A 66,155-nucleotide genomic window follows, 5' to 3' on the forward strand; every position below is an offset into this window, starting at 1 on the left:
CCCATCCTACCCCTTGCCCACTGTGGGGTGACCCCCACCACCCTTCAGCCCCCCTGTCTGCAGTGGGGTGATTCCCCCCCCCCCTCAGTCCCCCGTCTGCAGTGGGGTGATCCTCCCCTCCTCAGCCCCCTGCCCACAGCCCCTCCCATCCCTTCCCCACAGTGACCTTCCCCCATCCCATCCCCTGCCCGCAGTGGGGTGATCCCCCCCATCCCATCCCCTGCCTGCAGTGGGGTGAGCCCCCCCCCAGTCCCCTGTCTGCAGTGGGGTGATCCTCCCCTCCTCAGCCCCCTGCCCACAGCCCCTCCCATCCCTTCCCCACAGTGACCTTCCCCCATCCCATCCCCTGCCCGCAGTGGGGTGATCCCCCCCATCCCATCCCCTGCCTGCAGTGGGGTGAGCCCCCCCCCTCCAGCCCCCGGCCTGCAGTGGGGTGACCCCCCCCCCCCTCAGCTCCCCCCTGCCCACAGTGGGGTGATCCCCCCATCCCATCCCCTGCCTGCAGTGGGGTGACCCCCTCCCCCCCCCCCCCATCTCAGTCCCCTGCCCACAGTGGGGTGATTCCCGCCCCCCATCTCAGCCCCCCCCGCCTGCAGTGGGGTGACCCCCCCCATCCCATCCCCTGCCCGCAGTGGGGTGATTCCTGCCCCCCATCCCATCCCCTGCCCACAGTGGGGTGATTCCCTCCCCCCATCCCATCCCCTGCCTGCAGTGGGGTGACCCCCCCCCATCCCATCCCCTGCCTGCAGTGGGGTGACCCCCCCCCATCCCATCCCCTGCCTGCAGTGGGGTGAGCCCCGCCATCCCATCCCCTGCCCACAGTGGGGTGATTCCCGCCCCCCATCCCATCCCCTGCCCGCAGTGGGGTGATTCCGCCCCCCCCCCCGCCTCAGCCCCTGCCCGCAACGCAGCGATTCCCTCCCCCGCCGCGGGAAGGCGGTGGGGCCGCCCGTACCCGGTGCGGGCTCAGATCCACGTATCTCCAGACCGTCCGGTCCAGCGCCAACCGCTGCCACCGCCGGCAGACCCTGCGGGGAGGCGGGAGGCGATCAGGGCCGAGGCGGGAGGCGGCCGGCACCGGGCGGGGGGGGGGGGGGGGGCGGGGGGGTCCCACCTGGCCGCCCGCAACCGGTCCCGCAGCGGCAGCAGCGCCAGGACCCGCATTAACACCGAATCGGGCAACACCGGTAACTCCGCTCCCGCCGCCTCCGCCATTTTGGCCCGCTTGGAGGAGGCCGTTGCGCGCGTCACTTCCGCTTCCGCTCCCAGCTCCCGGTAGCTTCCGGTTGGGACGCGGTAGCGGCGGAGTGACGCAGAGCTCGGTGGGTACCGGGGGGCTCCGGTGGGCTCAAAATCTCCTTTTTTAACCCCGTTTCTCACCGGTAACCCCCCCTCCGGTGCCTCTTTCCCCCTCCCGGTGCCTCATCGCGTGTGCGCGTCCCCCTCCGTTACATCAGCAACCATGATCGAAGTCGTCTGCAACGATCGTTTGGGCAAGAAAGTGCGGGTGAAATGCAAGTATCCCCGGGAACCGGGGTTCGGGCGGGGGGAGAGGGGGGATTTTTCCCGGTTTTTCCCCCCGGTTTTCCTTAACGGCGCCGCCAGCACGGAGGATTCCATCCGTGACCTGAAGAAGTTGATCGCGGCTCAGACCGGGACCCGTTGGGATAAAATCGTGCTTAAGAAGTGGTGAGTGGGGGCGGGGGGTGGAAGCAGCCGTTGCCCCGGGATGGGGGGCCCGGTGGGGCCGCCGGACCCCCCCCCCCCCCATCCCGGGGCGATAAAAACGTTACCGGCCGCCTGATAACCGTATTTTCCGTCCCCGCAGGTACACCATCTTCAAGGATCACGTCACGCTGGGCGACTGTATCCTTCTCCGGGCGGGTGTTTTACGGTGTTACCGGGAGGGGGGTACCCAGCTTCCCCTCCACCCTTCTCCTTAACTCCATCCTCCAGATGAAATCCATGATGGGATGAACCTGGAGCTCTACTACCAGTAGAGGCTGCCGTCCTCTCCCGGTTTCCCCCCCCCCTCCGGTGCTCGTTTCTCCGTGGGATTCCCCCCCCCCCCCCCCGCCCCTTCCCGCCTCCGGTATGGCCGAGCTGGAGCCATGTTGAGGCTTTAAACCTTCTGTAGCTGCCCTGGAGTGATTAAGTGGTTTATAATAAACGTCTCTCTCGAGTCTCTGCTTGCTGTGTGGAGCCGGGGGGAGCGGGGAGCGGGAACGGGGCACCGGGAGCCGCCGAACCGGTTGGGGGACGCCGCGGTCCTACGGCTTTTTGTCCACTCGCGGCCGCCGTCCGCTCCCGCGTCACGTGCCCAGGGCCGCTTCCTGCCTCACTGCGGCCTCCCGCCCGCAACCAATCGGCGCTAGAAGGGCGGGCGTTTCCACCAATGGCAGCGCGGAGAGGTGCGGGCCGCCTTCCCTTTCAGCCAATGGGAGCAGGGAGGGGGCGGGGTGATCCCGCCCCTCCCCGCGCCAATGGGGCCGGGCCGGGCGCGGGCGGTGCGGGAGGCGCAGCCGAGGGAAGATGGCGGAGGAGGAGAAGCTGCCCGCGGGCTGGGAGAAGCGGATGAGCCGCAGCTCCGGTACGGGCGGCGGCGATGGGAGCGGAGGGGCTGGGGGCTGCCCGCTCCCGGGACGGCGGACCGGGCCTCTCGGAGCGTTGGGGGCCCGGCCCGGGCCTCGGCGGTGGTGCGGCCCGGTGGGCCCGGCCTGGGCCTCGGCGGGGTCTGAGGGGTTGTGAGCGGGGCCTGGGGGCGGCGGGGTGTGGAGAGCCGGGCTTGGGGTGGGGGCCGCGGGGTGCCCGGCTCCGGGGGTGCCGTGCCCGAGGGGCGGCGGTGGCCTTGGCCTTGGCGGAGGGGGCGAAGCGGCTCCTCGGACCGTCGTCTGCGGATGTATGGGGCCGGGGGGGGGGGGGGGGTTGCTCCGCCTGGGGTGACTGGCGGAGGGAAGCGGGGCAGGGCGGCAGAGCCGAGAGAAGCCTCTTTGGAAAAGGCCGGGTTAGAGCGCGGCGGGACGCTGTGCCCTCGGCGGGGCTGCGGTGGCTCGGGGAGGGACTGCGGTGGCTCGGGGAGGGACGTCGCTGGTCAGGGACGGTGCTTTCAGCAGGGTTTTGTCCTTGGCGGTGAGAGCTTTCCACGCTTAGCGGCTCAAAAGCAGGTCCTAGGAGGTCGCGTTCATCGCCTCGGCTGCTCTGCTCGTTTGTTCGAGGCGGGGACGATGACTCTAGGGAGAAGAGGGGTCTGTGTGAGCCCTTTTTTGCCAGAATTACCGTGGTTGAAGGCTGCTGGAGGGAGGGAGCTCCGTGGCCGTTTGGAGTTAGCAGGTCTAGGCTGTTGGTTGGGATTGCAACCGGGAATTCGGGCCCTTTGCTGCTAGGTCGTAGCTTCCCGCCGCACAGCTCTGCTGTTGCAATCCCTCACCTTGGTTTGCTTGGCTTTTTTCTCGAGTCTGGTCTGCGTCTAGCTTCAGTGGAGAGCTTTGGGATGAATGGTTCGCTAGAAGAAAGCAGAAATCGCCTCGATCGATGCTGCGAGTTATCGCAGGTAAACGCACGTGTGGCTTTGAGCGCTTGGAAGGCCTTTGAGCAGCAGAATTACCTGGCTTTAACGCTGAATGTGTCGAGAGGTGACCTCGCAGGAGCTTCACTTTCTGCTGCCTGGGGAAACTATGGCCGTCTTGTGCAGGCAGGTGTTATTTTTCTGGTAGAAAAAAGGTGATTTTTCAGAAAGAAAAGTCTGTGCAATGCGAAGATGTGATCTTTGCTGACAGTAACTCACCGCGTTTGCTGGGGGACGTGCTTAACAGAGAGGCTTTACGCTGTTTCACCCTTGTAAAGAGGGCTAGAGTGAAACGCAATCTTATCCCCAGGCCAGAAACCCGCCGCCGTCTGCCTTCTCGGCAGCTCTCGGCAGCGGCAGGGTGTTGCCTGGGGGTGTTTGTGGTTTCTGACTGTGTCAGCGGGTGTTCGGTCGCTGATGTGTGCGAGCGTGGTGAATTGGAAAGGCAGCTGGAGCCAGCTTCTGCGCGGGGCTGTTGCTTTGACTGAAGGCGCTTCCCGACGGAAACGCTTGCGTAGGAAATTATGCGGAGTTGTAAAGTCTTGTTTCCTACCTCGTGCGTTTGAGCTGATCGCGTGGATGCGGCCGAGCGCTCGCGGAAATCTCGTCCTCTGTGCCTTTGGGGTCAAGCAGCGGATTCCTGGGGTCAGAAACTGGTGCCTGGGGTCAAAAAGCTGATTCTCGGGGTCTGCCGGGAGCTTTTTTTTTTTTTTTTTTTAACCCCAGCCCCTTCTCTCTGTCCGCAGGCCGTGTTTACTACTTCAACCACATCACAAATGCCAGCCAGTGGGAACGGCCCAGCGGCAGCGGGAAGAACGGCCAAGGGGAGCCTAGCAAAGTGCGATGTTCGCATCTCTTGGTGAAACACAACCAGTCCAGAAGACCCTCGTCGTGGAGGCAGGAAAAGATCACGCGGACCAAAGATGAGGCACTGGAGCTTATAAATGGCAAGTAAATGCAGGAGAGAGAGAGAATATGATGCTGTTGAAGGGGAAAACTCATTTTAAGGCTAGAATTGGACCCCGAGATGAGTGGTTCAGTGTGTTGTGAACTTGCTAAAGCAAAGTTTTGTGGTTTTTTTTGAAGCCAAGTGGTTTGAACGTGGACTTTTGTGTGGCCCAGCCACTTGGAGAAACAATTTTGCTGTATGATTAAATGACGTAAAGATAGGTCCCAGCCCATGTGTCTTCCCCTTTGTGTTTTTTTTTGTAATGTTATTTCAGAGGTTTGTTTGTATTTTCTTTGTAAATGTGTATTTTTATATTAAAAATAAAATTGTTTAAAGCTAAAACACACGTTCTTTAAACATTTCTTTTTATTTAATGTCACTTGACTCCTTGCCCTAATAGCAACTTAGAGTAAGTTCTAATTAACCTCTGCTTGAAATCAAGTTGCTTGTAGGAGGCGGTCAACCTTGGACGAGGCTGTTACGGGTGACCTGATCGGCTGGGGCTTTTCCCAAAGCGTTCTGGCTTGTGAGCTGGTCTAGGAGCGAGGCCGCCGCGTGCCTTCCGCAATAGGTGGTGTTAATCTTTGCAGCCTAGATTTTTTTTTCCTTGCAACTCTGGCAAGAGAATTGAAGCGATGTCGCGTTTCTTCCCCGTTGAGGTTTTGATCTTAGGGAAGCAAGTTTAAAGTCTAGCTGTTACTGCTGGCTTTTACCTCTTAGGGTAAGGAATTTGGGGGCTTGGGGTGAGGTTTAAATCAGTCCCGCTGATTAATTGATGAAACTGAGACGCGCTCTGTAGCGGGCAGCTTTGTCTTTTCTGGCAGCGAGGTCGCTAGGCGAGCTGACGCGCTGCGAGCGCCCAGATGTGTACCGCAGTGCTGGGGCTGTCTTATCTTTTACGGCTTCGGCAGTGAGGGAGGGAAGATAGGGAGGGTGTTTTGGCTATTGCCTTGGTCCTAACCAACAATAAATTTAAGGACATCCTTGTTTGAAAGCCCTGGGAGGGGAAATTTCTTTGCTAAATAATTCGAAGCAGTGAGGCAGCGACCAGCAGGTGGTATCTGCTCACCGCCTTTTGGAAGCGGAGGCTAAATGAACTGGCACAGATGGGAATTTTCGTAGGGAATTGTCTCCTTTGGGTTAAGGTGGCTGTGAAAGCGTGGCCGGAGGCGACGAAGCGGGATGCAGGCCTAGTGTGGAGATCTATGCCAAGGGAGTTGAGGCTGTTGCAAAGATAAATAGATTGAAATATTTCAGCCAAGCTGCAAATTCTCTGTCTTTCTCTCTTTTTCTCTTTCTTTTTTTTTTATTTATTTTTTTTTTAAAGAACTGTTGTAGACCCATCTCCTGGAGTGTTGTTCCTCAAAAGGTCAGCGCGAAGCTTTCCACAGATCGGAGGTTAAATGATGCACGATGCTGGCGTGTTTTAAGCGGGCATTGGTGAACTTGGATCTTTGTACGAGGGAATCATTTCTATTTTTAGAAGGGAAAGTTGTCTTCTTATCTCTAAAGAGGTATTTCAGGAGCTTGTGACCAGGTGGGCTTTCTGATACGTTGATGTTCTGTAAACTGGTTATCTTTCGAAGCCTGAATAACGTTATTGGGACTCGACGCTTGTCATCATTCTTTCTTTGGGTGCTTTTCTTTGAGGTGCCGCGGTTCTTTGCTACCTGGTAAGGCGACGGAAAGAAACGGCTTAAACTTTCCTTAGCTCGAAAGAACGAGATTAAGCTTGACAGCTTCAGAGCCTTCTCACTATCAGATAACTCTCACGTTTCGTAATCTCTCTGTGGTGTCTGAAAAGAGTCGTGATTAAAACTTACTTCATGTAAATGCCCTGCTTGTCTTCTTGATAAAGGGAATTAAGTCCTATAATGGGAATGCCGTTGTCAAAAAGAAAAAAAACCCCAAACCTAACCACCTTTCTGTCCGCATTTGTCCCCAATAAACACTATTCTGGGAAGGTCATGGGGAGCATCAGCTTATGATTAATTGTTTTCTGGTGGCTTCTTGAAAATGACTGTAAGTTAGGTTTCTAGAACAGCTGAAACTTCTTGGGAGGATGCAGGGCTCAGCTCCGCGACGGCTCCTGACAGTCGGGCATCGGCGAACTCCTCTGAACAGCTGTACTGTACCTGGTGACTGTAGTTATAGCGTGGAATTGTCCGAGTAGGTCTCTGGGGAGGAATTTGCTTGAGCAGGCACAGTACCACACGTTTTTGTGATTTGTTTGGAGATCGGTTATGTCTGAGATCTCCCTCCGAATCTGGCTCTGGTGTTAATGCTTTCTGCAGTAAAAATCCGAGAAAGAAATTTGATTAGGGAGCTCTTTGTCCCCACGGGAGACGGGACAATACTAAAGATAAGTGTTTTCGGTAGGTGAACTTGACTGATGTCAAATATTAAATTTGAGGGCTTTTCTCCGATAATAAGGGAGGAGAGTCGAGAGAGCTGGAGGGGTGCGTCGTCCGTGAACAATTTTTAATCCATTAAGAAAGTTGCAGCGGAGAATTAAATGTAGGTTAGCTCTCCTCCCGTTGTGTTTCAGCAGGAGTTGGCTCACCAGGTGCTTTTCTGACGGGTGATAACATCGCAGGGAACGTGGGACTAAAAGACATTGCAGATTTGAGCCTGACCCTGATATTAAAGGTAGCGAAACCTCTTAGTCCCCTCTGCCAGCTTTATCAAGCGCCGTTTAAGAGGCAGTTAGGGTTCTGGCTGAATTTGCCCTGAAGGTTATTCCAGACCATCTCTGATCTGTAGAAACCCATTTGCCAGCTAAATACTGCTTACGATCCGTTCCTATCTGGTGTTTCTTGCGTTAGTGTTGTTTAATTACTTAATTAAATTTAATTTCTTCCTGATGTTGACCTCTCAGCGGATTTAGGGAGCCCTGCTCTTTACCAGCCTGTTTTTGCGGGCTGAGCCAACCAGGTTTTTAGTTTCTGGTAATGTAGGTCATCCCTTCTGCTGTTTCCGCTCTTAGCCCTCCTTTGCACTTCAGTTTCGATTAATCTTTCTTGAGCGTGGGTTCGTCGTGGTGTGCGATAGTCCAGATTAGCTCTTGGCAGCGCCTTCTACTGTGGCATTTGCTACTGCCCTTCTCTCTGCTGAGGATCCCAGGACTTCAGCGCTGCGTTTTCTTGCTTTTAAAGTCATACTGCCTGCTTTGGAGTTATTTGTAACTCCGCACTTGCGTCCTCCTCTTTCTGAGCGAGCTCTCTGCATACAGCAGATTATCGTTGTTGCGTTTGTAAATACGTGTGCGAGTTCGCTTGGTGTCGTTGGATCTTGCTTCGTCGCTCAGATCGCGTTTAATATTCCGATCCTCCTTTCTGCTGACGGTGCTTCCCCACCCTCCAGCTCGTTATCTGCACGTTTCGTTAGCTTAACCCCTTTCTTGTTGCAGAATCCGCTAGGATTCATCCCGAAGTTCAGTCCCCGAAAGCTTCTCTTCCCCAATACTCCCCATTTCAGCGCAATCCATTGCCATTCTTCACCTCGCTCTTTTCGCACTCATCTCCCATTATTCCACGCGTAGGCCTAGAGATTTTTTTTAGGGGTGGTTTATTAACACCTGGGCAGTACCTGGTCTGCATAATTTGTTCTAAAGGGCTGAGATCGTCTGGGGAAAAGGTTCATTACTCCCGCGTCGCAGAGCCAAAGTTTAGACACGCGGTGCGGGTGTCTTGTTCTGGTAGAGGTGAGAAAACCACCCCAGCCTTCGGCTTTCTCCAGGAAAGCCCTCCTCTAGTTGACAGGCAGCTTTTGCTCTCGGGCTGGTCACTAGCGTAAAATTAGGAGGTTTTAATAATGAAATTCTGTTTCAATAGGTAGTTGGTTTTCTCCACAAGCTTGGGAAATCCTCTTTACCCCTCGGAACCTGCTGATGTGACCAGGGCGGGCAGTTTTGGGTATAAATGGAAGCACTCTGATCCTTAATTTGTTTGCTTTATGACTTTAACATCAGTATATATCTCAAAGCTGTAATTCCCGATACTTCTGGGTGTGATGTGTGACGGGTGCGTGCTGGGGACGGATGGCCGTGTGCAATTAGATACATATTTATGGTGGTGCAAATAGGTATTTTTAGGATAAACTCTGTTTTGTCAGCAAGTAGGCTGTTTATGCTCAAGCAGCTTAGTTTAATAGGATGAACCAGCATCAGTTTCTTTCCTAAAACATACGAATGCTGTGAACTGTCTTCCGCCCAGATAAATAATCCTTTTTCTCTTCTTAATGCAGGATAAATAGCTGTTGTCTTAAGTTTTGTGGAGTTTGTCTTTCGCGTTAGGCTTTCTCCACCTGTACGTGTGCACTCTAAGCAGCAGGCAGGATAAATGTGTGTAATCTCACCTAGGCGACGATACCGGCGCTGGTGTTTTCTGGTAAAGCAGGTTATGCGCTTTAGGAATTAAAATAACTTTCTGTGGCTTTTGAATTATATTCAGGACACCTGTTTAAAAAAAAAAAAAAAAATCTAGAGCAGGAGATGATCAGTCTGCTATTCCCATTTTTTTTGGTAGCTCTTCCTCCTGGCCTGTCCAGCTGGAAAAGCAAACCCAGCTGTCCTGAACGCCTTGCTGAATTCCACAGATTGAGGTTCGTGGCAGCCGATTTAAAAGAGACGACTGAATTGGGGAGGAAAAATGGGCTGTAGGCTAGAGGACTAATCTGAAGACTTAAAATCCCTTCCTTTTGGTCTTGCAAGCGTTAAATTGCGGTAAAGGAGTTAATTTAAAAATGGATAGCCTGCTTTTTCAGTTGCTGCTGGATACCTCAACTCCGAAGAGGCAACCTCTCTTCTCTCACTAAGGAATATCTTCCCCAGCCCTCACAGATGTTTCCTCAGTGTATACAAGTATATAGCATTAAAATGAGCTGGAAAATACTTATTTCTTCCTCCTTTTGCATCAGAAACCGCCCGCTTCCTTTTGCCAGAGCATCCCTCCAAATAATAAAGCCTAGCTCTTGAATTAGGGGCATGACCCTTTTTCAGGTAGGGACCTTCCACTGCTTGCGGCTGGAATAAAACGATGCCCAGCCCAATGTTTTTTGGTTTTTGGGGTTTATCTAGCAAAGTGCAGGCTCTCTATACGTGCAGGCTACAGGGCTTACATGGGAGTGACCTGAAACAGAAAGCGTGGTTATCGAAACCAGGAGACTCAATCGCTTCGAGGGGGCAGGGCGGCATTTCTTTTCTCTTAATTTCTCTGGTAAAGAAAATCAGCTGCTTCTCAGTGTTTCTTTTTGAAGGTGGAAGACTGCTTAGGTCTAAAATGGAAGACAGTCAGGCTTTGCCGAGTCTTTCAAAAGCTGACGGGAGGTTTCTGGAAAGAGGGATTTAAAAATGAAACACATCTAAATATAAATAAGTTTAGCTGGATTTCAGCTGGTACGGAGCGTTGCGTTGGGTTGGAAGCTGGAGCCCTGGGTTGGGGCTGTTCCTCTGCGCTTCAGGGCACGTGTGGATGGATTCGGATTGGATCCATCGATTCGGATTCATCGATTGGACTCGATGATTTTGAGGGTCTTTTCCAACCTTAACGATTCTATGATTCCTCTGGGAGATGCTCCCTTGCTTAAAATACACGGATGAATGATTTTTTGCAATGTCATTTAGTCTTAATTTATCACCTGTGGTCCGAAGCGCAGGAGGCGAGCCCCTCCGGCAGGAGCAGGCTGCTTCGGGAAGGTGGAGGGTTAACTGGCAGCCAGACCTACAGCAGCTAGAGCTGCTCTTGGCAGGCTTTAAGTCCAGCTTTACACGGCTGTCCTCCTGCAGAAACACTTCTTGCAACTGGTACTAAATTGCGTTTTGGAGGGGGGTGGCTGCAAGTCGGACCCGCGATGGCCTGGGGTTTCGATTAGCGGTTACGCTCTTTTTAATGAAGGAGCTGAAGCTGGTCGAGTTCGAGAAAATCCTGTGGAATTTCATCCTTGTCTCGAGAATCCGTGAAAATCTGCCTCGCGCGGCGTTAAGGGATGTGTCGGTGGCACTTGTGCTTTGCTGAGCAAAGCAGAGAGCAGTCGCTGTCTGTAATTAGTGGCTCTCCAATCATGTTATCAAGCTGTTGACTGGAAAATATGATTTATCTCCTAGGTTTTCTTGTTATGAGCTAGCAGGGGGGTTTTCCGCTGGTCCAGAAAGATTCAGAACGGTGAGGCAGAGCTCTCGGTTAAGACCACGAATATTTCTTAACTGACCTTTTAAAAGGCTGTCTTGACAAATAATTCACTCCTTGGGGATTCTTCGTGCTCGTTTTTCTACCGAGGTGAGCCCTTCTGAGATCAAAAGCTCATCTATTTTGAAGCCCAATAATAAATTCCCATGCTTCAGGGGTAGTAGTAGGCGGCATTACCTTTTTTTTTTATTTAATAGAAGCTTAAATAGAAATGGGCCACGGTGCAAAGGTGGAAACGTGCTTGGAAAAAAGAAACAAAAACCTGAGACAAGTGCTTTTGGGGTGTTAGGAAAGTTTAGTTCTCGCTCTGTTTTCATTCCGGAGGTTTGAAAACCTCGCTTCGCGTACACGGTGTGTGTGCGCGGGGCTGTTTGTCCCCTTCTTGCCGCGGGATGTAATGCTTAAGGTAGGGGTTTGGGGTGGGTTGTTTTTTCCTTTCTCCGTTTTTTCCTTCTCCTGACGGAATTATTCCCTGTATTTACAGGCTACATCCAGAAGATAAAATCGGGAGAAGAGGATTTTGAATCTCTCGCTTCCCAGTTTAGCGACTGCAGCTCGGCAAAAGCAGGAGGCGATCTGGGTGCGTTTGGAAGAGGTAAGTCGAGCTCAGCCTGGCAGCGTGAACGCCGGATCGAGATTACAGGGTTGATGCTGATCTTCTTGGCAGGGGGTGGGCTTTAATAACGCACCCCGCTGCTGGGGGAATGAACGTGAAAATGGATTTATATGCTAGGCGGCCTGCTGTGCGGGAAATGTAGTTTGATGCCTAGAAGTTAAACCAATTAGGAATGCAACCATAATATTATTCTAGGCAGAGAGGCGATGTTGTGCAAATGCCCTTCGTGAAATTGGCTTTTCCCTCTGGAAAAGGATTTTCCAGCTACACTGAATGGAAATCCAGTTGCACAGGGTAATGAGCCATGAATAAGGAGGAAGCAGATAAGTCTTGCTAACGGCATGCCAGATAAATGATTTGGCATTCTAATCTTCAATGAGAAAGCTGTTAACAAATTGTGGAAATAAGACCGAAATAATGGTGCTGGTGAGAGATTTTGTTACAGGATTATCGATCGGTGCAGTGAGGGAACAACAACACAAAGCTTGTGGATGCTTCCTCATTAATGAGATTTGCTGGTGTGGGAGGGAAGAATCTTTGGGGTGGGAAAGTGTAACGTTGAAGCCTCTTTGGCTTTATCTTACGAACGCTTTTTGCAGTAATTTCCACTAGGAGGAAAATATAAAGCAGCGATGCCATAAGTACAGCTACAATATCCAAAGAACGACCCAAAATCTCTTTATAGTGAGAGTGCCCTTGCGTATTTTATTTGAAGAGGATGAAGAAAGGTTCCTGCCAGGGAGAGAGAATGCTATATTTATTGTTATAATCTGTGCCCCAAAGTCACAGGGACTCGCAGCGATCCCTGAAGAGGCTCTGTAGTAAGAGCTGCCCGCGTCTGAAACGGCGAGCAGCAGTCCGGCCTGTCATTTTAGTGGAAGTCTTGTTCCTAAGCTCCCGCTCAGGCTTTTCTGAAGCATTCAGAAGCTCGTCTCAGGCTCGTACCCTGCAGCAAGTGTACAGATTTTGCAGGTTTTGCCCAGCTGCCTCGTCGTGCCGGGCTGTTACCCCACGTAGGATGTCCCGGGAATATTTAAAACACTAGTGGGCTCGCTGCTGCTGCAGATGTAACGGCGGAAAGGGCTCCAGAGCCGCTCTCCTAGCCCCTGCTAGCTGAAGCCCACCCGGCTTTGGCAGGTGAAACTCTATTCAGGAATGTAGTTTGGTTGGTTTTTCTTTTTTCCTCCCACCAAAATGCTGGTTTTAATCACCGCTCCTTTTTAGGGTGCGGTGTTGCTGCAGTTCAGCAACAGTTCCTTCCTCCAATAGATCCTTTCGGGCAGGGCTAAACACCGATATTTTATGGTACGTAATGAAACATTAATCCTAGGGTGCGGTGTCCGCTATTTTGGGTTCAGCAGAAGCTCAGCTCACTGTGCTCTTTGGAGATGTACGGAAAGAGATTTATGTTGTTTTTTTTTTCTGGCTGCACCAAAAAGTAAAGAAATGTTGCAAGAGCCAGCTTCCACTAGATGGCATTGGAGCCATGCCTGGTGGCCAAACCCCGGCGCTGTCGCTCCATCACCCTCTCTGCCTCTTTTTGTCCCTTTATTTTCCTTTTTTTTTTTTTTTCCGGGCTGAAAATGTAATTTGTTAGAACTTGGAGCACTGGTTACTTCGGAGGTGAAGTTATTAAAACATTTCAATTTGTCTTCCTGAAACCCTTCAAATAAGTCATGTTTCTGCTCGAGGAGGACAACTGTGGTGTAGCAGGGAGGCTGTTACCTCAGCTGAAGTGAAGATTTCGGGTCCTAGTGGAAAATAACCAAAAAATTCAGGTGACGAGGCAGGTCTGCCTGACAATGAATGACACTGGCTTTGTAACTGGAGCTCGTGAGCCAGGCAAGCTGCTCGCCTCTCCTAGCAATTAATCTAAATGCTGAAATGAGAGAAGCGAGACTCTGGAAAGCCATATGCATCAGGTCACTTCAGTAATAAAACACTTTTTTTTGGAAGGGGAAAATGCCAAGCTGAAGCTATTACTAATCCTGAAAGGGAGGAATTGAGCATCCTTTTGTGGCATCTAACTGCCTTGCTAGGGAAAGGGGTACGGATGGATGGAGGTCCTGAAATAAAACATAAATTCCGGAGATGCTGCTGGGCTAGAGGCGATGCATCGGGGACGTGCGGTCTTTGAAGGGGTCGCGAAGGTTTAGTTTGCGAAGGGATTAGCGTATGCCTGCAATGTCTGCTGACGATCCAGCGCTCTCAGGCTGCCTAGAAGCTTTCTGCAGCCCCCTCCTAACGTGCGGCGGAGTCCGAAGCGACAATACCGCCGGAGACGAGGGCCGGAGACGAGGGTCGTAGACTTACAGGAGCTCTACGCTGCGTTTTTGGCAAGGCGCTGGGCTGTACATCTCCTCGAGACAGAGCAGAGAGTAAGGGTTCCCTCTGTGCCCGGGGGCCTGTCGCCTCCTGGCCTTCCCTCGCGTCTTGTCCTTCTGCTGAAGCTTTTGCCAAGTCCCCCGGTGAGACTTTGACCTGTTGGTAACAGTAAAACCTCATTATTTCGTCTCGGGGGGGCAGTTTCTCTGCTCTAACTTCTGTCACAGGAAATCAGGCAAAAATACCGTCTCCCGTGAGCCCCCCCTGTAGCAGGCTGGTCTCTCTCCTCTTGGCTTGAATTATTTGGCTGAGCGCTTGTGCTGCTTTTTCCTTCTGCCCCGCCGCAGAGCTGCGGTAGTTCTGCTCGTGAATCCCCGTGCGGGGTCCTTCCTCTGAGCACCTCCGGCTTTCCTGAGCCTGGATCACTAAAGCTCCTGAAACTCAGCAACGTGGAGACTGGAGCCTTAAGAGCAGTTCTTATCTAGGTCATGACATTATCCACGTGTACCCTGTAAATTATTTAGCGCAGCTTGTAACGCACACCGCATCCATTCCCCCTGTGTACCTGGAGGGCACACGAGACTGGAAGACGAACATCCCCTTGTGCCAGTGAGTCTGCAGAACAGATTTCCTCTGCCTTTTGGGTCCGCAGCTCTCCGAGTTTCTTTCCTTACTGCAGTGATGCCCGTAGGATCGGAACAAACCCCCCTGTTTAAAAAAGACAAAGTCTGTGTACATGCATGTGTGAATGAGTTGTTTTGAGTCATCTTCTGGGACTAGATGAAAACAAACACCCCCTGCAAGTTATTAATTGGTGACTTTGTTGTTTGCCTGGAAGCTGTCTTCGTTTGAGGCTTGCTTGCTCAGAAAGCTCTTCCATTCGTTGCCGAGCTTAATTGAACTTTCTGGTGTCTGCTCTCTGCAGGTCAGATGCAGAAACCTTTTGAAGATGCCTCATTTGCGCTGAGGGCTGGTGAGATGAGCGGACCAGTTTTCACAGAATCAGGGATCCACATCATCCTACGCACAGAGTGAAGTGCCTTGGTGACATGTAGAAAGGAAAGGGCGAGGGGAAGAAAGGAAAAAAAAAAAAAAACAAAAACAAAAACAAACCAAAACCTACTCCAACCCTGCACTCTCCCAGATGAACTTCATATCCAGTTTAAAAAAAAAAAAAAAAATAAAAGCTCATTTCATATCTCAATATCTTCTGTGGCACCTGACACAATGTTTTTCACCTGCAGAGATGCATGGTTAGCCAAGGGTGAGAACGCAATCAAAATAAGACAGTAGCATCTTTCATAAGCAGAGAGAATGTTAAAACCACCATTTCTGGCATGCCACGGCTGCTTGAGTTATATTGACATGTCTCCTAAGCCGAGGAATTGTCAATGCTAAAGGTCACACTCCAGTGCTTCCCACATCCACCCTGTTAGAGGCGCAGAGTATTTATTGCCGCGCAGCACTGACGATGGCCAAGCTGACTTGTGAACTCTGGTGCTATGACGGAATGAACTCCCCAACCCCTCTGCATGTTTGTTTAAACGCGTTTTAATCCGAATGAACGGTATTTGCTCGGGCAGTCCAGTCCGTTGGTTCGTAGAACTGATTTACTAAAGCCATCCATAAATTGACCGTGAGATATCAAACGATGAGCCAGCTTAGCGCGGGGCACCCGTCCCTCGGTGTCCGTCCGTAGCTTCCCTAAATGCAGCTGTCTCGGCGAGGATCGTCCCTCTGTCCCGTCACGCGGTGGCACCGGGGGCTCTCTCTGCTCCTGCCATTGCTTTGACTCTCAAACTTGAAGATGCCTTTTGGTTCCGAATACAAACGAGAGAGGCTAACGGCCAGTAGTTGCCACTGCAGGAAGATCGGTAGCCAGCCCGAGCTGTGTAGCGGTACGTAGGATGCTGTGTGCTTCCCATTCCAGCCTGAAGTCACTCCATTACGTAGACATGACAGTGCCATTCTGTAGGGCAGGCTGTGTTGTGGATTTTCAGTTTTAGCTAGAAGGCTGTTTTTTTTTTTTCCTCGAGCTCCTCTGGATCCACTTGTGGTTTAAACACTGTAAGTCGTTGTTTTCCAGTTACACTGCATTGCTTCTGTTTAGCGAAATAAAAACGGGGGGAAAAAAAAAAATCCCAGCTTTGGTCCAGTGCAAACCAGCTGTATAGTTCCAGTTCTCTTAAGCAGAAAATAAAGCCCTCTCCAATTAAACATTTCAAGAGCTCTGGTATTGATTATTTCTCCTCCTTCGCCTATAGAGGTCTTGTTGCTTCTATTAGAACAAACAAAAACCTCTGCAATGTATGCTGAGTTGGCTCTTGCGGGGGGGGGTTTGGGGGTTTTTTTTGTTGGCTTTTTTTTTTATAAGCCTAAAATGGAAATGTGCCTTGCATGGTCTTAAGAAAAACTTCTCCAAATTTGTCTTAAGCTAATATTCTTTATTCTCTGTTGTCACTGGGTTCTCCTGCTTTGTGTGGAGTTGATGTCTTATTTCCTAAGAACTGTTTACATCCTGGTATAAGGTGTTACTCCAGACAAGGTAAAACCAGACCTTCGAGTGCAATTTAATAACTACTTTCTACCTCTCCTCAGTTCTGCAAATTTAGCTGTTCGGTTGTGGTACGAAACCAGCTCCTCGGTGCGTTGGGTTGGGTTTTTTTTTGTTCTAAAAAGGCAACGTCTCCTCCCTACTCTCTGCAATTACGGTGGTCACCAAAAACGTCTGAATATTGCTTGCGGTTCTGCTTTTTGCTGGTTGTGCTGGGGAGGTGGAAGGCTCCTGCGCATCGGGTAAAAGTTGGTTTCCATAGCTACGCATCGATTTAAAAAAAGAAAAAGAAAAAGATCCAGCTCAGGGTGACAAGCAGGTGAGGACTTCAAAAAGCAAAATTGCCTCAAATAGCTGTGTGGTATCACGAAAGCGGGATCAGAGGTAAATAAAGGCAAGCAGAGATGTCACCTCTGTCTGGAAACGCGGTAAGACAGCAAAAGCAGCGGCAGCTACGCGTCTGCGTGGCTGCAGCGGTTTTGCTTTCCAGCCGTCGTCCCTGCTGCGGCGGGGCGATCCCGGTACCGCGTCCCGATCTTCCTCAGAAGGTGGGAAGGCAGGGTGGGGATCGCTTCGGCGCAAGTAAAAGGTTGACGAGATGGCGGTGAGAGAGAGAAAGTGGGGAATTTTGGGGTGGGGTTTAAGATGCTACCAGGGGTTTTCTGTTCTTGTCCTAGGCGGCGGGTTTGGAAGGGGGGAGGACCTCGCAGCAGCAAGCTGCGGGGCTGCGTGAGAAGGCGCTGCCTTCTAAAAAGTGCTCGTTGGCGGCTGGGGATGTTGTTTAGCATATTTACTACCACCGAAAGAGCCCTAAAGCATAAGGCTTCTGGGGCGCAACGGTACATTGGGGTCCAAGCGGCCACCCAGGGAAGAATAAATGCCCTTGGGACGCCCCGCCGGCGTTGCTCAAGGTGGAAACCGCGTAGGAAGTGGGTTTAATGGCTCTCGGTTCTCCGCGTAGTTGTGAATTGGCCGTATCCAGCCCCGCGCTGTGCCGAGGAGAGCTATTCCGTGGTGCTGGGCAGCGGCGTATCGATAGCCGGCGTTGCGTCCAGCGATGCTGTTTTGGCTCGGCCCTTCCATTTCCCGGCAGCGAGACCTCGCTGAAACGCTTGGCAGCGCGAGCGCGGGGAGGATGGGAGCTTCTCCCGAGGCTCCGCTCGCAGCTTTGGTGTCGGTTGTCCCAGGATTTGGGTTCAGCTCCCCTCGGAAACCAGCGCACCGTCCCGGGTCCTGTTTCCCTCTTTGCAGAGGTCGTACGCGATGAGCTGCTTTGGTCTCCTGCCCTTTCCCCGGGGCAACGCGCGCTTGTTGCGGCGCTCAGCGAGCGTCTGTGATATAGTAACCTGATTTGGCGTGCTGTCATGGCCTGGATTCGGGTCCCTTCCTGGTACCGTTCCTGGGTGAGATCCGGAGCAGCACGGCTCCGTCTAGCCCCGTTCCTGCAGGGGACCCTGGCTCGGTACTCCAAACGTGTGTCAACCCTTGGACTCCGTCACCGGAGCGGTGACACTAACAGTAACCGCTTCTGACACTATCGTGTTTGAAGCCTTCACTTCTCCAGAAGGATCGTTTAAGGGATTTCTTCTGGTTTCTCTCCAGGGCCTGAGGAAGAGGCTGTCGCATCCCAGGAGAGCAGGAGCCAGGTTGGAGGCAGGTCTGGGGCTGTCGCAGGAGAAGGATGCTTTTCTCCGGCTCTCTCAGCCCGGAGTTGTGCGGTATGGAGGAGGCCGAAGGCAAAAAACAGGCAGGCAGGGAAGGGGCAGCCCCCCTGCCCGTGCTCCCACCCCGAGACCAGGCTCCATCCTTATTTTCTGCCTGCCAAATCCGCGGTGCGTTACGCACGCCTGCGGAGAGGGCAGCCTGTGCTGGCTGGCTATCGCCACGCTGCAGGAGATCGCATCCATCTCTGTCAAGCGCCGTTATTAAAGCAGGGCTGCGAGACTCCGGGCTCCTGTCCTCAGGCTGGTGATACAGCAGCTCCCCACTTCCAGCCCTGGAAAGGGCAGGGGGGGGAACGGGAGCCGTGTCCGAATCCCATTAAAAATGCACCTCTCTCACCTATGGAGAGCTATAGGCTGGTGTGCGTGGATATAGGGGAGACGGGGAAGCTCGTACACGCAGCCTGCTCTTTAGGGGCTGCGGCGAAGCTGCCCCGCGTGGAAAGATGAGCAGTTCTTGTGCTCAGAAGGACACAGAGGATGCTCACGGTTGGCATTTCTGCCCCAGAAGAAATCATAAGATTTTTGGGTGGGGGGAAGGTTCCCGGGTGCACTGTGGAGCGGTGAGCGATATTCTGGTTAACGGACCAAAGGCTCGATGTGGTTAAACCGAACGGTGGGGTTGGGATGGGGTCCTGGTGGTGGTGGTGGTGTGAAGGCAGAGGAGGTTGACGTGGTGTTTGTCGGGCGTGTTACCGAGCGGTTCAATCCCGACACGTTAGTTTTTACAAAGGCTTTGCAGAAATGGTGTTTTCTGGAAAAATAGAGGTTATCCACAGTCTGCTCAAGGAAATGTCTATGAGATCCCGAGCGGGGCAGATGGAGAAGCAGCCGTTGCGTGGCTGAGCGTCCGTCCCCGCTCCTGGAAGGAGTGGGCTCTCCATGGCCCAAAGCAGCAGCACCCAAGTCGGGACCCCTGGCTCCCACCCACGCCTCGGGAGCTTTGTGGTGGTCCAGATGAATAGCAGCCCATCCCTCGCCCACGGATGTGCTCTGGGGATGGCTTTGGTGGCTCCGTGCCAAACGGCAGCCAGCCAGCACCACCCTGGGAGCATCCGCGAGTTTTCCTTCCCCGGCCAGGCTACGCTGGCGTTTGCTTGCAGGCGCGGCCTCTCCGCCTTCCGCGGGACGTGCGACCGTTCTCCAGGCGTTAGGAATTGGGATCCAGAAGGACGCATGGACGCACCGGAGTGGGTTTATTTAACGCTGCCATTTCTACCTGTCAAAAAGCAAGGGAGCGCTCGGTGGCTCTGCTGGGGAATGCAATTATTTTTTTGGGCTCCATCTAATCCCCGTTACTGAATTTCTTGATCCTTCGGATCCTTCTCCCCAGGGAAGCCACAAATCCCATTTGCGCAGCCCTAGCTTTGCGGCCGCGGAAGCCCGCTCCGCCCCTCCGTCACGCCACCCCGATGTCGCTTTGCATTCAATTAACATTCCTGCTAAGTTTCCTAACTAATCCCTTATTTTAAGATTGCTGCTTACTCTCTCCTGGCACCAAACGCTTTTATCGCTTACCCTGACAGAGGCGATGGCACAGAAGGACTTTTGGGGGAGGCAGAGGTTGGCTCGGAGAGCCCAGCCGAGGCTGGAGCCTGCATCTCCGGGACCCGCTCGTACTTGGGCCGAGACGATCGCTGGTGGGACAGACGCCTGCGTAAAAAGGCATATCTCTGCTTTTACGTGAGCCGTAGCTGTCGCCGACGAAGGAACGCGTTGCTCCGATTGCAAATATTCCGGGAAGGAGCGATATCCCTTAAGACGTTTGCGGTTATCGGCTTGGAGGGTGCCTGGACCTCTAGATGTAGCTCTTGAGCTGTTGTACAAAGATGAAACCAGACGCATCTCCCCAACCCCCCCGCGCTCCCTGCAGGGCCATTTTGTGCGAGCTGCCTCTCAGCGTGGCATCTGCCCAGGGACTGTCTTTTGCGTCCAATAGTTCTGCAAACATAACCTTAATTGGATCATCAACTGGATCTAATTTGCCGAGTTTTTCCCCCCTCCCCGCCCCGTGTTTCATTACGGGTCTGGGCAAGCGAGCGGCGTGCACGCCGCTGCCAGCTGCGGGAGAGCTGCTGGCAGCTTCCAAGGACGAGGCTGGAGCGTTTAGCTCTGCTGTAATGAACTTTCCTGCTAATTATTTTTAGGCACTCCCAGCTTAAATAAAGAGCAATCGTTCCCTGCCGCGGCCTGGCTGGAAGGGGCTGGGCTGCTGCGTCTCTGCGGTGCAGGACCGAGCTTGCCTCGGTGCAGCCTGGAGGGTTTGGGGAGGGGAGCGATGCTTTGCGCGAGGTTTTGCCTTGCACAAGAGAGAAAACGCGGATGGATTCCCCCCCCCCCCGCCCCGTATGTTAGCACAAAGTGCTTTTACTGGGCTTGGAGGGTGCTGGTGAGTTTGCAAGCTCCTGCTGCGGGGTCAGGAGCCGTGCCTGCGAGGCAGAGGTGCTGCTGGAAAGCCCCACGCGTGGCGAGAGGTCCCGGGGTGCTGGAGCCCCATGTTTGTGAGCTGCTGGCTTTGCCTTGAACCCACCCGGGCTCTTTGCGGGCGCTGCGCCCGCCAGGGCAGGAGCCCAGCAGCGCCTTGCAGCTCCCCTGCGCTGCAGCACCCAGCAGCGTGGCAACCCCGGGGGGCTTTCCATCCACGGGGCGAGCTCAGGAGGAGTTGGACCAGTTTACTTTCCCGAGATGGCTCCAAAATGCAGATTGACCTCGTGGTCGGGGTCCCAGGACACGGAGGGTCCCTTCCCAGCTGGGCTCGTGACTTTGCTTCTCTTCCCCCCCCCCCAGTTCTCCGCTGCTTTCGGCGGGGTGCCTTAGTGAGCTGCCCTGCGTCTCGGGGACCTTTGTCTCGTTGCTGCGGCTTTACCCCCATAACAAAGCATCCGCGGTGAGGCCGGGCGGTGGCGGGTGCTTTCCCTTCATCTGCGACGGTGAATTATCAGAGGGCGAGCAAGTTGTAGGAGCTCCCGTGCGCTTGGAGACCAAAGCAGGGAAGAGCAATTTTGGCTTGGCAATACAGCGGAGGCCGAATTCCTCCGGGCATCTGCCGCCTCTGAGCTCTGCCCGGGTGAGCAGCGGGGATGGCACCTGAGCAGAGAGCTCTGGGCCTCCCGGCTGCTCTCTGATAGATGGGGGAGCGTGATTTATTCACGTTCACCAGCACCCGCTAGGATTTAGGTCGTTATTTCCATGAAACGTCTCAGAGAACATTTAAATGTGCCGAAGACTCCGATGGCCTTCGCTTCAGCTGAGCAAGGTCTCCTTATTGCCCCGTCGCTGCTCCTGCCTTTCCCTCTTCATCTGGAAACTCGGGCATGTGGGTTGGCCGTCCTCATCCCGACAGCAGCCCCCGTGGGTGATTATAAAGTGCCTTTTGTTCTTGCTAGGTCACAAAACTTGCCAACTTTGCTTTTAAGTGGTTTTTTATTATTATTATTATTTTCAAACAGCTGCTTTTCTGTCCCGAATGCATCACAGCCGCCTTCCTGTATGTAGTTCTGCTTCCAAAGGGACATGAGCAGGGAAATACCGGTGGGTGATGGTTACCCTAATTCTTCTGATCCAGCCTCCTACCTCCACCCCCAGTTGCTTTAATGGTGAAAAAAGGAAAGGCAGCGAGCGTGCGCCTTCCACGGGCTCTGTGCTGGTCCCAGCCAGGCTTGAATCTCGCCTGATGGGGACGGCTTCCATCTCCAGCCCTTCTCCTGCCATCAAGCCCCAACTCCACGCCGGTGGGGGCTGGTACCGAAGGGCAGAGGTGCTGGGACAGGTCCGTCCGGCTGCGGTGATGGTAAATCCCGTGGCAGTGCCGAGGTAAAGCCTGCTGTTGCTGCCCATCCAAGGGAATCTCCTTTCCTGGGGTTGGAAACTGGGCTCCCAGGCATGGCAGGAGCCGGTGCTTGAGCTGGGATGGAGAGGGGAGGCACTGGGATGGAGAGGGGAGGCACTGGGATGGAGAGGGGAGGCACCGGGATGGAGGGGGAAGGCACTGGGATGGAGGGGAGGCCAGGAAAGCTGCTCACGTTGGTTTGGTGTAGAAGGGCAAGTGCTGCCTGGCTCCCGCGCTCGATTCCTGCGGAGCAGACCCAGCGCGCCAGGCTGCTCGTGCCAGAGCGAAGGAAGGGCTTGGATACCTGGATCAAACCTTCTTCTCTCAAAAGGTGGATGCTGTCCGGAAGGTTTGGCTTCCGTCCGGCTCGGGCCCAGGCACCAGCTGGGCTCTGCTGGTCCCCGTCCCTGTGGCCTGTCCCTGATGGGAGCTGCTCCGAGTTCCCTCCTGGAAGCGAGCCAGCCGTGGCAGGCGAAGCATCAGCAGGGAAACAGCCCTCGGATGCGGGACCAGCTTGGAGGTGTCCAGGAAAGGAGCTGCCTGCTGCTCTTCCCCTCTGCAGCACGCAACGCCACGGTCCTCTTCATTACCGATAAGTTATACGTTTTACCAGCTTCCAGCAGATTTTTCCTGGTGGGTTGTTTGTTTCTTTTGCCTTACTCTTAAAGCACCGACTGTAATGATTAATCACCGCTCGCTCTGCACATTAAACTTCCTCATCAGCCCCAGCGAGCTGACAAGAGTGATGGGAGCTGCAGAACGTCCAGAGTCGGAGCTCAGCCCGTTTCGCTTTTCACTGAGCCAATTAGTGCCTGCCTTTATGGTTTTCAGTTGGCCCATTAAACCTGCTACCTTCAAACAAATATTTCAAAATCTACAGTGTTGGAAAAACATACTGGGAAGGATCTTTGTCTTTTTTGGGGGGAGGTTGGAGACTTCTCCTGCCTGTCTGCCCGGTGCGAAATCCTTCTGTGAGGGGTCCCCGCGTGTCTGTGTCCGGTAGAGCAAAGCCAGGGTGAGATGCAAGGGCTGGAAGCTTTAAGCAAGAGAAATGCGACATGGAAATGGTTTGCACGGGGGGAGGCTCACTGGATATGCCCCAGTCTGGTGTTAGACAAACTCAGACCAGAAGTAAGGGGTGAATATTTTATTTTTTTTTTTAAATCATAAGAGTAAAGAACCATAGAAACAGCAGGCCAAAAGGCACGGAGGGTCTTCCATGCCTCAGCAGCCGCGTTTCCTTCTCAGCTATCCGTCCTAGCTGAGCCGGTGGCTGTTGATGAGACTGGCTGGGCCATTGCGCTGGCGCGGGGCCGGAGCAGGGAGATGTGGCGGCATCCGCTGGCTTTGAAGCCCCTGAACCCACCCGGAGGTTTGCACCCTGCTGACCCTCGGGGAAATAAATGAGGAGCCGTTTAAACCCTCTGCTTCTCGTCCCCTAGAGACGAGCAGCGGGAACTTTCCCTCGGCTGCTTTTGCTCCAGAAAACCCAGCGTGCTGGGCTGGGTTTTTCCTTCCTTGGATTAATAGCGCCTGGATGATGAATAGGGCTGTTGGAGCAGGGCTTTCTGCCTAGATGTGCTTCGTGGCTCTCGGATGCAGGCATCATCCGGGGTCGTTTGCATCCACTCTGGTTGGAAATCCCTTTCTCCCCCATTTTCCTCCCCAAAATGAACTGCAAGCGATGCTTTCGACAGCTCAGAGTTGCATCAGTGGTGTTGGGCTGGGCAGGACAAGGGAGACACGGGGCGTATCCGAGATGCTCGGCTGCTCGGGATCTCTGGATCGTGTTTGCGGTCCCCGGTCCCAGCCCCACGCCTCTGTGGATGTTCAGCCCTGCCCTCCCGCTGCTCTCTCAGCTCCTTCCCTTCTGTCCCGATAGCGGAGCCGTCTTGCCATAATTTTCTTACGTGCTTTAGTCACTGAGACCTCGTTTGCCTCCGCTGAGCCAGCAGAGCTTGAAAATCCTGTTACTCCTTTCCGCGCGCCTGTGTCCCCACCCCTCCCCGTGCCCCGCTGGGGGTTTCTGCCCCGTGGGTGCCCTCCGGGGGCTCCCGATCTGGTCCGGTACCATCAGCGGTTTTGTGGTGTCCTGGCCCAGCTTCCCAGGGATGCGGAGCTGTCATTAATACGCAAATCCCGCAAAATTACTGCGGAGAGTTTCAGCCCCCTTAACGAGCAAGGAGTGAAGAAACCTGGGGGGCGAGGGCGGGCGAGGAGGGGAATGGCTTTCCCCAAGCTGCCCAGGAGCAAAGGTGCCAGGCTCCCTCTTGAGCAGCCCTCCGAGCCCCATTGCCACCCAGCAGAACCTGGCAGGGAGCTGCCTGCACCTGCCTGCACCGTCCCACGCCGGCTGGAGCCCTGGCTGATGCTCGGCCGCATCCCAAGGCTCCGAGGTTTCCATGGCAACTCCCCGAGCATCCACGCTGCTGCTGCTGCTGCTGCTGCGGACCCTGCGCAGCGTCGCCTGCCCTGCCTGCCCTGCCTGCCCTGCCTGCGCTCAGGGAGGGCTCAGCAGCTTCTCAGCATCCCCAACCGTTTGGCCATTATTTTTACGTATTTTTTATTTATTCTATTTATATATTTTTAATATATTTAGACATATATTTAGATCTGTTTTGGTATATATTATTTATATACTCTGTGCGACTCAGGAGAGCCCTCTAGGAAAGTGGACGGGGGGATTTCGGTTGCGGTGCTTGGGCACGGATGCGATGCTCAAGGGTATCCAAAGGTCCACAGCCGGAGGCTCCAGGGACCAGGGCTTCGTCCTGGCGGGGTGCCGTGGTCCAGCATTAGTTGGCCCAGGTACTTGTGCATGGTCGAGCGCGCGAGGAGGCGTGCGTGGCTCCGGCAAACCGCGCGTGGGGTGATTTTGTGCACGGCTCATTCCTCCCTGCAACTCAGATCTCTCAACCCACCGGTCCCCTGAGGAGGCTGGGCCCACCTCCGATTCCTCCCGGCTCTTCTGCCCCTCGTTGGAGCTGATCAAGAAGAAAGAGCTGGCGATGAGCTCGCAGCGAGGCACCCGAGCCCTTTCGCCGGAGCTGCGTGTGCGAACGAGACTCTGTCTGGCGCAAAAACTTGAAACCAGCCACCTGGCTTCGCAGGCAGAGCCGAGGCCCTCTCCTGCTGAATGGCACTCAAAGGCAGATGATGACCATTATCCCAATCCATAGCAGCAAATGATGCATTTCCAGCCCTCCAAGTGCAGCCGCAATTAATCAGAGTCTATTTATGGCAGGCTATTCATCAAAAGGGAAGAAATCATCAACATTGTAATGGGAGGCTTTAATGTCCACGCATTCAGAAGCAAATCTCAGCAAGCTGCTCCCAATCTGCACAAACATCTCGCTGCCGTGGATCGGGAATACATTTCCATATTAATGACCTGAGGGGCTTTTATTACTTCCAGGGAATGTGCTGCTAATGCAGAATGAGCGTGCTCGCTCCGTCGGGATGAGGCCCTGGGTGGGCAAAAGCAGCGTGGCTTTGAATTTGGGCAGGTGTCTTTGCCTGTCCCCTTGTCCCCTGCTGTTGCGTGAATTTAATGGCTTCCCAGCGATGCCAGGGGCGTGTTTTCAGCTTGGGCCATCGGTCTGGTTCATGATCTGATTGTACTGACAGCCACGAACGCAGAGATGGGGTAAAATAAAATCACGATCTGCCTTCTCCGTGAATCCAGCGGCCGCCTCGGTTGAGGTGGGAGGCGGATTTACCCCTTTGCTGGGCTTGGGCAGGAGGAACGTTGCTTACGAGGCTTCTGCTTCCTCGCGTCTCCTCTTGGGAGGGAGAGCTGTCGTGCAAGGGGGCTTTTTATCCTAGAATCGTGGAATGGTTTCGGTTGGAAGGACCTGTAAAGTCCATCTCCTCCAGCTCCCCTGCAACGAAGAGGGACATCTTCAACGAGATGGGGTTGCCCTCGGTGGGCTGCTCGTAGACACCGACGTTCGAGCGGCGGGGAGCCCCGTGGCTTTCGGAGGAGAAGGGGGCAGGCGGTGTCATCCCCAGGCTGTGTCGGGAGTAAGGGTCCGCTCCTCCCTACCCAGCGTCTCCCGTGGTTATTTGGTAGGGAATCCCCTTCCCTCCTTGCTTCGTGCTGTTCAGTGGAGGCAGCCGAGCCTCCGCAGTTTTCAACTGAACGAAGGGGGTAAAAATCCTTTGCTTTTTTCTGCTTATTTATTATGCAAAGTGCTGAAAGAGCCAGAGCAGAAGGAAGGGGCCCCTCGTGCACAGATAACAAAATTACCCAGACATCAAGGCTTCCCACTGGGAACGCTTGCCGGTAAAAAACACTTTTTTTTTTTTTTTTTTTTTAATCCTTCTCCAGCAGTTGTAAATTTGCAAAACAGGAGCCAGGTTGCGGCCCTCGGGGAAAATCTTAATTTGAACAAAGCAGCTCTGATGATTTCTGGGGATGGACAGGGAAACCTGGGAATTACTCGGCAGCTTCAGGGCCAGCTGGGGTTTGCATCTTCTGCGACGCACGAGCCTAAAAACTGAACGTGCAGTGCAGAAAAGGGGGGGGTCAGGCCGTGCTAGTGTCGTGATCGCTGGGATGAACTAGTTCCCTCCTCTTCCTCTCCAGCTTCATCTTTTCTGGAGCATCCTTGGTGCCGCGAGGTCTTTCCTGGGACCGCGTCTGTCTGCTCTTGCTCCCTTTATCCTCGCGGAAGCTTTCGCTCCTGTTTGCCAGGAGCTTGCGGTGAAGGAGGGCGCTTTCAAGCCAAGCGTCTGCCAGCGAGCAGGTCCTGCTCAGGGCCGCGGCTTTGCACGTTGGTTGTTCGGGGCGCGGGAGCGGGGGGCTGCTCTCCAGATGAGCGTTATCCAGGGAACGCCGGAGACCCCCCCGAGGAGCAGACACCCTTCCAGCCGGGGTTTGTCTCTCTGTGCTGCCTTGGAGCTGGCTGTCCCAACCCCTTGTGCATCGGTGGAGAGAAACCGGCGCTTCTGGGCCATCCACCGGGTTTATGTGAGCGTCCTCGAGAGGACCTCACTCCCTGTGGTCTCCTTTTGGACGGCTACGTCTGGAGCAGGGGCTGTGTCACTCATTCTGGTGTTACGGGGCTTGATGTAGAGGCTTCCAGGTGATTTACAGTCCTCACCATCAACGATCCGATCCGGCTTCTCCAGACATCTTGAGCGGTGCTTGCTTCAACCTTTTCTTCAGGACCCCGGGGTTTGGCGTGCGGTGAAGGGAGCCCCCGCGGTCCCCACCGACGGGACCAGGTGGATGTGAAGGACACGGAGGGCGAGACCGATGGGGTCTGCAGGGCCGAGAGGTTCGGGCAAAGTGAGGGCTAAACCCAACGGAGGTTGGCAGCCAGAGAAGCGTCCTTCCCCTCCGCCCCCAGCTTTGGCCTCCTCGTATTGCTCGGCCAGGCAGCAGGACAGCCGGAGCGGCACGGAGCAGGCGGAGACGGGCAGAGCCGGAGCTCGGGGCAGCTCAACGCAAGCACAACCTCTTCTCATTCCTTCTCCCTGCCTCCTTCCCATGCTGTCCTCATCTACCCCTCTCCGCAGTCATCGTTCTCGATGGTCCTTGCTTCCAACCCGCATCCCACTCCTCGTTTCCACTCTTCTGCTGGGTTTGCTCCGTGCCCCCAGCCCAGGTTTGACGCTGTTGCGACGGCTTCGGCTTTGGCACTCTGAATCCTCCTGAATCGGCTGCGGTTCGCTGCCTGGGATTGCAGATTGAAATAGCAATTTGTTTAACTTTTTTTTTTTTTGGCTGCTGTTGTGCCGATCAGCAGGAACGCAATTAGCAGCAGCGTTAACGGAGCAATTTGGAGCCGGTCCCCCTCTGCTGTGCCCTCCTGTGCCGTGGCTTTTTTCCCTCACACCCCTCTCATTTCTCACTTTCAGCAGCAAAATAACGCAGTGAGTTGAGAGGGTGCCTCCCCCCCCCCCCCAGATCACATCTAACGCCTTTCTTTTGCAAGGCAGCCTGCCATTAATCATTAATAAACCAGCCGGAGACGACGCTGGATTCCTAGAAGGTTTCTATTCATAACGAGCGTCGATTAGAAAAGTTCAGCATGTGAACGGATTGCGCTGCCAGCTCTTGGACCCCATCTTTCTGCCGGTTGGTGGGGCTCGGCACGGGCACCGAGGCGCTTTCGGAGGGGCCGGTGGCTTCAGCTGGGTCTCTCGCCTGGCTGCTGTTAGCCCTGCTCCTCCCTGGGTGTTGGGAATGTGCGTGGGTCCTGCTGGGAACGTGCGTGGGTCCTGCTGGCCCTGGGCACCCAGCTCCGGTCATCCCGGCGCTGTCCATCCGGCTGGAATTACGGAATCATTAAGGTTTAAAGGACCTCTGAGAGCATCGAGTCCAACCGTTAAATTAAGCTGCGTTTTAAAAATATCCTGCGATGTGGCGGGGGGGGTTAGTGTTTTATTTCCATGATCTCTTTAAATATGTATCTCACCTCTGCCCGGTGAGAGACAGGACAGCTCATTAGCTGCAGATCTGGTGCTAATTGCCTGATCGGGAAGGTGAGTCATTCCCAAGCTGTTCCTTACTCATTCGACCAGGGAACCAGCACCAGCCAACCCAAAATCCTGCTTTTTCGATGCTGCCGGCTTGCTGGGTGGGCGAGCCCGTGTGGGTGGGGGGACCTGGGGCTGCCTGGGTGCACGCAGGCGCCTGCGCTTGCTCCCAGACCCTCACGGTGGAAGGGTAAATCCCTTCCCAGCGATGGTGCTCACCCGGCTGGACTCTCCTGGGGGGATGCTCTGCGGCACGGTGCCCCCAGACCGGCCCGGTGCTGGCGCAGGCTCCGGCAGAGCCTCCGACTACCTGCTCCGCTATAACATAGTCCCTCTTGTGGGTTATAAATAGTGTGAGATGTGATTGCAAATGAAATCACTTTTAATATAAAGTAATGAGAAGAGGAGGAATGCAGGCAGGAAATATCACTGCTGCTGGCTCAACCTGGATTTAGCTCTGAAATTAAACCGCCTTGGGGGATCCCAGGATAAATAAAGGTGAACAAATGGCTCCGAAGAGGCGGTAACGTCAAGGCTGGACTCATAGAGCAAGGCGAAGGTGCTCTGCTGGTCTGGCTGCCGGTCATGTAAATACTCGGAGCCTTTGAAGGGCAGCAGCTGAGTGCCTGCCCCGAACAGATTAAAAATATGCCTTTATTAGCTGTGTCACGCTGCAAGGTTTTCTCTGTGTCGTTGGCCATCGGGCGATGCATCGGGCGGCGCGGGGGCCTGACCGGCACGCTCTTCTCCGCGTCGTTGGCCATCGGGCGATGCATCGGGCGGCGCGGGGGCCTGACCGGCACGCTCTTCTCCGCGTCGTTGGCCATCGGGCGATGCATCGGGCGGCGCGGGGGCCTGACCGGCACGCTCTTCTCTGCGTCGTTGGCCATCGGGCGATGCATCGGGCGGCGCGGGGGCCTGACCGGCACGCTTTTCTCTGCGTCGTTGGCCATCGGGCGATGCATCGGGCGGCGCGGGGGCCTGACCGGCACGCTCTTCTCTGCGTCGTTGGCCATCGGGCGATGCATCGGGCGGCGCGGGGGCCTGACCGGCACGCTCTTCTCTGCATCGTTGGCCATCGGGTGATGCTCGTAGCATCCTACTGGGCTCAGTGAAGGCGGAACATGGGCTGTCTCCTGCCTGGGGAGGCTGCGGGCAAGGTCCAGCTGCCTGCGGTGACTGGGCTCGGGCTCCGTTGACTTCCAAGAGCTTCTGGACTCGCGAGCTCAGGAAGCACCTTGAGCAAGCCAGCTCCTTGTTTTCCATTTTGGGCTATTTTGATGCCTCAAGCAGGACCGCCCAAGCTCCAGCTACAGCAACAAGGTGCGGAAAAACCATTGCAACGATAAGGGGAGGTTTGGAGGGCGATGGAGAGCAGAAGAGCATCTCACGAAGGACCTGAAGCCAGGAAGCAAACAGTTGAAACCGTTTAGGTACCTTCTTCATCACATAGGAGCCAAGTGGCAGTCGTGAAGCTTCCAGCTGCAGGAGGAGCAAAAACGGGACTAAAATAAAAGCCGGACACTTCATGTGACAAGCCACAAAATTTCAGATGGGGACAAAAAGCAGGCAGAGGAAGCGAGGGCTTAATCACCTCAATCTGGAGATGGCTTCATATTATGGCTCTCACGGAAAACATCTATTCAAGGGCTAGACAAAAGGAACTGAGTATAATCAGGAGCTAGTGTGTCGAGCAGTGTTTCCCACACAAACAGCATCTTCAGAGATGAAAGAACAATTTACAAAACAAAGGCACGGCAATTCTTCCAACTGATAAAGAGTCCAACAATAGAGATTTACCCGCTAATGAACACACAAAACGGCTGTGAAGGGAATCTGAACGAGGAGCGAGGAGGTGAAGCCTGTCCAACACCTGGGAGGAAGGCTTCTTCTGCGCCCGCTGCGGGTCGGCTGGTCGCCTTTGCTGCGACATCGCCCGGTGCGTTAAAGAAACGGGGGAGAAAAGTGCTCGGAGTTACAGCTGTCTGCTTTGCACCCAAATATTGCAAACCCCCGCTGAGAAAATGAGTTGCCGTATAATTAACTCAGAATTATATTGGCAATAAATATGTAATTATATTTGTACTAGCGCGGGCAGCTTGCGATTACAAATGGCATTTAGCAAAATAAATGAACCAGCAAAAAGTCCGTCGGCATCCCGTAAAATGCTGGTTGGCATTTTTTTTTTTTTATTTAACTGATTTACCAGAAGAAATGAAAGATGTGAAGAGCGTCCTTCAGCATCCCTGCATCTGGCTGGGGCAGAGATGCTCCTGGTCTGCCGAGCCCGGGCGGGGTGCGTGGTTCTGTGGTCCTCTCTTTCCAAAAGCGGGATCCCGAGGGAGATGGGCCCAAGTTCTGCGGGAATCCGCACGGATGCGCCCTGCCTGGCTGCAGGATGCAGCAGCGACGGCTCCTGCCAGCATCCCCACGCCCCCCCAGCCCACGGGGCAGCTCCGACGCTGTCTCCCGCTGTCCCTAAAAGTACCTTTTTCCTGGAAAAAATTGCCCAGGGAGAAGCTCTGAGGGCACCTTCCCTCAGCTGCCTCCGCGGGGGGTTCGGGGTGGGGAAAAGCCATCTCCTGTTCCCTAAGCTCGCTTCGGCCCCCCAAGGGTCTCGTGCATTTTTCCTTTTGCCCAGCTTTACTGGAGGCTGTAAGACTCCGGCATGGGTTCAGCAGCGAGCCCGGAAGGCAGCAGGGCCCTTCCAGCGTGCCGCGGGGCTTTGCCGATGCCCGCGTGGGTCCTCTGACTGGGCCGGGTGACGGGAAACCCTTCGGCTTCGCGCTCGAGTGCAGCCTTCCTCATCGGATTCATCCTCGTAGGATCCATCCTCATGGAGTAAGCCCTGACATCTGCAAGGAAACAGCTTTTTGGGCTTCCCCTCCCTCCCTGGGATGAGGGGAAATGGAAAAAGGGCAGGAAAGTGGATCGGATACGTGAGAAAAGCTCGTTCCCAGCGGAGATCGGGGCTTTCCTGGGCTGCACCCCCCCTTCTTTAACCCCCCCTCTGCTCCAGACCCCTTTGTTTCAGAAGTTATTCCTCACGGCGAGTTAATTAAAGAGTTGAACCTGCTCTGAACCCGTCAGGTGCCACGTCTCACAGCTCTGGGAGCCTTCAGCATTAATTCAACCTCTAATTGAGACTTCTTTTTTTTACTGGCAGGGCAAACCACCCCATCCTTCTCCACATGTCTGGCGTGGAGGCGATGCTCCGAGCGGTGAAAGCTTTCGGGGGAGCGTGGCTGCAAGCCTAATCGGGCTCTCCGTGCTTTCAACCCCTCCTTTGGAACGCAGAAGCTTTCTGGGAAGCAATTCTCTGGTGCTAGTGAAAAATACGCTTTCATCTAACAAATGCCAGCCCCATCCATCCTGCTCTGACGGGAGCTCGGGACAGGAGAGGATGGATTGAGGGAGGTCTCCCCCCGTCCCCCTCCCTACAACGCACGTGGCTTCTCCCTTTGGCTTGTAGCCTGGGGGCTTCCAGGCGGGTTTCAGGTGGCCAAGGGATGCTCACGATAAAATAACATATGCACACACGCAGGTATAAAGAGGCAATTCAGCATGGAAGGCAATTGAACATCCAGGCTGCTCAGAGCCACCCCCATGGCCTGCAGGGACCCTAATAAAGAATATAAACAGGTAAAATGGAGTCCTTGCCCCTCGCCTCGCGGTTTTAATGACAGGACGGCTAGAGGCAACACGAGCGTAGCGGCTGCGCCTGTGTGCAAACACTGCGAGGCACGCCAGCCCCTTCCCGGTGCAACGGGGAGAGAGACGGGTTTAGGTATAAGCAGATCAGCTGCAGGCTGACAACTTAAATATATGTTTGGGGGAAAAAAAATAAAAGAAAAAGCCGAGCAGGAAGGTGTCTGTGCTGCCTCCCACCATCTGCCCGGGAAGCTCCGGCGGTTGCAGAGGTTGGGATAAGAGCCGGGGAAAAGGCTGGGGGTGACGGAGCTCCGGTGACGGGGCAGAGACAGCCCCTGCGGCACCGAGCTAACAGGGCCCACAGCTCAGCAATGCCATAAATATATATATTTTTTGAGCTCTTTTCCTCAGGAAAATCAGGTCTGTGGATCCTCTATGCTCTGCTCTTTGCTTTAAGGGTTGCAGCTCCGTGCCGGTTTCATCACAGGCAGCGGGGCTGCTCTAGCTGCTCCCCGTGCTCCTGCCTGGCCCGGGCAGGGGCAGCTCTGCCTGTTTTGCCCTGCCAGCAGCCCGGGAGCCGCGTCCGTCACCGGGAGCCGCGTCCGTCACCGGGAGCCGCGTCCGTCACCGGGAGCCGCGCATCAGCCGCGCCCCGAGATGCCAAGCCGGGCTCCTCCATCACTAGGGCTCACCCCTTATCTCCAGCGAGCGACTGGCCCAGAGCTGTCGCCCCCCACAAAAATACCCCCGGAGCCCCAGCTCGGCCCCAGGCGCCCCCCGCTGCCCCCCAGTTCGGGGGCTGCGTCCAGCCCGGGGGCACGGCGCGGATCCCAGCTCCCCATCGCCATCCCTGCGCGGGAGGGGGGCTCGTCTCAGCTCCCCCCAGTGCATCAGGGACCCAGCTCTGCTGGTGCAGCAGCTAATTTTAGAGCTTATTTATTAACATTTTAACACGAAACGTGCATGAAATACCCAGTGTGACAATACATTTTACGGCAAGGGAAGCCTTAAATATTTAAGAGGCATTTTGCAGTATCGGTGGCAGGAAGCATTTATGTCTGACTCACAGCACAACGCTACGCTTTGAGCTCAGTTAATCTTTGCTGCGGCTTTTAGCCGCGGGCCCCGTCCTTGGGGTGCTGGTTGGAGGTGGGGGGGGGGTGAACCCCCCCAGTCTGCCCAGCGGAGCGAGCTGGGGAGCTGCTTTTCCGCAGGAGGGTCTCTCCCCAGGCTGCTTTCGCAATGGGAAAGCAGGGTCCTCTCCCCTCCCCGGGCTCTCGCTCCCCCGGGCCCCCAGCCCAGCAAAGCCAGGGACAAAGCCCCAAGGTTAAGCCTGGCTTCACATCCAAGGGACGAGCTGCGTTTAGATGACCAGGGGCCCCAGCCAAATTTCCTTTATTCCACATTTCAAGAGCAGGGATGCTCTAGCAGCAGCTAGAGCAGACACGCAGCTTAACAAAAACCCGCACAAACCATGAAACTCCCCGTACCCGATCCTATTAGGGCTGGCGTTTAGGAGGAGCCTAAGGCTCCCGGGCAGGGATGACAGGCTGTAAAGCCCTTTAGACCTGTCAGAAGAACAACCTCCCCGTGGATCAGAGTAAACGGGCACCATCTTCTGCTGTGTTTGGAGGATAATTTGTGACTAAAGTCACAAGATTAAGGAGGTGTTGAGCCGAGTTTAAGACCATTACAAAGCTGAGCCGGTCAAAGAGCAGCCAGAGAGAAGGTGAGGTTTGGTCCAGCCGCAATCTGGGGCTCCCCACAGATTTTAAGCCGAGTTTGGAGGGGTACATCCCGGACCTCACCGGCATCGGAGTCCTGAGACGAGCAGCCCCGAGGACACGGTGGTGGCAAGCGGTTTTGTGGTCAAGCAGCCGCTGGCTCGCTGGAGGAAGAGCTGCCGAACATCTCCTGGGAGGCGTAGGTCAGGTAGAGAAAGCCATCCTCATCCTTGTTGTCACGGTACAGCTCCTGCATGGTGACGGCCATGTTCGGCAGCCCTTTGTTGTTCACCAGCAGGTAGAAGGTCTGGGAGGAGGCCAGGCAGAGCCGCGTCCTGCCGAGAGGACGGTGAAGACGGCGTGCGGGTGAGTATTGCCCAGCACACGGCCGTCGGGGAGGACCCATCCACGGGGACACGGTGCTTGTGGTCCCTTCCCGAAGGGACCGGGCTTCAGCATCACCTCCCTCTGGTGCCAGCCACCCACCAGCACCCACAGGCACAAGGGTGGGTGCTAGGGCACGGTCAGCGGCTCCCCAAACCCTCTGTAAGAGGGTTTAACCTCAGCCACAAGCTCTCGCCTCCCTCTGTCCCGAACCGTGCTAACCAGGAGGTGCTGCTCCTTGGGAGGGGTTCCAAAGGATTTGAGGCAGCTGCAACAGTGCTGCTCGCCTGCAGGGCTGCTAATCCCCTCGCCCCAATTAGCCACTCACCCCTGCTGCAGGTCCCCGGGAAAAGGGCTAATGGGCACCTTTCATCCCAGCGAGGTGCCCCAAGGCACCCCGTGCATCGGCAAGCAAATGCTAATTGCAAAGGCTAATTGCATTAGGCTAAGACTAGCCACTTGCCCACTAAACACTCGTCCAGTGGAACAGCCAAAGTGGCTTCCAAGCCAAGCTGCTTCACGGGACCGGCTGCATCTGGACTGGGCTTTTGCACTGGGCCGGGGCCGCGGAGCCCCCGCTTGCCCCAGGCAAGCCTTGGCCCCTCTGCCTCATTAACCACTTACCGCAGGGTGACAGCGAACTGGGACAGGGGCAGGTCCTGGGACACCAGAAACTTGGTTCTGGTCAAGGGAGGCAAGGTCCTCTCCTTCTGGTAGCGCTCCACAACCACCTGCAGCGGGGAGAAGATGCCGGAGGGGGAGACGGGGACTGGGAGGCTTTGGGACCACGCTCGCAGGGGTACCCAGAGGAGCAGAGCCACGGTCTCCAGAGTCGAGCCGTAAAGCCTTTAGCAAAGACCCGCACAGCTTGCCTTTCAGCTGGCCACGGCCCTTACCGGGATCTTGTTGGGATATTTTATCCGGATCTCCGTCACTTCGTGCATCCTGGTGGCTGTGGAAGAGAAAAGAAAGAGCAGTAAGTGCAGGCCATCCCAGCGTCGCCGCTCTGCTGCTCCCCTTGTCCCCAGTAACCTACCGAGGCTTTTCCTTTGCTTGAAGGGGCGAGAGCTGCTGTCGCCTGGTTGCATCTTCTGGAAGGAGGAAGAGGAGGAGGAGGCAGCTTGAGGTGCAGGCAGGATCTGAGCCCTGCCATGGGCAGCTGTGGCTGGCAGAGCTCCTAATATAGGCTCATCCTGCCCCAGCTGGGCGAGGAGCCGTGGTGCTCAGCTGGGACCGGTTGGGGGTGGATGGAGACAGCGAGAGGAGAGGCGCTGGCGTTGGCTCCTTACAGCCGTTTTGGGGAGCAGCTGGCCATGCCCTAGCACCCAGCCTCACGCCCGGGGGTGCCGTCGGGCGACTGGCACCGGCGGGGAGCGATGCCGAAGCCTGGGCCCGTCGGAAGGGAGCAGTGATTTCAGGTCCTTCGTTTTCCCACCGGACTGGTGCTGTGCTTAACGAAGCGGGTTCATCATCCCTGGGACGGGACTCGGTGCGAGCACGGTGGAACCGGTGCCGGCCCGGCATCCCCTCCCTGTGCTCCAGGCTCCAGAGGCATTTTTATTTTCCCCGTGAGCTGGCAGTTATTGCTTTTTAAGCCTCTTCCATCCCTTGGTTCATCTGAAGGGCCCTGGCCCCACGCAGAAGCTGGGCGACCGATTCCAGCCATCAAACTACGCTGCGGATTAGATAATAATTAATGGTCCGGGGTGAATATCGCAGCCAGCGATAACCTCAGCGGCTGCTGGGGGAGTTACCGATGGCGAAGGGAGGCTTTGCCCCCCTGCCCCGTCCCAGCCCTGGGAGGGTGAGGGATGACACCCTGCCCCGGCACATCGATCCCACCCGGAGCGGGACCAGCAGATACCGGCATGCCTTAGCCTGACAGTTTAATTCCTGCACTATCTCTGGTTTGATTTAACGAGGGGCTTGTGTCAGGTGGGAGCCATAAAGCTGCCGAGAAGCCGGCTCATTCGCATGCCGCAGGTATTTTTCACGCGATGCCAATTCCCTGGGTCAGGGGAGAGGCGGCTTTTGAAAACAAATTAGACCCCATTACGCCAATTAGACCCCATTTGTCTTTTTATATATTTTTTTTTTTCCCCTTCATTTTTCTTCCGGAGCCGCTCGTACGTGCTCCGCAGGCTCCCACCCCTCCGCCACCTCTGACAGGGAAGGAGGCAAAAGCAGCCCGGATCATTTAGACACGCCAAAGCCTTAAATTAGCCTGGTTTAAATAAGCTCTTGGGCGTAACGGGGCCTCCTGGGCTGCTGGAGGAAGGCGATGGCTGAGGAGGAGACGCTGCCTTCGGGAGGAGGAGCACCTCGCCGCGCATCCCGGGCTCCGCCGGCGGTGTCCTCGGAGCCAGGCGAAATCCCGGCCGGCTCTGTCCCGAAATCCCGGCCGGTTCTGTCCCGAAACCCCGTCCGGTTCTGTCCTGAAATCCCTGCTAGCTCTGTCCCAAAACCCCGGCCGGCTCTGTCCCAAAATCCTGGCTGGTTCTGTCCCGAAATCCCGTCTGGTTCTGTCCCAAAATCCCGTCCGGCTCTGTCCCGAAATCCCGGCCGGTTCTGTCCCAAAACCCTGTCCGGTTCTGTCCCGAAATCCCTGCTAGCTCTGTCCCAAAACCCCGGCCGGCTCTGTCCCAAAATCCCGGCTGGCTCTGTCCCGAAATCCCGTTCAGTTCTATCCCGAAATCCCAGCCAGTTCTGTCCCAAAATCCCAGCCAGTTCTGTCCCGAAATCCCAGCCAGTTCTGTCCTGAAATCCCAGCCAGTTCTGTCCCAAAATCCCGGCCGGATCTGTCCCAAAATCCCATCTGGCTCTGTCCCGAAATCCCAGCCGGCTCTGTCCCGAAATCCCAGCTGGCTCTGTCCCGAAACCCCGGCCGGCTTTGTCCCAAAACCCCGGCCGGCTCTGTCCCAAAATCCCGGCTGGCTCTGTCCCGAAATCCCGTTCAGTTCTATCCCGAAATCCCAGCCAGTTCTGTCCCAAAATCCCAGCCAGTTCTGTCCCGAAATCCCAGCCAGTTCTGTCCTGAAATCCCAGCCAGTTCTGTCCCAAAATCCCGGCCGGATCTGTCCCAAAATCCCATCTGGCTCTGTCCCGAAATCCCAGCCGGCTCTGTCCCGAAATCCCAGCTGGCTCTGTCCCGAAACCCCGGCCGGCTTTGTCCCAAAATCCCGGCCGGCTCTGTCCCGAAATCCCAGCCGGCTCTGTCCCGAAATCCCGTTCAGTTCTATCCCAAAATCCCAGCCAGTTCTGTCCCGAAATACCAGCCAGTTCTGTCCCGAAATCCCAGCCAGTTCTGTCCCAAAATCCCAGCCAGTTCTGTCCTGAAATCCCAGCCAGTTCTGTCCCAAAATCCCAGCCAGTTCTGTCCCGAAATCCCAGCCAGTTCTGTCCCAAAATCCCAGCCAGTTCTGTCCCGAAATCCCATCTGGCTCTGTCCCGAAAGCCTGGCCGGCTCCGTCCCCACCTCGCACCCAGCACCCCAGCCCCGGCCCCGGGCTGTCAGGGCGCACAGGCCGCCCACCGCCCTATTTGTTTCCCGATGTTCCCTCTACATATTTAATATATTTCGCCGCGGTGCAATGTATTCGCCTGTATTACTTTGCCATGAAAAAATATAAATCCCTCAGACACGCTCATCACCGGTTTGGAAAATTACATTAGCAATATATATTCCATCTGTGTAGCGAGTTAAGCCATTATAAATTTATACCCCTAATAAATTTAATTCTGGAAAGTTTGCGTGGGCTTGGAAGTGGAGTTTTGGGGGCGGGGGGGGGCATTTTCCTCCCAGGTTTCTTAACAATAAACTGATAAATATTAAAGCGCCTAAATTTGTTAATAAAAGGAATCGATTACTGGTCACCGAGTTAATTCTGCTTCCAGGCGAGTGCCAACGGCTTCGCTGTGAGCAGAAAAAGTTGCAAAGTTAAAAAAAAAAAAGAAAGAAAATCTCCATTTTAAATTAGTTCATTAACGGCGAGCATCTATTATTTATTGGTTTCATTTCCAGCTCTTGCTGCGGTACCGGGCTGGGACTCCTGGGTCGCCATGGAAACGCGATGCTTTCGTTAGCGTGAGCTAATTAATTAAAGATGAAGGGAAATTGCTTTTGCTGATTTAGGTTTTGACACCCATGCTTTGGTCCTGGCGGCGTCCCCGCTGCCGAACCGGCGCTTGCGTCTGCCAAATCGGAGCCGGGAGCCCGAGCCTCCGTAAGGAGCCCCCGAGATTAAGTTCCGTGGAGAATAAATATGGCCGGAATAATCCCAATAAGATAAAAATAATAAAAATAAAAAAAAAGGAGGCGTAGAGGTGGGATATAGGAGGTGAAATTTATACCTTCCCCCGCCGCCGGCTCGGCCTGCGGAAGAGGGATCTCATCTGTATTCCTGCCCGCCGCGCCGGGCCCTCGCGGGGCAAGGAAACTCATAAATAACCCCTCTTCTGCAGAAGCGAAGTGTGATTCATCGCTCGTCTTGCGAGACACCGGAATAAAATAAAATAAAAATCAAACCCCCCCCCCCCGGATTTATCTTTAATCTCACGTTAAATATGAAAGCGGGCGTCTCGGGCCCGGTAGAGACCCTCTCTCGCTATTGCAGGTCGCTATAGCTAAGATGTATGTATTCTAGCTGATTTCCACGTATCCCAGCTAACGTGGATATAGTCGAGCTAAGCTTTCCATATATTCTAGTAAGATGTAGATATTCTAGCCAAGATGTAGATATTCTAGCTGATTTCCATATATTCTAGCTAAGCTTTCCATATATTCTAGCTAAGATGTAGATATTCTAGCTAAGATGTATATATTCTAGCTGACTTCCATATATTCTAGCTAAGACGTATATATTCTAGCTAAGATGTATATATTCTAGCTAAGATGTAGATATTCTAGCTAAGATGTATATATTCTAGCTAAGATGTAGATATTCTAGCTAAGATGTATATATTCTAGCTAAGACGTATATATTCTAGCTAAGATGTATATATTCTAGCTAAGATGTAGATATTCTAGCTAAGACGTAGATATTCTAGCTAAGATGTATATATTCTAGCTAAGATGTAGATATTCTAGCTAAGATGTAGATATTCTAGCTAAGATGTATATATTCTAGCTAAGACGTATATATTCTAGCTAAGATGTATATATTCTAGCTAAGACGTAGATATTCTAGCTAAGATGTATATATTCTAGCTAAGATGTAGATATTCTAGCTAAGATGTATATATTCTAGCTAAGACGTATATATTCTAGCTAAGATGTATATATTCTAGCTAAGACGTATATATTCTAGCTAAGATGTAGATATTCTAGCTAAGATGTAGATATTCTAGCTAAGATGTATATATTCTAGCTAAGACGTATATATTCTAGCTAAGCTTTCCATATATTCTAGCTAATGTGTATATATTGCCGCTGAGATTTCCATATATTACGGCTAATATGTATATAGTATAGATTTCTAGATATTCTGGCTAATATATATATTATCGCTAAGCTTTCCATATATTCTAAGATGTATATATTCTAAGATGTAGATATTCTAGCTAAGATGTAGATATTCTAGCTGATTTCCATATGTTCTAGCTAATATATATGTTATAGCTAAGCTTTCCATATATTCTAGCTAATGTGTATATATTCTAGCTAAGCTTTCCATATACTCTAGCTAATGTGTATATATTGCCGCTGAGATTTCCATATATTACAGCTAATATGTATATATTATAGATTTCTAGATATTCTAGCTAATGTGTATATATTCTAGCTAAGCTTTCCATATATTCTAGCTAAGATGTATATATTCTAGCTAAGATTTCCATATATTCTAGCTAATGTGTATATATTGTAGCTATTTCCATATATTACAGCTAAGATGTGTATTATAGCTAAGATTTCTGTATATTCTAGCTAATATGTATATATTCTAGCTAAGATTTCCATATATTCTAGCTAAGATGTATATATTATAGCCAAGATTTCCATATATTCTAGCTAATATGTATAGATTATAGCTAAGATTTCCATATATTCTAGCTAAGATGCATATATTATAGCTAAGATTTCTAGATATTCTAGCTGATGTATATATTATAGCTGATTTCCATATGATATAGCTAATATGTGTCTATCATAGCTAAGATTTCTATATGTTCTAGCTAATATGGCTATATTCTAGCTAATGTGTATATATATAATAGCCGATTTCCATATGTTCTAGCTAATATGTATATATTCTAGCTAATGTGTATATATAGTATATATATACACATTATATATATAGTAAGCTTTCCCTACATTCTAGCTAAGATGTATACATTCCAGCTAAGATTTCTAGATACCTTATAGCTCTCTATAGCGGGGGGACGCCGCGAGCAAGCTCAGGGACAGGTCCCCCCCCCAACAGCAGCTTGGCCCCGCGGGAGACCCCAACCCATCGCTTCAGGGCAACAGCCTGCCGCCGGTGGCTAGTAACCCCCCTGCGTGGGCCAGGGAGCGGCAGCAGGGCGACGAGGGATGGAAGCCCAGCTTTTTCTTTTCCGCGGCCTATTTTAGCAGCGACAGCTATACGCTCCCGCTGCTACCAGCTTCCCTTCCATAAATAAGCCTCAATTATTGAGCTCCCGCTGCTTCTGCGTCCGGGGGAAAGTCCCCGGCGGGCCGTGACGGGCGCAGCGGCTGCGAGCGCGACAACACGGCTCTGCAGTAAGCAGGATTAGTGCCGTAGCCCCGGCTCGGGGGTGGATTTGCTGACGCTTAATGACGAAGCGAGTTATTAACGGGAGGGCTGGGGTTTGGCGAGCCAGCGGACGGTTCCCCGGGCTGGGGCGGGCGTCCCACCGAGCCCACGCCGCTGGGGACCCAGCACGGGGGCCGTCGTAGCCTCTTTGGGGGGGGGGGATTTCTCAGGACCTGGGCACCTTGGGCACATCCCAAATATTTTGGAACCCCTTTTTTAACAGCAGGCAAAGGAGCCGCAGCCGCCCCCGCCCCGTCCGGCTCCGTCCCCAGCCGGGATCGGCGCTGAATAACCAATTCGGCTCCTATTAGGGCTGAGCCTTCACGAGAATGACAATAAGCTGGAAAAACCCAGCCTGCAGGATGAGTGATTTCGGGCAGGCAGGCAGGCTGTTTTCCAGAAGAGTTTCTACATGTGTAAGGTTATTAAGTGCCCTGGGTTATTTTTTTTCCCACCCCCCCGCTGCTTTTGTAGCCTAATAAATAGCAGCAGAAAGGAAAAGCGCGTTGGGGTGGGTTTTTTCCCCAGCCGTAGGCACCGACCGAACGTGCCTGGAACGGCAGCTGCACTGCAGCACTCGCTGCATCGCCTCGGCGGGGCCGGGGCTCCGGTCCCGTCCCTGTCCCCCCGCCGGGTCCCCCTCTAAGGACACCCGAGGCTGAGGGTGCGGGGAAGGTGACCAAGGTCCCTGCGTGGCAGGCGGTGGCATCGTCCTTGTCCCGGCGAGCCTTATCTCAGCCCCCCTCCACCTTCGTTACCGCGCCCGCTGGTGCTGCGGTGGCGTTTGGGGCGATAAATCCAGGCCGGGTTTGAGGGCGGGGGGCGATCGCCGGCACCGGTGGAGGGGAGAAGTGGGGAGAGGCTTGGAGAGATGCCGCGGGGCAGGGCTCGAGGGGGGCTTGGCTGCCGACGGGCACCCCTGCGGCTCCGTGCCGGCCCCGGGGCTGCCCCTGCGGCGAGGGACGCGGCATCTCCGGCACCGGGAGGGAGTAACCGCGGCACGGGACCCTCCTGCGCGGAGCTGCCGAGGTCCAGGGACCCTCTGTGGTGCCTGGTCCTGTGCCCCTGGCACAGCTCCGTGCCCAGGGCTCACTGCACGGGTGACAAGTGGCACCTGGGACACTTTGGGATGGGATGGGATGGGATGGGATGGGAGGGGAGGGGAGGGGAGGGGAGGGGAGGGGAGGGGATAGGAGGGGATGGGGATGAGGATTGGGATGAGGATGAGGATGGGGTTGGGGATGGGATGGAATTGGATAGGAGGGGATGAGGATTGGGATAAGGATGGGGATTGGATGGGGATGGGACTGGATAGGAGGAGATGGGAGGGGATGAGGATGGGGATGGGATGGGGATGGGATTGGATTGGATTCGACTGGATAGGAGGGGAGGGGATGGGATAGGAGGGGATGGGGATGAGGATCGGGATGAGGATGGGGATGGGATGGGATGGGGATGGGATTGGATAGGAGGGGATGGGATGGGGATGGGATTATAGGAGGGAATGGGATGGGATGGGAGGGGATAGGAGGCGATGGGATGGGATGGGATGGGATGGGATGGGATGGGATGGGACGGGATGGGAGGTGATAGGAGGCGATGGGATGGGATGGGATGGGATGGGATGGGATGGGATGGGATGGGACGGGAGGGGAGGTGATAGGAGGCGATGGGATGGGATGGGATGGGATGGGACGGGAGGGGAGGTGATAGGAGGCGATGGGATGGGATGGGATGGGATGGGATGGGATGGGAAGGGATGGGATGGGATGGGATGGGATGGGATGGGATGGGATGGGAAGGGATGGGATGGGATGGGATGGGAAGGGATGGGATGGGATGGGATGGGATGGGAAGGGATGGGATGGGATGGGATGGGATGGGAGGGGGGTGAGGAGGCAGGCACGCCCTCCCGCTGCCAGCCCCTTGCTGTTCCCCGCTCGCTTTGCGCCGCAGCAGCCGGCACCCCTCCGCGTGCCCCCTGCCACGGTCACCGACAGCCGGGGGCGAACCCCCCCCGCGCTTTGCTGGAAGCCCCGGGGTGCGACCCGAACGCTCCTCGCAGGCGAGCAGCAGCCGTGCTGCCGGCCCAGCCCGGGTTAATATCGCGGCCCCCGGGTCGCTTGGCTACAGGCTCTGCCGAGCCTCGCCCAGGCACGAATTGCTCAATAACCGCTGCAGGGGGTCTGCCAGCGCGGCCCGGAGCCGGCAGCCGCGGGGCTGCACCGCGCACACCCCTTGCAAAGTCCTCCATCCTCCTCCTCCTCACCCGGCTTTGCTCAACAGCCATCCTGGCCCTGCCAAGCCGGGCGCCGGAGCCGTGCCTGCTCTTGGCCGCTGGCCCGCACGTGCTTCCGACAGCAAATTAAACTCCCTGCATGAGCGAGCCTCAAGCCACGGTGTGAAAAGCGGCCGGCGGGGTTTTGGCCGAGCCACGTCCTGCTCGCAGGGGCCGGGGCAGGGATGCTTCGGTCGGGGCTCGCAGCGTGGGGTTAATCGCCTTCCCGTGGTCACAGCCCAGCCGGAATGCGGGAATGAAGCTGGAAAAGCAGGGATGTGCTTCAACGGATGCTGCCGGCGCAGGGTGGGAGCCCAGCACCCAAACCCAGCAGCACCCAGACGGCGCCGGGGCCGAGGTGCTTCCCCGAGTGCCTGGCTGATGCTCTGCAGAAGGGGCACACAAGGGTCTTCTCCTCCCCCAGGACCTCCTGCTGGCCCCCCAACGAGCCCACCAGCATCGTCGGGGCGAGCCGAGCTTCCCAGCGTCCCAGAACACGGCCACCATGGGGAGGGGGTGCTGAGATCCAGCACCGCTGCAGCCCTCCGAACCCGCTCCTCCCGCACACAAGCAGCTGATGGGATTAGCGAGGATTATCCTCTTCTCCCCACTCCTCTCTCGAGGAGAATAAACGTGACGAGGTGCCTCCAGCCTGGATTTTGTGCTCTCGACCCAGGCGCTGGCACCGTGACGCCGTCCTCGGGGCAGGGATGGGGTTCCAGGGCTGGACCAGTCCCCCCCTTTCCCCCGCCCAAAGCCTGCAAAGGTCCCAGGGCTGCGATGGGGACTCGGAAGGGCTGATGGGACCTCTGCGGGGGTAACGCACCCTGTCCCTGTCCCCATCCTTGTCCCCATCCTTGTCCCCATCCCCACGCAGCTCTCCGCCCAGGTTGGGGGGGGGGGGGGGTGTCTCTGCTTGCAGGGGTCCCCCCCAGTTTGCAAAGCATCTCGCAGGGTCCAGGCTGAGCCGGGAAGCAGAGCTCTGCAATTTGATTTTACAGGACCATTTTAAGCTTTATGACGCCTGACCGTGCCCACAGGAGGTCTGCCTGAACGGCCGAGCCCCGGGCAGCACCCGTCCCTCTGCCTCCTCCTCTGGGTCTCCTCCATCCCTTTGTCCCCTCCCACCCCAGCTCCTCCACAGCTCCTCCACCCCTTCCATCTCCTCCATCCCCTCCACAGCTCCTCCATCCTCTCCTCCATCCCCTCCTCCCCTTCACCCCTTCCATCTCCTCCATCCCCTCCACCGCTCCTCCATCCTCCCCTCCATCTCCTCCACCCCTTCCATCCCCTCCACTGCTCCTCCATCTCCTCCACCCTTTCCATCCCCTCCACAGCTCTTCCATCCTCCCCTCCATCTCCTCCACCCCTTCCATCCCCTCCACAGCTCCTCCATCCCCTCCTCCATCTCTTCCATCCCCTCCACCGCTCCTCCATCCTCCCCTCCATCTCCTCCACCCCTTCCATCCCCTCCACAGCTCCTCCATCCCCTCCTCCATCTCTTCCATCCCCTCCACCGCTCCTCCATGCTCCCCTCCGTCTCCTCCACCCCTTCCATAGCTCCTCCATCCCCTCCACCGCTCCTCCATGCTCCCTTCCATCTCCTCCACCCCTTCCATAGCTCCTCCATCCTCTCCTCCACCCCTTCCATCCCCTCCACTGCTCCTCCATCCTCCCCTCCATCTCCTCCACCCCTTCCATAGCTCCTCCATCCTCTCCCTCACCCCTTCCATCCCCTCCACTGCTCCTCCATCCTCTCCTCCATCTCCTCACCCCTTCCATAGCTCCTCCATCCTCTCCTCCACCCCTTCCATCCCCTCCACTGCTCCTCCATCCTCTCCTCCATCTCCTCACCCCTTCCATAGCTCCTCCATCCTCTCCTCCACCCCTTCCATCCCCTCCACTGCTCCTCCATCCTCTCCTCCATCTCCTCACCCCTTCCATAGCTCCTCCATCCTCTCCTTCACCCCTTCCATCTCCGCCATCCCCTCCACATCCCCTCCATCCCCTTCCACATCCCCTCCATCCCTCCTCACCTCTGGGCAGCAGGTTCCTGCTCTCCCCCAGGGCCAAGATCCCGCTGCCCCGGCCTCCTTGGGTGCTCAGTTTGGGGTGAGCCACCCATGCCGGGGTGCTCCCCCCCTTGCAGGGTCTGCTCCCCCCCTGCTCGCCGCAGCTGCACCATCATTTCCCTTCCCTTCCCCCTCGCCTCGCCCGGCTCTGCTGTAATTTCCCCAGCGCCGCACCCGCATGCATTAAACATGCCCATAAACAACAGCGCTGGCTGCCGGCGCGCAGCTGGAGGAGAGGGCTGGGGCTGAGAGCCAGCTCCCGGCAGCCGCCGGCGGAGGGGATGCAGGAAAAGGGGGGGGGAGCAAGCCGTCGAGTGACAGGACAACAACAACTTTTTAAAAAATTAGGGGGGAAAAAAAAAAACTATCAGCACAAGCCCCGTCAAACGTCAAAGAGTGGTTTTATTTGCCGTCAAAATAAAGATGTAAATTGGGAAAAAAAAAAAAGAAACAAACCAAACCAAAAGAACAACCGAGGTCAGCTCAAATGAAGGCAGACGAGATCCATGCGCCATGAACCGCGGGCAGTAACCAAAGAACCGGCAAAAAAGAAAACTCAAAGAGGAGGAGGAGGAGGAAGGCTCCATCCCCTCGAGAGAATGGCTGAGGCTGAAGTGTAGAAAAATAAAGAGCTGGGGAGGGAGAGCAGAGGAGTCCGGCGCGGGGTCACAGCTCACCCGACGTCTTTATGACGTGGAAGAGCGTGACGTTGTAGATGACCTGGTGGCCGTTGTTCCAGGTGTAGAGCACCCTCTCCCGCGGGTTGTAGTCCAGCATGGATATGTGGGAATACTGGTTGTGGAAGGGAATATCCGTGTATTCGTAGCTGGAAGTGTTTGTGTAGTAGGCAAAATAGATCTTGGCGCCGGCGAGGTGGGAGTTGGTGACGTAGAGCGTGCCGCAGATCATGAAGGACTCTCCGGCGCTGCGTTTGGGGTAACCCGTGTCCCAGCTATGCAGGACCTCCAGCGTCTGGGGGTCCACCCGGCTCACCACGATGTTGCCGGCGTTTTGGTTGGTGGTGTAGACGGCCCACAGCCCGCTCTCGTCCACCATGAAGTCGATGTCGGAGAAACCACCCCAAGAATAAGGGAAGGTGTTGTTGTAGCCGGCGCCGGCGAGGCTGCGCTGCACCAGCACGCTGCGGGAGCGAAAGTGGTACTTCACCGCGATGTTACTCTGGTATTTGTTGTAGTAGAGGGACCCGTTGAAGACCACGTGGCCGGTGCCGGCCCAGGGATGCGGCAGGAGATGCTGCACGAAGTTCTGTCCCGTCACAAAGTCGTTCAAGGTCCGAAACTCCAAGACACGGCGGCCCTTGTAGTAACCGTCCATGTACCACACCTGCAGCGGGCTCAGGTTAGGGATGCCCGGCCAAAACGGGGCCCCCACCCCCATCAAGATCGGCTCCCAGGACAGACGGACACGATTCATGTCCTTCACGGCCCCCCCCAGCACATGCAGCCATGCTGCCACATGTCGGGACACTAATTTTCCTGGCTTCCCCCTTTAACCCTGCTTTCTGCTCTTTCTGCAGATCAAATGCTTGGCTGATTTTTAGTAAGAGGCCGTGCTGCGTTAGGAACACCCGGCCCGGCTGAGGTCCCGGCCTGCAGAGACTCCCAGGAAGCTCCTGCGCAGCCCCCCGCCGCCCCAGCCCCGTTCCCTCCATCAGCGCTCGGCACAGCTCCGCAGAGGCGGCGCGTGCCCCCGTGCAACGGAGCAGAGGCCTTGCACCCCGGCGAGCGTGCACAAGGGCACGTGCACCCCAGGCAGCGTGTGCCCCGGGTGCACGGGCAGCGTGCACCCTGGAGATCATGCACCGAGGTGCATGGACCCCTGGCAGCGTGCATAGGCAGCATGCACCCCAGGGAGCATGCACCGAGGTGCACGGACCCCAGGGAGCGTGCACGGGCAGGGTGCACCCCAGGGAGCGTGCACCGAGGTGCACGGACCCCAGGGAGCGTGCACGGGCAGGGTGCACCCCAAGGAGCACGCACCGAGGTGCATGGACCCCTGGCAGCATGCATGGGCAGCGTGAACCCCATGGAGAGTGCACCAAGGTGCATGGACCCCAGGCAGCGTGCACCAAGGTGCATGGACCCGAGGGAGCTTGCACGGGCAGGGTGCACCCCAGGGAGCGTGCACCGAGGTGCATGGACCCCAGGCAGTGTGCACCAAGGCGCATGGACCTGAGGGAGCGTGCACGGGCAGGGTGCACCCCAGGGAGCATGCACCGAGATGCATGGACCCCAGGGAGCGTGCACAGGCAGCATGCACCCCGGCGAGTGTGCACCGAGGTGCATGGACCCCAGGGAGCGTGCACGGGCAGCGCGAACCCCAGGGAGCGTGCACCGAGGTGCATGGACCCCAGGCAGTGTGCACCAAGGTGCATGGACACGAGGGAGCTTGCACGGGCAGGGTGCACCCCAAGGAGCGTGCACAGAGGTGCATGGACCCCAGGCAGTGTGCACCGAGGTGCACAGACCCCAGGCAGCATGCACGGGCAGTGTGAACCCCAGGGAGCGTGCACCGAGGTGCATGGACCCCTGGCAGCGTGCACGGGCAGGGTGCACCCCAAGGAGCGTGCACCGAGGTGCATGGACCCCTGGCAGCATGCATGGGCAGCGTGAACCCCAGGGAGCGTGCACCGAGGTGCATGGACCCCTGGCAGCGTGAGCCAGGCAGGTTGCAGGTGCCCGAGGAGTGCTGGCGTTTTGCAAAAGTTCAGAGCCAGGCCTGCAAAATTCACCTCTGCTTGGGCCTGGGAGAGTTTTAGGGAAAGACACCCAGAAAACAGCCACGCGAGAGCCACGGGAAGCCCGGGCAGGGCTGTCCCCCGCCCCCATCCCCAGGGGTGCCCGTGCCACTCACCCGGCTGTCGGCGCTGGGCGTCATCGTGTCGGTCATCCACGACCCGAAGCGGGAGCCCGACGCTCGGATGGTGATGGGGTTGCTGACGCCCGTCAGCTTCCCGCAGCCTGGGCGGGGGGACAGATTTTGGGGTTAGGGGTGGGCATCCAGGACCACGACGTTGCCCAGCTCCCTCCGGTCCCGCGGGCACCACGCAGCAAGCGGGGAGGGACCAGGGCTCCCCTTCACCCCAGGGACCCCCAGGAGTCTCAGGGGAGGGGGACAGGGCAGCAGGAGGGGGAAGGCACCGCTGGGCTCCGGCAGCTATTCCTGAGCAAGGACAGGCAGCTCCTGCGGGGGTCCCGGGGCCCGGCCACACCAGCAAACCCCTCGCCGGCACATACTGGAGGATGCTGGGCTGCCAGTAGTATTATTATTCGGAAGCTATCGGCAGTGCAGCAAAACGGGAGGCCCAGCACGTGGGCAGAGCGCACGGCAGCCGCAGGCAGCAGCGGCGGCTTGGGTTTCCTGATCGGCTGCCTGCCCTGCCTGCACCGGGAGGGACCCCGGGTTTCGGGGTTTCCCCGACGCTGCTGTGAGCGGGGGACCTGGGTGCCCACCCACTCCGGAGCCGAGGCGGGGGGACACCATACCCAGTTTTTGCATGCAGGCGTGCAGCCGTGCCTCCAGCATCAGCACCCGCTGCTGCAGCTCCTCGTAGTCGTAGGCACCCATCTCCTCCTGGATGGCCAGCAAGCTCCCGGAGAGGTTCCTCACCTCCTCCTTCAGGTGCACGATCAGCCTCGTGTCCGACTTGTACTGATCCAGGACGGGCATCAGAGGCAGCAGCTCCGTCATCTTGTCCTTGAGCTCCTGTTTAAGGGGAAAAAATAATCAACCCCCTCCCCTTAAATTAAGGCTGGCGGTGCTTGCCCCCATGCCTGCTGTCCGTCTGTCCATCCCTCCGGGGTTAGCAAGGAGCTTTCCGCACAGCGGCAGGGATTGCGGAGCGCAGCCTCGTTAACACATCAGAGACGAGCCCTATTCCCTGGGCTGGTAATTAATAACAATTACAGGGCTTTGCATCTTCCAAGCGCTGGGGGAGCGGTAGCTAATGAATCACCCACAGCCGATGCTATCGCCTCGCTCCGCGGCGCGGGAACCAGGCAGGATCCGGCCCCGCCGTGGGAGCACCCACGCCAGGAGCAGCGGGGTGACCGGGCCCGGAGCGATGCTCTACGCAGGAGGGATGCAGGACGGCGCAGTGACCGTGCTGGGGGAAGAAGAGCAACAGGCAGAGTTATACGCCAGGTCCAGGGTTTAAAAATCTCCACTTATTTGAGCACAAGGAGAACGTTAAGAGGTGTTTTGACCTTGGCCTGGAAGCACCCAGGCAAAGGCTTCAACCGTCCGGCACGGGAAGGCTGAGCGGGTCCCCGACAGCCGACGCGGGGACGGGGTGCGAGTATGGGGTGGGGCGAGCGAGCCAGGGATGGGCGATGGCTCCAGGCACCGGGTGCGTGGGCACCCAGCTCCCTGTGCGCCGCGGGGACGCTCGGGCCCCGGGAGCCATGCGTGATCCCGGCAGGCTTGGGCCAGCCGCCGCCCCGGCGCGGCAGGGCGGGGGAAGCACGGCGGCGAGCTGGCCCTGGCTGCGAGCCACTCCAGCGCGTCTCCTTCGCTCAAGGACGCTGTCAAGCCACAGCCAGCGCCTCCATCCCGCTCCGAGGCCCCAGCCCCGCTCCCGTCCCACGGCTCAGCGGGTTTTCCCGGGAACAAGCCCGGCTCGCCAGCACCTCTCCTCCCTCCTCGCCTTTCATTTCAGGGCGGCATTACTGGGCCAGCGTTCCCGTCTCCGGGTGGGATTGCATCCCGGGCGCGGGGCTCAGCACCTCCTGCTGTGATTAAAGCAGCCGAGACATTTGCTGCAGCTCAGATGTTTAATCAATGTCTCGTCTCCGCAACTGTCAGCGCCCAGCGTCCACCCGAGCATCCTCCGGCCCGTTTCAGTGCCAAGAAACGGCCGCTCCCGAGACAGAAACACTCTTTAGCTGTCAGGATGAAGCCTTGAGGCTCCCAAAATAACCCAGTGCCCCGGCAGGGGGGCAGGTAATGGGATTTCTTGGGGGTGCAGAGCCGCTGCAGCACGGGCAGCATTGACTTGCAGCCTGCATCGATCAGCACGCGGCGCTGGCGGCTGCCACCCGTCAGGTGGAAATGGTGGCTTTGCCGGGGAAGAGCCGTGTTTTGTTTAGTTAAAGGTGTCGATTCGCCGCCAGATGGGCTGGGAATTGGCCATCTCACCCCGTCACCAGCACAGCTCCCCCCGCGGCACCCCGGGAGGCGGCAGGATGTGGCCCCGGGGCCGTTTGCCCTGCGCCTTGTCTGCGCGCCCACCGTGGCTGGGCACCCTTTCCTGCTCCTGCACCGCACCCACCCTGCGCTCTCAGGTGACACAGGGATGCTCAGCCCCCGGACTATCACAGGGGTGCTCGGCCACCCGGACTGCCGCAGGGGTGCTCAGCCACCCGGACTGCCGCAGGGGTGCTCGGCCCCGGGACCACCGCAGGGGTGCTCGGCCACCCGGACCGCCACGGGGGTGCTCGGCCCCGGGACCACCGCAGGGGTGCTCGGCCACCCGGACCACCGCAGGGGTGCTCGGCTCGGGAGCACCGCAGGGGTGCTCGGCCACCCGGACCGCCACGGGGGTGCTCAGCCACCGGGACCACCGCAGGGGTGCTCGGCCCCCCGGACCGCCACGGGGGTGCTCGGCCCCGGGACCACTGCAGGGGTGCTCGGCTCGGGACCACCGCAGGGGTGCTCGGCCCTGGGAGCACCACAGGGGTGCTCGGCCACCGGGACCACCGCAGGGGTGCTCGGCCACCGGGACCACCAAAAGCAAGACCCTTCCCAGGGTGCCCACCCGCATCGTGGCATCACGCAGCACCGCGTGCTCGGGGAGGGCTGCCAGAGCCAGCAGCCGGTCCCGCGGGGCACGAGAGGCGTCGGGGGGCACGGGCTCACCTGGAAGCTCTTGGCGTTGAGGCTCTTCTGGCTCTCAGCAGCCACCTTCAGCCTGGAGTCCAAGCCCTTCATCAGGGACTCGGTGTTGCGCACGTACTGGAGGTCCCGGTAGGTCCGGAGGTCCAGCACCTCCATCGACTGGGAAATGTTCTGCACCTGCGTGGTGGGACGGCGGAGGGGGTGCTAAAGCCCTCGCTCTAATTAACACCAGCTCTGCTGCTAACGAAGGGCTTGGGCTGGGGAAATTGGGGGTGCGGAGGCAGGGAGGGGATGGGGAAGGGAGAGCAGCCCCCGGGCCACCGGGTGCTGGTGGGGCCGCAGCCCCGGGAGCCCCCATCCCGGCGTCCCCATCCCCGGGGAGCCGCAGGACGAGCGGCTCCCTGCTCCACCGCACCGGCATTTATGTAAATGCTTGCGAGAAAACTCTTCCCCCTGCAGCTTTAATGTATAAAATAATGCGTTTTACTCATCCTGCTTCAGCTGTTATTTGTTTTTTTTTAAACCATCCGAGCGCACATTTCCCAGCTCGGTTCTATGAGCTTTCATTCTTTAATTTCATCTGCCGCAGCCAGCGAAGTTATTTTGTTTCCACGCTTTCAAACGATGTGAGCGCGGCCGTGTTCCTCAAACGGTTATTTATTTATTAGCGCCAGCCCTGCTGGTATTTACGGTGCCGCCGCCTCGGAAGGGAGCTGCTTAAGAGGCGTTTTTGCAGCACGTTATAATAAAAGTTTAATCGGGTTTGCGGTGTGCCTGCCCGTGCGGACGTGGAAAAACCGGGGGGGGGGGAATTAAATGAGCTCTGCTCAGGCACGCGGCTCCCCGCCGCGGGGAGGGGGCGGCTAACGGCTTCTGCCAGCGTTTCTGCAGCGCCCACGGGGAAGGGGCCGGGAGCGCGGGACCCCCCCGTGGGAAACCACGCGTCCCCCGTCCCGCACGGGGAAACCACCCGGGCTCCGTTAAGCATCACTCGGCTCCTGGGGCTGCAGGCTAAAGCATGCTTGGGCGTTATCTCCGGGCCGATTTCATCCCCGCGGCCACGTGGCGGGCTCGGTTCGTGCGACGAGGGCATCGCCGCGTGCTGGTGGCACCACGGACGCGTGGCGGCACCGTGACGCCCTTCCAGCAAACCTAATGGCCAGGCAAGGAGGACGCGGGATGCAGGAGCATCAAGGATGCTCGTACCGGCAAAGGGCAGCTCTCGGCCCAGCGGCATTACGCAGGGAAGGAGGGAGCCGTGGGCGTCCTCGCCGGGACGCGGCCGCCGCGGGTCCCGAGGGAAGGGACGAGCCCGTCACACCCCCCCGTGGGCTGCACCCACGCCGGAAGGGGCTCCCCCACCACGGACGTCCACGCTACCGGGCAAGGCTGGGCATCCTCCCACCCACCAATTAACCACTTCGTTAGCAGGCTGGGCCGGCAACGCCAATTAGCGGCGGGCCGGCCAACGCTCACCTTCTCCATGAGCTGGCGGAGCTGGTGGCTGCGCAGGTCGCGGGAGCAAGTGCCCTGGACGGGGATGACGGCCGTGCAGAGGCATTTGCCGTCGGGGGCTTGCGCCGAGGTGTAAACCTGCCAGCCCTCGTCGGGGCTCTGGAAGAGGGTCTGCGGGAGAGAGGAGGGGAGAGGTCAGGGCCCCGGCGGACGCCAGCGCCGCTCGCCCGCGCCAGGCTCCTCCCGGGCTTCCCCAAAACCGCGGGGGCTGGGGCAGGGCCGGCAGCGCCGCATCGCCTTGGCACGACGCCGGAGCGCCCTTCCCTCTCGCCGTCACCTGGCTGGGGACAAACCAGCAAGGCAGCAAGGTGCCGGCACCGGGATGAGCCCACCGAACCCTTCCGGAACCACCACCGTACCCGTGCGGTGCCGGCAAAGCCCGGTGCCGAGCGCATCCCGCCACGGCACGGCCCCGCAGCCCTGCCCTGCCTGCTGCCACCTCCCACGCAGCTCCTCCAAAACCCGGTGGATCCGAGCCGCTTTGCTTTTTTCCCTCCTTTTAGGTTTTTATCCAGGTCATTTAATAATTTTTTTCCCTCTCCAAGACTCATTTTACCGCAGCGATCTGCCCCAAATACGGCGATTTCAGCTTCCCGGCAGGTTCCGCGCTCCCGGGCCGGCCACGAAACGACAGCGGGATGGGAGGGAGCGATGAGGAAACGCTCTTCATCCTCTCCCACCGGCCAGCTCCGCATCCCTCCTCTTCCTCCCGCGCACCCGGCCCAGGGTCGCTTCCCACTAAGAGACGTGGGAAGGCAGGAATCGCCTCCGCCGGGGCTGCCTCGCCCCTGGAGGGGAGCGGAGCTGCGAGTACAAATCGCTAATTCCTTCCCCTGGAATTTCGCGTCCCTTCGAGAGCGGCAGGGAAACGCCGGCGCATCCCCTGCCCGGGTGGGCATCCCCGGCCGAGCGTCCCCCCCCAGCCCCGCCGCCCTCGGAAAGCCGATTTTTGCATCCAGCTGCGGCTTTTCCAGGCAGATCCAGGCTCGGGGTTTTGCTTTTGGTCTCCCAACGCGGCCGAGGATGGGGGTGAGCGCTGCGGGCTCCCGCCGCCCCCCGATTTCGGCTGGCTCCCACCACACTCGCCCTGAAAACCAAGCAGAGAAACATCCCCCACCGCCCCCCCTTCCTCCCCTTTGCCTGATTTATTCATGCCATAAGCCGGCGTTTTTGTGCTGGGCCATTTAGCATTTCATGGGTAATTCATAATTATTAATTATGAAAATCAAGAGCAAACTCATCGCTCTCCGAGCGCCTTCTGCACCGAGCCAGGCGAAGATAAATGACCCGTTCCCTGTAACAAGCCAGGGACGATACTTTACTTTACACGCAGCGGTTTTAACTTCATGTTTCACATCGGAAGGGATTTATTGGACACGGCGGTGGCTAAACACCATTCTCTAACCTCCAGCGCAACGAGAATAAATTAACTGACGGCGGTGTAAAACCAGCCCTTAACCGAGGAAATTCCCGACTTGTCGCAGGGGGAGGTAAATAGAGGATTTATTCAGCCCAGCTCCAAGGCGGCGGAGATAGAGCCCGGTGGGTGCGGGGGCTGGGAGCCCTCGGCAGCTCCCGCTGGTGAGCGGCTACATCCCGGGATAACGAATCCTTGGGATGGCGTCGTGCCGGCGGACGGCGTCGTGCCGGCGGACGGCGTCGTGCCGGCCACTCACTGCTACGGCAGGTGAATCGATGTGATGAGTAATTGTCAGATCTACACGTCGGGAAAGACTTCATGCACGGCGGTGTGTGCTCCCACCCACCAAAACCGGGGGCCCCGCGGCAGGAGGGGTCCCCCCGGCTCCTCCGGGCACGGCACAGGGCCGGCACCCACGGCGCCAGCACCCGCAGCGGGCACAGGCGCCACCCGATCTCCCGCCCCCGGGATCATCCTGCGCACCGAAAGCTTCATTGCTTCTCCCCAAAAAAAAGCTGCTGAAACGAAAGAGCCCGAAGCAAACCCGGGAGCAACCCGGGCCTCGCATCCGCAGTCACCGAGGAACCATTTCCCTTTCCCCGGGACCCTTCTGGCCGCGGCTGAGCGGCAGGCAGACATAAATACTTTATAGAGGGCTAATGCATAATTAATGCCAGGCAGCAGCCTGTGGCAGGCAGGATACAGGCAGGATACAGGCAGGCAGCGCTCAGAGCCCCCCATTTGGAGGCTGGCAGAGCTCCTCTGCCTGCCAGATTGGGCTTCGCGCGGCGCAGAAACCCTGAGGTCCATCCCCAGCCGCCCCGGGATGCGGGCGAGCATCCGTGGGCAAGAGCCAGATCCCGGGAAGACGCAGCTCGGCGGTGGCATCCAGCCCCCTCCCTGCGGATAACCCCCCGGGACGGAGGTGGAAGGCAGCCCTGCCCGCGCCTGCCCACTGCGGCTCGGGGGCCTGGAGGCAGCGGCGGCTGCTGCTGGCGGCATTATTAGGTTAAACGCAGCCTGTGCAATCTGTCACTGGGTTATTAATTAGCGCTCCCCAGGAAAGCTGCCCGCTCGCAGCTCGGGAGAGGAGAAACTGCTGACACCCTCGGCCGCGGCGCGGCGAGCTGCCAGGGAGCCGGTGCCCGGCTGGGGGGGCTCTCAGAGCACCCCAACCCCTCTCGCAGGGGCCACGGGGGTCCCCAGGCTTCCAGGAACCCCCGCTCAGCCCCTTGCCTCAGCAGAGCAGCCGCGGCCGGGGGCACGGGGGTCCGACCAAGGGCCCTTCAGAGCCCCCGAATCGGCACGGGCGGTAAAGGCAAGAGCCCCTCCGCGGCTCTGCCCCCTCTTTCTGGAGAGGGACGGCTCCAGGGCAGCGATGGAGCTGCCGCAGAGGATGCTCCGGTCTCTGCCCATCGCCGGCCGGAGCGAGGGGCTGCTCCTCCACCGCAAGTCGAGAGCCATTGCCTGCTCCAGCACCGGGCTCCGCGGCGCCGGTGTCCCCAGGAGCCGGTGTCCCACGGGGCCGAGCTGATGGGAGTGCCCGGGCCTGGGCTGGGTGAATCCGGCTCCGGCCCTCAGAGCCAAAAAGGAGCCGCTCTTTTCTAGAAAGGGGCTTCGAGAGTCCCCGAACAACGGGGAAAGGCCGCGCCAGGCATCACCGTGCCCGGAGCCGAAGCCGGGGAGGCGAGCACCGGCTTTTGGGTAAGCCCAGCTCATTCCAGCATCCAGGGGAAAAGCGTTGCCTTGCTAAACCCAGGTGGGAGCTCAGCTCCACAACCAGCACGCCAGCTCCCCGCCACGGCCGCGCCGGCGGCCCCTCGCACCCCACGGTCCGGCACGCCGTCCCGGTGACTCCCGGGGGCGGTTGTGCCAGGCCGCTACAGCCGCATCAGCCGCGCTCCTTCCCCGTGATTAATGATTTTACACCGAACACCAAAGAGTGACTAATGATTAGCCAATTATTGCAGCGCAGCGCCTGCTTTACCCCCAGCGCCGCTAATTGCCTTGCAACACGATTGCCTATTTGGCGGTGCCCGGCGAGACCCTCCCGCCACGCACAGGGCTGCGGCGACGAAGGCCGCCGCGCTCATCCTCCGCAGAAGCCCGGCTGGGAATGGGACCCCAAAAAGGATCCCTAGGGATCCCAGAGATCCCTATGGAATGGGTCGAGGGCTGCGGGGGGGAAGGCCCTCGTGGCTAGGAGCAGCCCGGTGAGTCCCCAGTGGCTCTGGGGGGGCCGCGGCGGTCGCTGCCGGGAGCGGGGGGCACGCAAAGCTGGTCAGCTCCTGCCGGCGGGCGGCACGTCTGCCAGCCCGGCCAACGGCAGGCTCCCGACGAGCTGTGCCAGCGCCTTCCTCCAACACCCCCAAACCAGCTCATCCCCCCCCCAGCCGAGATCGGCGCTGGCAATAGCCCCGAGCACCCGCGGCGGCAGGATTTCCCACCACGGCCCCCCAAACAGGGTGCCCAGGCCGACGCGGGAGGGCTGCGGCTACCGCAGGGGTTTTCTCCCGACGAAGGACGCGGCCCCACATCGTGGCCCCCACCCCGGCGTTACCGGCGGAGGCCGGGTGCCGGCCAGGCCCCGCGGCACCGACCGTGCGGCCCAGCCCTCCCCGGGGGCTCGCTCGTGCCTGCGGCGTCACCGGAGCCCAGCCCAGCCCCGGCGCTGCCATCGCAGCCCCCCAAAACCGGGGTGTCCCCCCGCGCACCCAGCCCGGCTCTCGCAGGGGTTTGCACCGAAGGGCTGGCACCAGCCGGAGCTCGGAGATCCCGGGGGGAATTTGGGGTGTCCCTGCCTGGGGGGGGGAGCACCCAGCCTGGGGACAGCCACCAGCTCCCCAAGGGCCTGTGAACGGGGGGGGGCTCATCCACCTTCCCCAGCCCGGAGCCCCCGGCCGGGGGGAGCAGCAGGACCCTGCGGGGGTCCGGTCCCCCCCCAGCCCTGCCCCAGCCCCCCGGAACTGCCCAGCTCGGGGGGACCGGGGGAAAGAAGGGGGTCGGGAGCCCCCCGACCCCTCGCAGGGGTCTCCTCCATCGGATAACCCCAGCCCCAGGCTCCCCAGTGAGACCAGTCCCCCGTTGGGGGGTCCCCAGTGCACCCTGCCCGGGGGGGGAAGGCAGGGAGGGGGGATCCCCGTGCCCCGGGGGGGGGGGGGGGATCCCCGGGGGGGTCCCGTGTGCCCTGCCCGGGGTGGGGGTGGGGGTCCCCATCCCCGGGGAGTCCCCAGCAGAGGGGGGGCCTGAGCCCAGGGGGAGAGCGGGGGGGGGCCGTGTCAGGGGAGGGGGGGGTCCCCGGGGTGCCCTGCCCGGGGGAAGGGAGGGTGAGGGGGTGCCCATGAGCAAGGATGAGGAGGATGGAGGAAGATGAGGAGGATGAGGAGGGCGCCCATGAACAGGGGGGGTCCCCAGTGCACCCTGCCCGGGAGGAAGGGAGGATGAGGAGGGTGCCCATGAGAGAGGAAGAGGAGGATGAGGAGGGTGAGGAGGGTGCCCGTGAGCGAGGATGAGGAGGGTGCCCGTGAGCGAGGATGAGGAGGATGAGGAGGGTGCCCGTGAGCGAGGGGGTGCCCGGGGGGAGGCGGGGGGGGTCCCCACGCCCCGGGGGAGGCGGAGGGGGGTCCCCACGCCCCGGGGGAGGCGGAGGGGAAGGCGGAGGGGGGGGTCCCGGTGCGCCGCATCCCGGGGCCGCCCGAGCCCGGCGGGTGCCGGTACCGGTGGCGCAGCTCCGCGCCGCAGCCCGGGCGCCCCCCGCCGCCTCCCCCGGCCCCTCTCCCGCCCCCCCCGGCGCTCCCCTCCCCAGGACCGGGCCGACTCACGATCTTCTCGGAGGTCCCGGCCCGTGAGACGGCGGTACCGTTGAGCCCCACCAGCGAGGGCAACGTCTGGGACATCCAGTTGGTGACCATGGCCATGGTGCTCAGCACGGCCCCGATCTTCAGCAGCGGCACCGTCATGTCGCCGCCGCCGCCGCATGCCCATCCCACCCCCCCCGCTCCTCCTCCTCCTCCTCCTCCTCCTCCTCCTCCTCCTCCTCCTCCTCCTCCTCCTCCGGTAGCCGGTGCCCGGCGGGGCGAAGCACGGCCCCGGCCCCGCCGCCTGCGGAGCCCCCGCGCCGCGCTCGCCCTTATAACGGGGCCGGCGCCGCTCCGGAGTGACGTCGGCGTCGCTGGCCCCGGGCCAGCCCGGGCCGGCCCCGCTTTGGGGCGGGTTCTGCCCGGCCCCGGCCCCGGTTCGGCCCCGGTTCGGCCCCGGTTCGGGGTGCCGACAGCCCGCACGGCACCGTTCCACCCAGCTCCCTGGGGGGCAGCGCGGCATGGCCTGGGCTGGGGGAGCGGGACCCCAGAGACCCCCGGGCTGGGGGAGCGGGACCCCAGAGACCCCTGGTTTGGGGGAGCAGGACCCCAGAGACCCCCCGGGCTGGGGGAGCGGGACCCCCGAGACCCTTGGTTTGGGGGAGCGGGGACCCCCGAGCCCCCCGGGGTGGGGGAGCAGGACCCCCGAGACCCTCGGTTTGGGGGAGGAGGACCCCAGAGACCCCTGGTCTGGGGGAGCGGGACCCCAGAGACCCTCGGGTTGGGGGAGGAGGATGCCGGAGACCCCCGGTTTGGGGGAGCAGGACCCCCAGGGACCCTCGGTTTGGGGGAGCAGGACCCCAGAGACCCTTGGTTTGGGGGAGGAGGATGCCAGAGACCCCTGGTTTGGGGGAGCAGGACCTCCCGAGACCCCCGGTTTGGGGGAGCAGGACCCCCGAGACCCCCGGTTTGGGGGAGGAGGACCCCCAAGACCCCTGCTCTCCCTTACCCTGCTACCAGCATCAGGGACCTCCGCACCCCCAGCCTGGTTTGGCGGCCGCAGCCCCCCCCCAGCACCCCACAAGCCCTCCCCGACACCCCAAATCCTCATCTCCATCCTCGCCACAGCCCACGGCTGCGGGGACCGGGGAGGATGCGACCCCCCCCCCGGGACCCCCCACCTCCCCCAGCGCACCCCGGCCCCTGGGGTCCCCCCCGGGCACCCCAAAGCCTCTCAGCACCCTCAGCCCCCCCCCCCCCTCCCCGGGACCCGACCCACCGGGGCCAGCGGGGCCCCCCGAGGCGCTGAGCATCCCTGGGCCGGCCTCCATCTCCCGTGTCGCGGTCACACAGTGCCACCGCGTGGGGACAGCCACGCACCGCACGGCCACCACGGGGAAAGCCCCCCCACACCCCCCCCAACCCCCCCCCCACGGGTTTTGGGGGGCTCCTGGGCTCGGCGCTGCAGGCACCGGCTCGGCCACCGCGGCGGAGGGGACAGGGGAGCACCCGCAGGGACAAGCGGGCCCCGTGTCCCCAGCGACAACCGGCCCCGCGTCCCCAGGGACAAGGCCCTGGTGGGTGGGGACGGCCAGGAGACCCCAGCGGGGCCCGAAGGGTGGGTGCTCACCCCTGAGACCCCCCCCCAAGCGCCCAGGGATCCCCAAAACGGGGACCTGGCCCCAGAGGGGACCCACGCCGGGCGCAGCCGCCACCCGAGGCACGGCTGTCCCCATGCTCCGGCCCCCAGCGATGCGGCTGCCGCTTTAAGGACCCATTTTTGGGGGGCTTGACCCCGCAGCCACGGCGCAGAGCTCCCAAACCCCCCCCATCTCCCACCCGCCACGAGTCCTGCGTGCCACGCGCTCCCACGGGGCCACCCACGGGGCCAGCGCGTCACCGGCCCAGCGGGCGGGCGCCTTCACCCGTGGGGCTTTGCGCAGCCAGGACAGGGTGGGAGGATGGGGGAGACCCCCCCCCCCGGGACCCCCAAACCTCCTCCCCACCTCTTCGTTGCTCCATTGCAGCATTCCCGCCCGGCCCAGGGATCTGCCCGCGAACGCCCCCTTAACTCCGGCGCGTTAGGTGGGGCTGAGCGGGGTGCTGGGCACCGAGGCGCAGATGCGAGGGACCCCCACCCCCAAACCCACTGGGGTGCTGGGAGCGGAGCAGCCGTTTAGGGGGGAAGGGGGAGATCCGGATGCGGCTGTGGACGCTGAGCCCGCCCGGAGCTCCCCGGACCCCGGCCGGGTCCCCGCACCCCACCCCGGCCCCGTCACCCCCCGGACGAGCCCCCCGGCTGGGCAGCACCCAGAAAGGGAGGTTGGTTTGGGGGGGTCCCACACCAGCCCCATCGCCTGCAGCTTGGGGACGCGAGCAGGGCGGTGGCAGGGCCACGCTGGGGACAGAATTCCCGCCTGGAATTGGCCCCAGTTCAACCCCAGTTCAACCCCAGCACCCCACTAAAGCACCCACTGGGAAGCAGCTGCGGGGAAGACCCGTCCGGGCTGGCGCAGCCCCCAGCCTGGCAACCCCAGCTCATGCATATGCAACAGGCTGCACAACCGCCGCTGAATATTCAGCAGAGCCAGCTGCTAATAACGAACAGCTTAATTGCAAATAACGCCAGGCCCGGCACACGGCTCTGGCCGCCGACCCGCGGGCCCCGGGCGGTGCCGAAGCCGGCGCGTGGGGCTGCGGGGAGCGGCCGGGGCCACCGCGGGAGCCCCCAAACCGGCCCTGTCCCCACGGCGGGTGGCGGCGGCCGCTGCGGGTTGACCTCCCGTGGCCCCGGAGCTGGCACCCAGGGATGGGCCGAGGCGGTTGGGAGGACGGAGGCAGCCCTGGGGTACGCGGGGCCACGGGGCCACGGAGCCACAGGGCCACGGAGCCACGTCCTCGCGGTCTCGCCCCTTGGGACCTTCCCGCCTCGCCACCTCCGCCCCGGCGCAAGGATGCCACCGGCACGCGGGCGCCGGGACGGTGCCATCCCGGCGGCAGCGGGCGGAGGGAGGCGGGTGGCGGAGCCACGCTGGCCCCGGCCCCGCTGGGAGACGGCGCGCAAGCCCGTGACACCCGCCTTGGCGGGCGCCGGTGCAGCTGCCACCGCCCCGGCGGTGCCGAGCACAGCTGGAGCACAGCTGGCACCTCCAGAGCCTGGTCCCTGCCGGTGCTGCCGGGGCGGCTGCTCTCAGGGGACCCGAGTCACCCGTCTGTCCCCCCGCGGGCAGCTCAGCCCGGCGCAGAGCCAGCACCGGCCCCGAGCCCTGCCGGGGTGCACCCATGGGTGCCTGCTCCCCCCTAGGCTGGCCTGGACCCACCCGCAACCCCACGGTGTCCCCCAGGGTGGGGACAGCCAGCACCCCACGTCCACGCCGGTGTCGGGGGCCAGCCCGGGGCACGCGGCACGGCCGGGGTGAAGCGGGACGGATCCAGGCCGTCGCCGTCCCTCGTCCTCGGCGGCCACGTGTGAAGGCGTTCCCGCCCCGGTCCCGCCAGAGCCACCCGTCACCCACCTGTCCCCAGCACCGCGCTGGCGCAGGGCGAGGTCCCCGGCGTCCCCCAGCTCAGTCCAGGGGGGTCCGGGGAGGGGGGATGCCACCGTCCCCGCACCCAGGTGGCCGCGGGCAGCCCTGGACCCCCGAGGCCGGGAGGGCGGTGGGGCACCGGGGCAAAGCCCAGCGCCCACCTCGGCTCGGGAAGGACCCCAGCACCCAAACGCCACCCGCAAGCACCCCAATCCCCCCCCACCCCCGAACGCACCCCTGGGTGGGCGCCGTGGGGTGCCGGGGCCCCCCGCGGTCCCCGGCCCGGGGCTGTCCCCAGGGCAGGTCCTGGCGGCCCCACCGGCCCCGGTGCCACAGCGGCAGCCCCGGGGGAGGCGGAGGGCAGCGGCCGGCCCCCCTCGAACCGCCCGCCCTTACCTGCATGGCGGGGGAACCGGCGGAGAGGAGGAGGAGGAGGCCGGGGAAGAAGCGCATCCTGCAGGCACGGACCCCGCCGGGGGCCGCCCCGCTGTTACCGGGACCGGAGCTCAACCGGGCCGGGTCGTTACCGGAGCCGGTCCCGGAGCCGCAACCGCTCAGCGCCGCCGCAGCCGCATCCCCCGGGCCGGGCCCCGCCGCCGCCGCCGCCGCCGCCGCCGCCGCCTTTGTCCGCGCCGCGCCCCCGCCCCGGCCGGGCCCCGCCGCCGCCGGTTGCAGCCGCGGCCCCGGGCCGGTGCAGGGGGCGGCGCGCCCGGGAGGGGAGGCTGGAAGCGGAGCGGCCCCGGGCTGGGCGGAACCGAACCGGGCTGGACCGAGCCGAGGCGGGGGGGAGGCGACCGAGCATCCCCCGCGGGGTACCGGCAGCCCGGGCGCAGGGATGCTCGGGGGCGCGGGGGACCGCCGGTCCCCTCGGCGGGGTGGCCACGGGTCCCTTGGGCGGGGTGGCCCCCGGTCCCCTCGGCGGGGTGGCCATTGGTCCCCTGGGCAGGGTGGCCCCCGGTCCCCTCTCCGGGGTGGCCACGGGTCCCCTGGGCAGGGTGGCCACATGTCCCCTGGGCAGGGTGGCCCCCGGTCCCCTCTCTGGGGTGGCCCCCGGTCCCCTCAGCAGGGTGGCCACGTGTCCCCTGGGCAGGGTGGCCACGGGTCCCCTCTCCGGGGTGGCCACGGGTCCCCTCTCTGGGGTGGCCACAGGTCCCCTCGGTGGGGTGGCCATGGGTCCCCTCTCCAGGGTGGCCACGAGTCCCCTCTCTGGGGTGGCCCCCAGTCCCCTCAGTGGGGTGGCCATGGGTCCCCTCTTCGGGGTGGCCATGGGTCCCCTAGGCAGGGTGGCGCCCAGTCCCCTTGGCGGGGTGGCCATGGGTCCCCTCGGTGGGGTGGCCCCCGGTCCCCTCTCCGGGGGACGGAGGTTGGGGGGGGACAAGCGGGATACCCGGGTCCCGCTGGGCTCGGGGCCGGCTGCCACCGGTGCTCAGGCCCCAACCCTGCCCTCGCGTCCCCCCCCCGGGGACAGAGCCTGGGCGGTGTCGTCCCCCCCCCCAAATCTGCCCCACGGGGACACGGCCATGGGTGCCCAGGGCGGGCGCAGGAGGGGCCGGCAGCGGGCACGCGCCCAAGCCAAATCCCGGCCTCGCGCAAGCGGGGACGCAAGGCCGGCGGCCTCAGGGTGCCACGAGCCCCGGGTTGGGGTGCGCGGCCCCCCCCCCGCCCCGCAACGGCTGCCCGTTTCCCTGGGAATCGGCAAGGATTCGGGGCGGGAGACGGCGTCGATACAGTCGGTTTATCGTACAGTAACCGCGACGGCACCGCGGCTGAGCCTCGCGCGCGGCCCCAGCCCCGGCCCAACCTCCCCGCTGCCGCCGGCGCTGGGCTCTGCCGTGAGCCGGGGCGATGCCCCCCGAAGGGGCAGGGGGGTTCCCCCCGCTCCCCCCAGCGCGTTGTGGGGGCGAAGGAGGAGATTTAACACCCACCACCGAGTCCCCCCGCCTCGTGGCCTGGCACGGGGACGCCGGCTCCGTGCGGCGGCCGGGGAGGGGGCTGGATGCGGGCCCGTCCGGCGCCCGCAGGCATGGGGATGGGGCTCGCGGTGTTGCCGTGCCGAGGGCACGTCCAGTGCTTCACTAAGGGGGCTCTCGGGGAGCGGTGTAGCACCACGGGGAGGGGGCCGAGCTCGAACCCCCTCCCTCCAGCCTGGGGCAGCCTGCCCCAGCCTCCCCCCGCCCCGGGGAGCCGGCAGCATAAATAAGGGGGGGCCGCGCAGGCACGGGGGGACGGCACTGCGGCGGCTCCGAGTCCTGAGTATGCCAGAGCAGGCCCGGCGTCACTGTCCCTGGCGCGGGGGGCGGCGGAGGGAGCGGAGACCCCCCCAGGCCGTCCCGCCCCGTGCACTCTCCGGGGCCGCGCTCAGCCCACGAAGCAGACGGGGCCCAGCTCGAAGCCAAATTTCTGGTTGGCGTCTCCGAAGTCGAGGACGGCCACGTCCATCAGGGGCAGCCGCTCGACGCGGGACGAGGTCACCTCCAGCACCGTCCGCTCCTGGCCGCGGCGTTCCTGCGGGAAGGCGGCAAACGGTGGCGTAGGCGGCGGCCGGGTGCCCCGTACGCAGGCTGGGAGGAGCGATGGGGGGATGGAGGCGGCGGGGACGGAGATAACGGGGTCCTCGCGGCTTGGGCACCCACCTGGCAGCCGTCGTGGAGGGCACGGATGGGTGCGGCCGGGTGATTGTGCCCCAGCTCCTCCTCGTTGGCCCCGCGGAAGCGCAGGGCGCGGGCAAAGGTGCCGGCGCGGGCGTCGTACCAGGCGGCCGCGTGCTGGCAGTTCAGCGTGAAGTTCTGCCGGGCGCTGGCGCTCAGGAGCCGCAGGAAGGTGAGTTGGGTCACGGGCACGGCGTTCCCGTCCGCGTCCACGTAGGAGAACTGGGAGGAGGAGGAGGAGGAGGAGGGCACGGGGTGGGGGCTGAGACGCAGGCACCCATCTGCACCCGCCTGCCCAGGGGTCGGGGTGACGCCAGGCGGGGGGGTCTGCCTTCCTCCCCACCCCAGGCCGGAGCGCGAGGAGCACCCACGTTCCCACCTTCTTGCCCCTTTTGAAGGTGCTGTACCACGTTCCCGGTTTCTCCCTGTTCCAGGCGGCCAGTCGGACCTGCGGGCGACAGAGATGGTGGCGGGGGGGACAGAGACGGTGGCGGGGGGGACAGAGATGGTGGCGGGGGGGACAGAGACGGTGGCGAAGCCTCTCCAACCCCGGCCCCCCGGAGCGTGGGGAAAAGCGAGCCCCGCGCTGGCCCCATCGCGTCCCCGCCGGGGGGGTGGTTTTGGACACCCAGCTCCTCTCTGCTTCAACTCACAGCCTCAAATTTCTTATCGGGGAAAAGACAGGTCTCGCCGCCGGCTGTGAAGTTACAGAAAACGCGGAAGGCGTCTCGGGAGCAGCCCTGGTTGGGGTCAATCCAGTACTCGCCTGGGAAAGGAAGGTAGGAAGGACAGACAGACGGAGAGACGGTCTGGCTCCCCGCTGGCTCTGGCCGAGCCGTGGCCAGGGCCACGCCGCACGGGCACTGCCTGGCACGCTGCAAGGTCCCCCCCGTCCCTCAGAGGGGGTTTTGTTGTCCCCTCTCCCTCAAACCGGCCCCCCAAAACCTCACCGTCCTGGAGGTGCGGGTGGCAAAGCTGCAGCTCCCTGCAGACCCGCGCGGGGCTCTCGGGGGTGCCCAGGGGCCGCCTCAGCTGCTCCACCTCGGTGCGCAGGGAGCTGAGCGACGCGTACACCTCCTCCAGCCCCTCGTAATCCCGGGGGGCTCCCTGCTCCCCCGGAGCCCCTTCGGTTGCCCGCCGGTGCCTCCTGCTCCGGCTCGAGGGCAGCGGCTCAAGCAGCTCGGCTGGGCGGCCCTGGGACAGAAACGGATGAAGGGGTGAGAGCGGCAGAAGCGGGGGCCAGGCAGCGCGATGAGGGGCGTCCTGGGGACACCGGAGCCCTCCCAGGAGGGGACAGACGCGAACTGGTGTCTGTCCAAAGCCCCCCTTACTCACCGGTGGTCCTGGGGGGCCGGGAGGGCCCGTGTCACCTCGGGGACCCAGAGCACCCTGCGAAAGAAGAGGACTCGGCACCGCAGCACTCGCTCCCCGCGACGGGCCTCGGGTTCCCCCCTGGGAGCGCGTTAGGAGCTGCCCCCCGGCCCCATCCCTCCCCAGCACTCACCGGTGAGCCTTTGGAGCCCTTCTGGCCCAAGGGTCCCTGCGAGGGGCAGAAGAGAGGAGAGGGGCACTGGCTGGGCACGCGGTCACCCCATGGCGGCTGCCCCCCGCCCCCTCCCTGGGGCTCAGGCTCCCCCCTGCCCCTCTCACCCTCCCGGGAACGAAGCCCCCAGGGGTCTGCGGGGGAGTTAAGGGCAGGCAGGAGACCCTTGGTGAACCCACACGGCGCAGGCAGATACTCACCGAGAGCCCAGGGGGGCCGGGGGGCCCAGTGGGGCCAGTGGGGCCGGCCAGACCCTGCGGGTAGAGACGGCATCAGCCCCGTGAGCGAGGGGGCTGCGCCCCATCGGCCCCTGCACCTTGTCTCCCCCCACGTTCCCCCAGCCCCTGAGCTCAGGGGAGACACCAAATACTCACAGGGTCTCCTTTGGGTCCCGGGGGGCCCTGGATGCCCGGGAGCCCCTGGTCTCCTTTCTCCCCCATCTCTCCTGGCGGCCCAATGAGCCCAATCAGTCCAGCGTGGCCCTGGGGGCGAAGGGCAGCGTCAGGCAGCCCCCTCCCAGGACCAGGGGGGCTCGGGGACGAGGCCGGGGTGAGGGACCCCAGCTTCTGCACTCTCTCGTCTCACCTTATCTCCCTTGTGGCCGGGGTCTCCCTTGAGGCCAGGCAAACCCACGGGACCCTGCAAGAGGCCAAGCGGGTGTCACACACCCCGGGCCGTGCCCAGCTCAGATCACCCATGCCCAGGGCTCGCTCAGCCTGACTTACCAGGGGGCCGGGTGGTCCCGCTTGTCCCGGAGC

The 66,155-nt window shown here is 59.5% G+C and overlaps 6 protein-coding genes across 6 annotated transcripts in view; 2 read left to right on the forward strand and 4 right to left on the reverse strand.

Moving 5' to 3' along the window:
• FBXL12 (F-box and leucine rich repeat protein 12) overlaps window positions 1-1,464 on the reverse strand; it is a 5,065-nt gene extending 3,601 nt beyond the window's left edge. The window contains exons 1-2 of the mRNA XM_082334165.1: window positions 1,115-1,464; window positions 956-1,028 (exon numbers count right to left, since the gene is read on the reverse strand). Of these exons, the coding sequence (XP_082190291.1) occupies window positions 956-1,028; window positions 1,115-1,215 (174 nt within the window). The 5' untranslated portion in view covers window positions 1,216-1,464. The remainder of the gene's footprint in view (window positions 1-955; window positions 1,029-1,114) is intronic.
• On the forward strand, window positions 1,269-2,183 carry UBL5 (ubiquitin like 5). The gene is made up of 5 exons (XM_082334168.1): window positions 1,269-1,322; window positions 1,458-1,518; window positions 1,606-1,689; window positions 1,829-1,866; window positions 1,957-2,183. Exons 2-5 carry the CDS (start codon window positions 1,463-1,465, stop codon window positions 1,998-2,000), a joined length of 222 nt encoding a protein of 73 aa, XP_082190294.1. The 5' UTR covers window positions 1,269-1,322; window positions 1,458-1,462; the 3' UTR covers window positions 2,001-2,183.
• Window positions 2,184-2,251: 68 nt separating this feature from the next.
• PIN1 (peptidylprolyl cis/trans isomerase, NIMA-interacting 1) lies at window positions 2,252-15,839 on the forward strand. The gene is made up of 4 exons (XM_082334167.1): window positions 2,252-2,590; window positions 4,312-4,512; window positions 11,184-11,294; window positions 14,566-15,839. Exons 1-4 carry the CDS (start codon window positions 2,533-2,535, stop codon window positions 14,673-14,675), a joined length of 480 nt encoding a protein of 159 aa, XP_082190293.1. The 5' UTR covers window positions 2,252-2,532; the 3' UTR covers window positions 14,676-15,839.
• Window positions 15,840-33,702: 17,863 nt separating this feature from the next.
• On the reverse strand, window positions 33,703-45,132 carry LOC309601193 (microtubule-associated protein 1 light chain 3 gamma-like). The gene is made up of 5 exons (XM_082334101.1): window positions 45,056-45,132; window positions 35,026-35,080; window positions 34,886-34,941; window positions 34,614-34,720; window positions 33,703-33,940 (listed from the first exon to the last, which is right to left on the reverse strand). Exons 2-5 carry the CDS (start codon window positions 35,075-35,077, stop codon window positions 33,751-33,753), a joined length of 405 nt encoding a protein of 134 aa, XP_082190227.1. The 5' UTR covers window positions 35,078-35,080; window positions 45,056-45,132; the 3' UTR covers window positions 33,703-33,750.
• A 610-nt stretch (window positions 45,133-45,742) lies between these two features.
• Window positions 45,743-57,841, reverse strand: OLFM2 (olfactomedin 2; the record flags this gene model as incomplete). Its single annotated transcript, XM_082334206.1, has 6 exons — window positions 45,743-46,435; window positions 47,966-48,072; window positions 48,598-48,817; window positions 50,969-51,124; window positions 52,424-52,573; window positions 57,704-57,841. 6 exons carry the CDS (start codon window positions 57,839-57,841, stop codon window positions 45,758-45,760), a joined length of 1,449 nt encoding a protein of 482 aa, XP_082190332.1. The 3' UTR covers window positions 45,743-45,757.
• Window positions 57,842-62,952: 5,111 nt separating this feature from the next.
• Window positions 62,953-66,155, reverse strand: part of COL5A3 (collagen type V alpha 3 chain) — an 18,816-nt gene continuing 15,613 nt past the window's right edge. The window contains 11 exon segments of the mRNA XM_082334179.1: window positions 62,953-63,711; window positions 63,840-64,076; window positions 64,234-64,302; window positions 64,508-64,620; window positions 64,805-65,048; window positions 65,190-65,243; window positions 65,359-65,394; window positions 65,598-65,651; window positions 65,772-65,879; window positions 65,983-66,036; window positions 66,123-66,155. The exon segment at window positions 66,123-66,155 is cut by the window's right edge and continues 21 nt beyond it. Coding sequence (XP_082190305.1) covers window positions 63,565-63,711; window positions 63,840-64,076; window positions 64,234-64,302; window positions 64,508-64,620; window positions 64,805-65,048; window positions 65,190-65,243; window positions 65,359-65,394; window positions 65,598-65,651; window positions 65,772-65,879; window positions 65,983-66,036; window positions 66,123-66,155 — 1,149 coding nt within the window. The 3' untranslated portion in view covers window positions 62,953-63,564.

This window comes from Platalea leucorodia (genome assembly GCF_965183815.1).
Source record: "Platalea leucorodia genome assembly, chromosome: 29".
NCBI classification, from domain to species: Eukaryota; Metazoa; Chordata; class Aves; order Pelecaniformes; family Threskiornithidae; genus Platalea; species Platalea leucorodia.

What these genes read in the sequence shown, in the direction of transcription:
- UBL5 (XM_082334168.1), top strand. Translation starts at nt 1,463, where the DNA reads ATGATCGAAGTCGTCTGCAACGATCGTTTGGGCAAGAAAGTGCGGGTG. An exon ending in AAAGTGCGGGTGAAATGCAA is followed by an intron (nt 1,519 to 1,605) that starts GTATCCCCGGGA and finishes CGGCGCCGCCAG; the next exon opens with CACGGAGGATTCCATCCGTG. An exon ending in TCACGTCACGCTGGGCGACT is followed by an intron (nt 1,867 to 1,956) that starts GTATCCTTCTCC and finishes TCCATCCTCCAG; the next exon opens with ATGAAATCCATGATGGGATG.
- PIN1 (XM_082334167.1), top strand. Translation starts at nt 2,533, where the DNA reads ATGGCGGAGGAGGAGAAGCTGCCCGCGGGCTGGGAGAAGCGGATGAGC. An exon ending in GCGGATGAGCCGCAGCTCCG is followed by an intron (nt 2,591 to 4,311) that starts GTACGGGCGGCG and finishes CTCTGTCCGCAG; the next exon opens with GCCGTGTTTACTACTTCAAC. An exon ending in GGCACTGGAGCTTATAAATG is followed by an intron (nt 4,513 to 11,183) that starts GCAAGTAAATGC and finishes CTGTATTTACAG; the next exon opens with GCTACATCCAGAAGATAAAA.
- LOC309601193 (XM_082334101.1), bottom strand. Translation starts at nt 35,077, where the DNA reads ATGCAACCAGGCGACAGCAGCTCTCGCCCCTTCAAGCAAAGGAAAAGC. An exon ending in CAAGCAAAGGAAAAGCCTCG is followed by an intron (nt 34,942 to 35,025) that starts GTAGGTTACTGG and finishes TCTCTTCCACAG; the next exon opens with CCACCAGGATGCACGAAGTG. An exon ending in AATATCCCAACAAGATCCCG is followed by an intron (nt 34,721 to 34,885) that starts GTAAGGGCCGTG and finishes TCCCCGCTGCAG; the next exon opens with GTGGTTGTGGAGCGCTACCA.